General features: G+C 45.1%; 1 protein-coding gene and 2 long non-coding RNA genes across 3 annotated transcripts; 2 read left to right on the top strand and 1 right to left on the bottom strand.

The window, feature by feature from the left end:
• The first annotated feature begins 31,250 nt into the window (after positions 1-31,250).
• LOC109732269 (uncharacterized) lies at positions 31,251-34,606 on the top strand. Its single transcript, XR_005768053.3, has 4 exons — positions 31,251-32,413; positions 32,811-32,987; positions 33,827-33,886; positions 34,266-34,606. It is a non-coding gene; the product is annotated as an uncharacterized lncRNA (long non-coding RNA).
• Positions 34,607-35,904: 1,298 nt separating this feature from the next.
• Positions 35,905-37,475, top strand: LOC141040963 (uncharacterized). Its single transcript, XM_073507074.1, has 2 exons — positions 35,905-36,636; positions 36,921-37,475. Exons 1-2 carry the CDS (start codon positions 35,905-35,907, stop codon positions 37,473-37,475), a joined length of 1,287 nt encoding a protein of 428 aa, XP_073363175.1.
• A 19,304-nt stretch (positions 37,476-56,779) lies between these two features.
• On the bottom strand, positions 56,780-58,612 carry LOC141042013 (uncharacterized). The gene is made up of 2 exons (XR_012203820.1): positions 57,256-58,612; positions 56,780-57,161 (listed from the first exon to the last, which is right to left on the bottom strand). It is a non-coding gene; the product is annotated as an uncharacterized lncRNA (long non-coding RNA).
• Between the last annotated feature and the right edge of the window lie 13,477 nt (positions 58,613-72,089).

Below are 72,089 nucleotides of genomic sequence, written 5' to 3'. Positions count from 1 at the left end.
GCGCCTATTCACCCCCCCTCTAGGCGACATCCACGATCTTTCAACAGCGATGGTTCTAGAGAACAGTACTACCCTCCACTTCCAACTGTAGCTCCTTGGCCCCGAGATTCAAGAGTTCAAAACCGGTGCACTATACTAGAAGTACAGTACATCGCACTACTAGTTGAGAAAGTAGTACTAGTAATGCTATAGTACGAGTACGTAGTAAATAATAGCCTCACCCCTTCGCTAAGGAATGATCGAGGAGCTACAGTTGGAAGGGACGAGGCCCTACGCTCTTATCTCCTCCTCACCAGTTCCCCTCCCCCCGAAGAGAAAGCAGTTCGTCGCTGCTCCCATGGATTCGCCAGGCGGTTCTCCTCCTCCTCGGGGCTGGGAGACCTTGGACGACGATCCTCTGGGAGAAATCGCACGCCGCTCCGACGTCCTCACCGCTGCAAGACTCGGTGCTTCCTGCACCAACTTTTTCAAGACGGTGCTTAAACAGGCTTGGGAAAAGGCCATGCTTGTTGGTCTTCCATGCATCCTCGAGGAGAAGGTTCTTCTATGGGACAATCCCTCGAACTGTCCACCGTTCCATGGCCATGTTTGCACGTTGACTCCGCTAGAGTTGCCGACGTTGAGAGGTAGTCGGATTTTGTCCGATGAGCAGGTCAGTCATGGAGTTTGATCATGTAGTACTTAGTTGTTCCATTTCCATCCCGTAATTTCTCCGCTGCCCACCGTCTTATATATAGATCTGGGTGGGTGCCAATGAAGATTGGCTTGCATACCTCTGGCCGGATACCACCATCATTTTGCACAACATCCACAGCAGTGCGGCCGTTCCCGTAGACTCCTTCTCCACCATTGGGATCGGCCTTTCGGACTGGCTGGGCTTGAATACGTATGATGATGCCAACATGAGATTGAAGAAGATAGCAATTGCGGACCCGCCGCCAAAGCGACGCGGCTACGACGATTACTATTTCGCGGTGTTCGACATAAGGATTGCCATCAATACAAGAGGCAGTAACGGCAGACAGGGCAGAGGCTGGTGCATGTTGGCCGCGGCAGATTTGTACCCCTACACGTTCGAAGACGTCGTGTTCCATCTAGGCCGCATCTTCATGGTGACAAGCCAGGGGACTTGTTTCATTTGGTTGCCATCCTACGGTATGGGAGATTACAAACGGAATGCACAAACCATCATTTGCATACCTAACGGTACTCCATTATTTTGCAGGGACCAGTCATCCCCCGATCAAAATAAGATTGCCAATCCTGGATGTGCATTTGCATCCGCGATTCGGTCTAACCTGGAACCTTGTAGCTGACTTTGGCATATTGGGATCAACTATCTTAGCAGTCGTTACCCATGGTACCACTGATGTGCAACATGGTCACACAATCTACCACGATCGGACCGTCACCATCTACCCAGGTATTCCATTTAGTATTATATTTTTTAACCCTCTCGCCTTCTCTTTCGTTGTTGTACTACTACTTACCAGTACTAGTAGGAGTACTTTTTACCTTGTAGGACGCGTATAGCTAAGCTAGGCCCTTGAAGACTTGAACCCACTAGCTGCCACCATTTTTTTCCATGACTTACTATCTCATCCATGTAGCCAAGAGTGGCTATATATAATAAGCCGGTTATTTTACTTCCTCTATACCGGAGTAGTACTATTTGCTGCACAGTATTACTGACCGCCATATTTTAGCACAACATTATTATGCATGGACCTTGACTGTGTACGTCGCCATGTGTCCAGATCGGGATGCCGCGTGTACCAGATGAACGGCGCTGAGTTCGACCCCCGTGATGCTACGTGGGTGTCGAGGAACACTCTTGGAGAGTACTCGCTTTTCATTGGGGACAGCTACCCCATTGTGAAGCGGACGCCACCTTCCATGTACGACACCGAAGGCCTGCCGTTCATGAAGCATGGTTGTGTCTTCAGTGCGCACCGCCGGATGAACGACATGCTGGGACACACTATCCCTAATTTATGTCGCTTCAGCTTGGATGAGTCTCCATCGTGTGGAACCAGACTAGAAAGCTGCGACAATGATTCCCGTTGCCCACCGCTATGGATCGTGCCATCCATGAAGAACACCTGGGACTAGAACCTGGAGGAGGACATGTAGCCCATCTATAACGTGTAAGTGGGGTATGGTAAATTGTGAACGGTAGCGCTGTGAATATATGTAGACTAGTCGTGCACAAATTTATCACATGAATTGGAGATGAACTTGTGTGGCATACTGGCATTTGTCCTTTAGAATTTATTACTAGTAAATTTGTTATGTGTACGTGCAACTAGTGTGGTTGTTGCACGGGCTCCAACACGCTCTTTGAGGAAAAAAAGGTGGCACAGCTTTGGATATAGGTGACGTGGCGACATCGTACAGTAGCATCATTCGCTATAGTTGTAGCATACTCCTACTAGGATGACAACTCCTATAAAACATTGCGCTTGGCTCTTTCCCTCTTCGGGAGGTTCAACAGTTCGTACTTGTGTGAACCTTGCACTTGGCTCTTCGCCTCTTCGGAAGGTCCAACAATGATGATACTACAGTACAATATGCTTCTAGCAATCTGACACCGATTGAACTGCTGCACGTCCACCGCGAGGGCGAGGGCGAGCGAGAGGGAGAGGGCGCTATCAGTGTCAAAACAGGCGGATCTCGGGTAGGGGGTCCCGAACTGTGCGTCTAAGGTCGATGGTAACAGGAGACAGGGGACACGATGTTTACCCAGGTTCAGGCCCTCTCTATGGAGGTAATACCCTACTTCCTGCTTGATTGATCTTGATGAATCTGAGTATTACAAGAGTTGATCTACCATGAGATCGTAATGGCTAAAACCCTAGAAGTCTAGCCTGTATGATTATGATCATCCCTATGGACTAAACCCTCCGGTTTATATAGATACCGGAGAGGACTAGGGTTGTACAAAGTCGCTTACACAGAAAGGAATCTTCATATCCGAACGCCAAGCTTGCCTTCCACGCCAAGGAGAGTCCCATCCGAACACGGGTGAGAGTCTTCGGTTTTGTATCTTCATAGCCCACCAGTCCGGCCCATATCCAACAAGCCAGACGCCCGAGGACCCCTTAGTCCAGGACTCCCTCGGTAGCCCCTGAACCAGGTTTCAATGACGAGGTGTCCGGCGCGCAGATTATCTTCGGCATGGCAAGGCGGGTTCCTCCTCCGAATACTCCAAGATAGCCTTCGAACACAAAGATCGTGTCCGGCTCTGCAAAACAAGTACCACACACAGCCGCAGAGAGTATAATATTTCATGAGTCCAATCCACTGACAACTTTTGTAGCGTGATGCCACATCACCACCCGGTCATTATTTCAAACCGTTTTTCGGCCTGCCGCTCCACGTTTTGAGATGCGGTTTCATTGGCACGTCTTGTCAAAGCAGAGATCGTGTCCCTTTATTACGGGATTCTCATCAATATGGGCGTAGGTAATCCAACCGTCCTGTCGGCATGATTCCCTGGGAATAGGCAAGTTTTAAGGCCCATGAGGAGGCGTTTGATATTCACCGCCTTTATAAAGGGGCACAGACCCATCTTTCTCCTCTACGCCTGCCTCTTCCTCAACCTTTCCAACCTAGAGTTCCAGCACCCAGGTTTCAACTTAATTGCTACGAGCCTCCCAGTCATGTCCGGAATCAGCCCTCAAGGCCGGTGGGTGGCCTCTTATATCACAGAGGAGGATATTGCGAAGCTCCGAACGACAAGATACCTAACCGCAGAAATCCTCCACAGGCTCCCTGCTAAAGGGCAGGTTATTCCTACCCCCAGATCAGGCTAGAGGGTCACATTCATCTCCCACTTCCTCCGGGGGCTAGGGTTCGCTCTCCATCCGTTCGTCCGTGGGCTCATGTTCTATTATGGGCTAGATTTTCACGATCTAACCCCGGACTCTTTTCTTCACATCTCGGCGTTCGTCATCATGTGCGAGGCCTTTCTCCGTATTCCCCCACACTTCGGCTTATGGCTCAAGACCTTTAATGTGAAGCCGAAGGTGATCGAGGGGAAGCAAGCGGAGTGTGGTGGTGCCACGGTGAGCAAGCTTACCAACACTCTTTGGCCAAAAGGTTCTTTCACGGAATCCTCCAACTTATGGCAGCGGGAGTGGTTTTGCATCACTGAACCCCGTGGTACCAAGTGGGCAGCTACACCTGCGTTCTGATCTGGCCCTCCAATACAGCTCGCATCATGGATCAATAAGGGGTTGGACTGGGGATCAATTGACCAAGTGCAGACTCTACAAAGCCGCATCCGGAGTCTCTTTGAGAAGGACACCGGTCTCATCAACGTGATTCAAGTAATGCTAGTCCGCCGGGTCCTGCCATTCCACCGACGGCCCCTCCGCATGTGGGAGTTCAATCCGGAAGGACCACGAACCCTTCAACACTTCTTCGGCACGACGCACACAGGAATGTGGAAGTTATTTTTCGGGACACGAAAATAGTGGCCAGATACCACCGAGGACATCGGCCTCGACTGCAATCATACGGATACCTCGGTAAGCACTCGACCCCTGAACACAACTTAGTTAAATATCCCATAATAAGATACTGAGAAAACCATCTTTTTCCAGGGCTGGATAAAGAAGGCGGAGCGAATTAGGTGTTCGGCCCCTCTTCCCGAAGACTCAGCTGATCCTGTGCTAACAAGGATGCTGGCTCCGGCACCATACCAAGTGCCAGTGAGAGAGGACAAGGAGGAGAGCGGGAAGGCCAAAGGCGGCCACCATTCTGAAGGTACACCAGGCACTATGTTCGGGAAGATTAGGACTCCCTCTTTCGAAGACGAGAGAGAAGGAGAAGTTGACATCCTTTCTCCCCATGGGAAGAAAAGAAACGCCTTCGAAGATTTGGAGGTAAAGGCTCCCAAGCGAGGGAAGATGCCCCTTTCGGGCGGTTTGGGTTCGGAAGACGGAGTTGTCGCGCAGTTCCTCCATAAGGACAAGCCTTTAGCCGAATCATAAGTGAACAAGGGTGTCCTAAACATACCCCATTCCTTTCATGTTACAAGGGTAACATCTAATATGCATCTGCAGTCCGGCGCGCAGTCTTCCTCAACAGTCCTCCTCCTCGGGGGATCTGCTTCCGGAGATGATGGAAAGCGAGATGCCTCCATAGGCCTCCCCGCCCAATAGAGTGGACGACTTTGAGGTGTCATCTCGGAGGACCTCTCCTGATCAACAAGTGGTGCGGGGGATAATGAAGACAACGCCCGAAGGTGAAACTTCGGTCGCCCAAGGTTCGGGGTATGCGGCCCCAACGGGGACCAACAGTAAAGGCCCCGGACTAGCCGGTTTACATCCGGAGACGACTCTAGGGTCGAGTAAGCATATCCCTTCAAAAGGAGTCCATACTCCTGCAGCCGCTTCCAGGAATCCGGAGGTGCCGGATACATTGATGGACATGCTGCAACATGCGTCCATCTCAGAGGAACATTGTACCTTAATGGGTACGGTAGTTGAGAGGATTCTGTCCGCGAAAAGTGGATTGAATGACGCCTTCATGGGCCTGCTAAGAGGCTTGGAGGTACGTAATGTAATATTTTCAATTGTGCTCTACGCACAAAATGCAACTGTGTATAGATAGTAGCCCATGAGACTCTGGTTGGCGTCCAAAGGGAGGCAATCAGAGGATCGAAAAAGACATGCTCAGGAAATAATCTAATTAATTGGAACACATGCTGTTACATCCATGGCGACTGCCCACACTACAGAGGTTGCAGGTCTGAAGCAGAAACTTGATGTGGCGAATGACGACATCACCCTTATTAACAGGCGGCTCGATGAGGCGCAAGGTATGTTTTGGGGCGGTCAGTATATGTATGTATAACAACATTAGCACGAAGCTGAGAATTACATACTGAGACATGCATAACTGCAGATAGTGCTGCCGCGGTTGAGACCCTTCGGGTTGAGCTTGCCCGAGCCAAGGAGCAAGCCAGGATGAGTAATGTGGCTGCCAAGAAGGCAGCTGATGAGTTAAAGGCCGAATAGGCTGCTCGGCGCCAGTGCGAGGAGAGAATATCTTCCATAGAGCGAGAGCTAAAGGATGCCACTGGCAAATGCCAACCACTCGAAGAGGAGAACAAAGCCAAAGTAGCCGAATCCGACAAGGCCTTACAAGAGGCGAGAGAAGTACGGTCCGAGTCTAGAGTGGCTCGGGAGGAGATCCGGCAAGCTAGGGAGATAGCAGCCGGTAAGCCTTTTCTATTACAGACTAAATTCGGTGATCCGAAGTATGCTAGCTTAATCAAATGAGGAGTTCTCCAGACGCATTCTTGGACTTGCCAAAGAGTGTCTCCGATGCGGCACAGTTTTTCCAAGCGCAAGAAGGGTATGCAACGGAGAAGCTTTTCTGGTCGCAATTCAGCACGCCAAAGCGTCCACAGTTGCTGAACGAACAGATGGCCCAGTGGGCCGAGCTCCACAAGATATCCGAATCTGCCATGAAGGACGTCGTGGTCCAGCTGTGGCCGACTGAGCCAATTCCGAATAGTTATTTCGGTTTGGTGCAGCGACTTGTTGATGCAGTTCCGCGTATCGACGCCGTTAAGCGGTCAACGTGCATTGAAGGTGCACGGATGGCCTTTGCCCGCGTCAAGATGTACTGGGCAAAGATGAAGGCCACCGACATCGCAGCAAAGAGTCCACCCAGGGGGAAGGACCATCACATGCCAGAGCATTATTTTGAGGATGTCCTAGAGGGCGCCCGCTTGATAGAGGGTCAGTGCTCAAAGGATATGATATTCGAGTGAATGTACCGAAATTGTAAAAACAATATTATGATATATTAAGGCTATGTTTTTTATACTTTTGCGTGAAAGTTTTGATTCCTCCTATGCGGCCGTTTTTTTGTATAATCTGAAAGTTTACCAGTCGTCGGCTTCAGCCTCCTCGCATATAATACGGGGGTGTTCGGAAAAAGCACTTGATCACTCTTGACCCAACGTCTTGGTCCGTGAAGGAGGTGTCAGTGCGGCGAACTAGGCAATCGGACTATAGGGCTTTAACACTTTCACTTAGCCATAGGAGTTTGATGGTGGGTCTACGATATAACCCCTGGTATGTACGCAGTTATCCGGACGCGGTGCGTTACATAGGTGACCAGAAGAACGATCCTTCGTTTAGTACGGAAGGAATCGCGAGAGATTATGATAACTCATCGAGTGGTTGACCAGCTCTCGCTGCATCATGACAGTCAGTTTTCAGCTTTCTCTACTGAGGTGCTTGACCAGATGAACCGGAAACACAACCGCAATAGTTCTCCCTTTACTACCTTAGCCAATGGGACGGAACGTAAGGTAGTAAGCACAGGAGCCGGGCAACCCAACTATTGACCAAAGACATGATTCGGAGCTGATGCATATAAGGCCAAACTCGTGACGCCGAAGTATGCTGTAAAGCTGTTCGGACTTGTCGGCAACTCATATGTTGCTATATCGATCCCCTGGCAATTTTTGCCGAGGTGCGTGTGTGAAACAACCGAAGAAGCAAAATTCAGTTCTTTAGAAAAAGTGAATACTGAATACGGATTATGTTCATTAGAATCTGATTGATATGTCAATCGCAATATTACAGATAATAACGCCACTACCCAGGCTATTTGACATGCCGGGGGTCGAAGGCTCAGGAAAAGGCACTTTACAAGCTCGAAATAAAGAGTGCGGTCTACAAAAAATTATTTGGACCTCCTGTCGCACGTCTGCGCCACCTTGCCTCGGTGAAAGGACTCCTTAACAGGAATAGCCTTTGGGTAAGTGTACGAAGCCGAACTCCGAAAGAGTCCGTGAGATGACCAGCCTTTGAGTCACCTGTGGTAAAAGATAAAAAATAGTTAGAAAAAGGAAAAAGGCTATGGTAGTGCGAACCGCATTGTAGGCCTGTCCGTATTGTGCCTCCACCGATGACAAGGGTATTTTAAGTGCATAATTATGTATGCGCGGTACAAACTTCATAGGTATATGAGGCGGACGACGGAGGCTGAACTGCTAATCTAGCTCTGAGACTGATCGGTCCTGTTTAATAGAGACCGGTGGCTTGATGGCCGATGAGATACGCGGCTTGATGAGGCCGCTTTGTACATCGGCAGTTGTAGCCGTAGTATGCTCCTCTGTACGGAGGGAGCGTTCCGTACTTCCATTTATCGTTATGACGCTGCGTGGACCGAGCATCTTAAGTTTTGCATAGGCATAGTGTGGGTCTGCATTAAAACGAGCAAAAGCGGTACGCCCAGAAGTGCATGGTAGCTACCGCGGAACGGGACAATATCGAAGGCCAAGCCTTCGCTTCAGAAGTTGTTCGGCGAACCAAAAACGACTTCCAATGTGATGGAGCCCGTGCAATGAGCTTCTACGCCGGGTACTGCTCCCTTGAGGGTAGTTGTGGTGGGCTTGATTTTTGAGGGATCAATGCCCATTTTGCGGACAGTGTCTTGGTAGAGTATATTAAGGCTATTGTCGCCGTCCATAAGGAATTTTGTGAGATGGAACCCATCGATAATTGGGTCGAGGACCAGAGCTGCTGAACCTGCGTGACGGATACTGACTGGGTGGTCCTTGCGATCAAAAGTGATCGGGCAGGCCGCCCATTGATTAAATTTTGGGGCGACCGGCTCTATGGCGTAGGCGTCCCGTAGTGCGTGCTTGCGCTCCCCTGTAGGGGTGTGCGTCACGTATACCATGTTTACTATTTTTACTTCGGGGGGAAATTGCTTCTGACCCCCGGTGTTCGATTGGCGAGTCTCTTCGTCATCGCCGTCACTGGGCGGCCCCTTCCCCTTGTGTTCAGCGTTAAGCTTGCCGACTTGTTTGAAGACCCAACAGCTTCTGTTGGTATGATTGGCTGGTTTATCGGGGGTGCCATGAATCTGGCATGGCCGATCCAGTATCTTGTCTAAATTGGATGGTCCGTCTCTGTTTGCCTTGAATGGCTTTTTCCGTTGACCGGGTTTGGAGCCGCTGAATCCGGCGTTGACCGCCGTGTCTTGTGTTCCTTCATTATTATTGCGACGCTTGTGTTTATTACGTCGTGGCTTGCCGTTGCCGTCTCAAACTTCGGAAGTGCCCAGATCACTGGCACTATTGCTTCTACGAGCAAGCCAGCTGTCTTCTCCCATGCAAAACCGGGTCATCAGGGCGGTAAGGGCTGCCATGGATTTAGGTTTTTCTTGACCGAGGTGGCGGGCGAGCCACTCATCCTGGACGCTGTGTTTGAAGGCCGCGAGGGCTTCGGTGTCTGGACAATCGACAATTTGGTTCTTTTTAATTAAGAACCTTGTCCAGAGCTTCCTGGCTAACTCTCCGGGATGCTGGATGATGTGACTTAGGTCATCGGCGTCTGGTGGCCGGACATATGTACCTTGGAAGTTATCGCGGAAGGCGTCTTCCAGGTCCTCCCAGCTGCCAATGGAGTTTTCTGGAAGGCTGTTTAGCCAGTGCCGCGCTGGTCCCTTTAGTTTTAGTGGGAGGTATTTGATGGCGTGGAGATCATCACCACAGGCCATATGAATATGGAGAAGAAAATCCTCGATCCATACCGCGGGGTCTGTTGTCCCATCATATGATTCGATGTTTACGGGTTAAAACCCTTCTAGGAATTCGTGCTCCATTACTTCGTCAGTGAAGCAAAGGGGGTGTGCGGTGCCTCTGTATCGGGCCGCGTCGTGACGTAGCTCGGATGGAGTCCGTCTGCGGTTCTCGGCCCGGGCGTGATTATGTTTGTTGCGTTCGGCCCGATAGCCGTCGTCGCGTGTCGGGGCACACCCCCGCGATCCATAGATCGATCTGCTCTGGTCTACTCTACTGTCCAGGTCCTGCCACAGGTCATATGTATGACCCCGAGCAATTATGTCGCTGCCTTTACGGCGGGGTAGTATGGGCTGGTGTTTGGCTTGAGTTGCCGCTTTGTCCAGGCCACACGGTGGTCGGTCAGCCGCATTACACGCTGACGGTACAGGCTCCAGTGCCTCATCATCAAATTGAGGTAACAATTTGCGCTTCGGAGATCTTTTGGTCGGGCGCTCGAGGCCTTATTCCTCGGCTGCTAGGACCTGAGTCCATCTGTCGTTGAGCGTATCCTGTTCGGCTTGAAGCTGTTGCTGCTTCCTTTTCAGGCTTCTCGCGGTTGCGATGAGCTGTTTCTTAAAGCGTTCTTGCTCGAGGGGTTCTTCCAGCACGATGAAGTCTTCGTTGCCGAGACTTATTTCATCTTTGGAGGGTGGCATATAGCTGCTGTCCTTCGAGTTGTCGTTCCCAACTGGCTCGTCGGGGTTACTCTGCCCTTCCTCCCTACCTTCCTGTTCGGAAGCTGGTTTGATGAGGGTGTCTGGGTCTTCGGCGTTCTCCGGAGTATTATTTTCTCCGGTGCCGGTATTGCTTTCTTTGTCACGACATGATTTTGAATGGCGCCGCTGATGCCGCCGCTTCGGTGGTTTATTAGTGTTATTGTCCTTAACCGGATCCCTACCGCCGTCCTCGCCATCGTCTTTGGATGTATCCACCATATATATATCGTACGTGGAGGTGGCCGCCCAGCGTCCGGTATGCGGTGGGCTTTGGGCCTGCTCCTCTCCAGCGTCGTCGTCCATACTGTCGATGTCTTCGGAGTTGTAATCGAGCATGTCGGTTAAGTCCTCGACAGTGGCTATAAGGTGGGTGGTGGGTGGGAGGAAAAATTCCCTGCTCTCAGCCCCTAGTCTGGGCTGGGCATAGATCGGACGTCGCTCCTCTGTAATGACAAGGGATCGCATTAAGTCCAGAGCCTTGCTTAAAGGCGAGGTTTGTTCAGAGAGAAGAGAGTTCGTGGAGTACGGCGGGAGGGATACTCCCCGGCCGGACTCACACGGTGCTAACTCCGAGGGTTCGGAGCCAGTGTCCGGAGAAGGGTCTGGCTTCGTGATGGTTGCCAGCGACGCCACTTCGACCGGCTCTCCCGTACTGGGTTTGGTGGCCGCAGATAGTCCGGCGGGCTCGAGAAGTCCGTCTTCGTACATGGCGACGCACTCCGGATCTAGGGCCAGAGTGGGAGTTGGAGTCGCGAATCCTTGGAAGATCAAGTCTCCCCGGACGTCAGCGACATAGTCCAGGTTTCCAAAACTAATCCAGTGACATGGAGCGCAGCTGTCGATCTGCTCTGGATGGCCAAGCGAGTCGGCCCGCAGTGCGAAGCCGCCGAATACGAAGATCCGGCCGAGGAGGAAAACTTCCCCCAAGACAGCATTGCTGTAGATGATTGATGGAGCCTTCGAACCTCTTGGCGACGATGCAGCGGAACTCTCAATGAAAGCACCAATGTTGGTGTCAAAACCGGCGGATCTTGGGTAGGGGGTCCCTAACTGTGCGTCTAAGGTCGATGGTAATAGGAGACAGGGGACATGCTGTTTACCCAGGTTCGGGCCCTCTCTATGGAGGTAATACCCTACTTCTTGCTTGATTGATCTTGATGAATATGAGTATTACAAGAGTTGATCTACCACGAGATCGTAATGGCTAAAACCCTAGAAGTCTAGCTTGTATGATTATGATCATCCCTATGGACTAAACCCTCCGGTTTATATAGATATCGGAGAGGACTAGGGTTGTACAAAGTCGGTTACAGAGAAAGGAATCTTCATATCCAAACACCAAGCTTGCCTTCCACGCCAAGGAGAGTCCCATCCGGACACGGGTGAGAGTCTTCGGTTTTGAATCTTCATAGCCCACCAGTCCGGCCCATATCCAACAAGCCGGACGCCCAAGGACCCCTTAGTGCAAGACTCCCTCAGGCGCTGTAGTCAAAACCCTCTCCTCGTCCTGCGAGCCACCGCGCACATGGGCGAGGGAGAGGCGTAGTAATCAAGCTTTCCCTCGTTCGGCGAGTTGACGGGACACATCAAAGCAGTACTAGTACTAGTCCATACTGCGTCCTTTCCGGTTAATATGGCTTAATTTGAAACGAGAAAAATACACTGGCCGGTCAACGTATGTAACAATACGCTCTTTACGGTCACTATATATAGTTTTGTCGTCATTATACGATCACTAGCTCATCATAGAGCACCGTATTGCACCCTACTGACCGGCCACATAGTTGACGTGGCACTTTGTTGACTGGTTAAATTGTCACCTGGTTTCTCGGTCCCACCTGTCAGTTCGCAGAGCAAAGAAATCAGTAAAACAAAACTTTACGCAGGCGCGACAGGAGTCCAACCCTTGCGCGCGAACCACCCTGGCTGTGTATGTGAGTGCATGCATGTGTACTCTCTCAGTCTTCCAACAAAGAGTGTACATCGGCTAAAAAGCAAAGAGTGTACACCTACACTTCCAATGCATTTAGCCTTTAATCTAAATCGATATTGATTGACTAATGCACCAACTTGTGCTCTAGCTATAGGGTACATGTCTATCCTTAATTACAGCATGCAACAACCTTCATTTAATCTTCTTCTCTCAATGGTCGCATGCACACATAAGTCTGCTACTTTTGGGCGTTAATTATGCCCTGGTCAATGTGTAAATCTCTAAATGTACAGTCTTTCACGGAAGTAGGGAGTAGGTTGAGCACTTAAGCGTGAGCGTGTGTGTTGCGTCGTGTGCTGTGTGCCGCATGGGTGCGTGAGTGTTGCGTGCGTCCATGTATACGTGTGAGTGTTGCATGTTGCATGCATGCATGCATGAGGCTTTTAGTCCCTCCCATTGACATGTTTATATTTCAAGCTTATTACGCGCAAAATAATTATTCATCCACCTGACAGCAGGGACCCACCGGAGGGCCATCGTAACATTTCCCCCTGACTGCTGGGACCCACCAGCTACATCTTTGCATGGAAGGAAGTGCCTGACAGTCAGGACCCACCTGGTCAAAGCGTATGTAGCATTGTCATTCTGGTCGCAAACGTGTACGTACATACGATCGGTCTGTCTGCAGGCTGCAGCGATGAACCGTGGCCGTGGAAGGAAGGGCACGTGTTGTAGTATAGGCGTGCACGTGTCGTAGTAGAGGCACGCACGTAGCATGTACACATACGTACAGCCAGGGTGCAAGAAAGAAAATACGGCCACGTACGTACATGCAGGCGGGGTCTCGAACACCTACTCGCGCATACGTACGGCCAGGGCTCGTGTACATGGTTGGGTCAGAACGGAGAAACTGCATCATCGTTGTGTTCATAGGGAGCCAACTGGCTGGGTCGGAACAGAATGCATCGTCGTGTTCATCGGGAGCCAACCGCCTTGGATAGAACAACCGATGGAAACGAGGCCTGGCGTACCGCAGAATGGAGGAAACGGCCTTGTGTTCGACCGGCCATGGTCGAAACAGGATCCTGTTCATCGGGAGGGGTCTGGCGTACCGCAAAATGGAGGAAACAGACTTCTCTTGGTCGAAACAGGGTCCTGTTGATCGGGAGGGGTGTGGCGTACCGCAAAACGGAGGAAACGGACTTGTGTTGGAGCACTACGGTCGAAACGGGGGTCCTGTTCATCGGGAGGGGTGTGGCGCACCGTGAAACGGGACTCCACGGGATACTGTTCATCTCCACTGTCGACCTCCTCCAGCCTCCACGGGCTACTGTTCATCCACCGTCGACCTCCTCCAGCCTCCACTTGCGACTGTTCATCCACGGGCTCCTGTCATCCAGCCTCCACCGCGCGCTCCTCCATCGGCTACTGTTCAACCAGCCCTCTCCACGGGGTCCTGTTCAACCATCCCTCCACGGGCTACTGTTCATCCAGCCCTCCACCGGCTATTGTTCAACCAAACCTCCACGGGGTCGTCCTATTCATCCAGCCCTCCACGGGGTCCTGTTCATCCACCCCTCCACGGGGTCATGTTCATCCACCGGCTCGATCGATCGGGGTCCTGTTCATCCATCGGCAACACCACAGGGTCATGTTCATCCACGCCCACCGGGAACTGCTCATCCAAACCCCCCCCCCCAACAACGCTCACTGTTCATCCTGGGAAGGAGGCAACGGGGTTCGATCGGCTTCAGTTAGCAGCAGTAGCGAAGGAATCACTCGGGTTCAGTTAACAACAAGGGATCGATCGATCGCTCGGGTTCAGTAATGCGTAGCCTGCAGTGCAATCGATCGGGTTCAGTTAGAGCCCAATGCCTCGCTCGGGTTCAGTTAGAGCGCAACGCCTCGCACACACGCGTGTACATACGAGAGAAACGCGCATCGCTCGGCCCCCGACCACCCACCGTAATTGGGAACTCCCCTGATATTTCCTCGCCCTCGCTTCTACCACGGTTTTTTCTGTCATGTACGGCCCAAAGAATGTCATGCAGCTGCGTCTCCGGCCCGCTCAGGACGAAAAGCCCATTTTCTGTCATGATTTTTTGTCATAGAAGTAGGAGCCCACCACATCTATGATGATACCGGGTTTTGTCACAATTATCGTCATAGAAGTGTCATAAGCTTGACAGAAAAAAATTCGTTCGGCCCAAAATGTCACGGATGTGTCTTTTTTTTGTAGTGAAGGGAGGTTTTTGATGCGCTTAGCATCAAGGTGGGATCGGGCGAGAGGGTGCTTTTTGGAGGGACAAGTGGATACATGGTGTGGTAGCGGTGGAAGTTGGACCACTTCTGGCGGCCAGTGTCCTGACTAGGACGGCTAACAGCCGCACCATGCGACAGGCCCTAGAGGAGGGCAGCTGGACACAAGATTTTCAGCCTAATACTTCCTTCACTGCCCTAATCCAGTACATGCACCTTTGCCATGCAATTAACATGGTGGAGCGGGACCTGACACAATCTGATAGTTTCACTTGGCCGATATCGACGATGGGCACCTGCACGGCTAAGTCGGTCTATGACTACCTTTGCTCCGAGCTAACCCGATCGCCTACAGCGGCATGCACTTGGAGAACTTGTGCCCCGCTTAAGTGTAAGTTGTTCATCTGGCTGGCACTGCAGCGCAGATTGTGGACCTCGGATAGGAGATCCAGGCATGGATTACAGGACCAGCCTTCGGCTTGCTACACGGCATGCAGGCAGAAGACAACGTCGATTATATTCTCATGAATTGCACTTACGTGCAGGAAGTGTGGCACAAGGTATTTGGTCTACTCACGATTGATGTACATGGCCCCGTGGAGTCCGACATGTTCGTGGATTGGTGGCTCGAGGTGCGTATGACATTTAGAGGAGCTGATCATAGAGGGTTTGACACGCTGGTGACGGCAGTGGCGTGGGCCCTTTGGAAGCAGAGGAACGCGAGGGTCTTCAACAGGATCAATGAGCAGAAGACAACACTTGACCTCCCACCCATGATACTTGACGAGATTGCAGAGTGGACGCTCGCTGGGGTTGGCGTTGGTGGATTACAACTTTTTGTGAGAAGTTAGCCTAGGATAGCTAGGTGTCGGTGTCATGTGAGTTGTACCCCGCCCTGGGTGTTCGCACCTGGGACGGCAATCTTGTAATTATACCTCTCTCTTCTATAAAGCTATGGTAAGCCATTTGCGTACTCTCAAAAAAACGATGTCGCGCATTCTCCCTGACTCCACCAAGGTGCCATCAATGTCTCACTGCCGACGGCGGCCCAACTAGGCCATCACCGGTGGCGAGGTAAGGTCCTCTATCCAAAAGAATTCTCACTCATTCGTATTATCCTTAATTAGCTGGATCATGTAAACTCTAAGCTCGTGAGATGAAATCGAGCTGAAATCCAAGGAGATTGAGGAGAAGGTAGACTATAAAGTGGAGCTTATCATGGGAACTATGGATATGAACCAGATGCATAGTTTGCTTGGCACGATGGAGGAGGATGGGAGAGCCATGGAGGGCATGCTATTGAGCCACACAGTTGTTGTCATTGTTGCCACCGTAAACCCTGTGGAGATGATAAGACAAGGGTGTTTCGATTTTTCGATGAGAGATGACTATCGATTTGATAGAGAATGACTTTGGCGATACGACTACAACATGCGGTCATGTTGCGCCTTACCCGGCGCTAAACCAATCACCTCAAGGTTACTGAAGATGTTGAAAGCACGATCAGCCTGTCCAAGAAGGTCTATTCCTGCAAGCAATCAAAGAACGTGCCAGAATATGATAAAACCAGTCTAAATATTGTGAACATAGATGAATTATTGATAGAAGTAAAGTTCCAAAAGATGTTTTGGCCTAGTCGTTTGACGCCAACCAAGTACACAAACTTGCGGCGATGACTAACTTTTAACTAAACAAAACCCAAAGCAAATGCTACGAGGTTGGTCTACTTATATAGGAGAAAGGGTGGCGGCTAAGGGGGGTGGGCGCACATCGTAAGACAACCAAAACCTAACCCTAGAACGTACAAGGCCCATGGCCCAAATAGAGGGAACACAACACCTTTTGACCTGGATTCTGCAGCAGTGTCGCATCACTTTTAAATATCTCCACACTCAGGAGGAATTTGAAGCGGAATCCTATCGGGTTTGAACGTTCATGAGATAAGCCTTCCAACAAAAACAATTTTACCCAACTCAAAGTCTGGATGCAAAATTTATAAATGTCTGAAGAAAAGTATGTATGTGTAGTCTGAATCTGAGTCCATGATGTGGCGGGCTTGGTCTCTATCTTCTTTTGGGCAAAAACTAATGTGAGAGACCTTCTTATTGTTGGAACACGCGACACGCTATGATAGTGCCAAATATAAAAAATCTACCACGCACCCAAGATCATCCTGCTGGAAATAGATCACGGGATCGGGTTAACCACTAGACACACAGTTACTGCAGTGAAAGTAGAGCTGCTGATGCATGTAGTCGCTCAGTCGGTCTCCCACGAACAGCAATGTCCCATGAAACTTGATCTCGCACGAACGACAAAGTCCCGCGAACAGCTCCTCGCGGATCCCTCAAACAGCTCCTTGCGGTTCCCTCGAATGGTTCGTCCGAGCACCGCAGATGCGATGCCTCCAATGTATCCACACGTATAGGAAGCAATGATACGTCTCCAATGTATCTATAATTGTTTATTGTTCCATGCTATTATAGTATCAAGCTTGGATGTTTATTACGCAATTATATATCATTTTTTGGGACTAACCAATTAACCTAGTGCCCAGTGGCAGTTGTTTTTTTCTTGCTTTTTTCTTTTCAGGAAATCAATATCAAACAGAGTCCAAACAAATAAATAACTTTGGATTAATTTTTTTCTAGACCAGAAGAGACCCTAGAAGCTTCGGGAGAAGACCTGACGAGCCACAAGGGAGCGACAAGCTCGGGAGGCGCGCCCCCCAGGCTTGTGGGCCCCTCATGGCACCTCTTGACCTAATTCCCTCTCTATAAATTCTCAAATATTCCCCTGACATTAGAGAGCCACCCAAATTACTTTTGTCGCCACCGCAAATTTCTGTTCTCGTGAGATCCCATCTGGAGGCCTTCTCCGGTACTCTGCCAAAGGTGGAATCGACCACGGAGGGGTTCTACATCAACCTTGCTTCCCTTTTGATGATGTGTGAGTAGTTTACTGATGTCTACTACACAACCTTCTTCCTGTAGACTCATGTTGGGCTTCCAAGCACAGAGTTTTGTAGGACAGTAGCAATTTTCCCTCAAGTGGATTACCTAAGGTATATCAATCTGTGGGAGGCGTAGGATGAAGATGGTCTCTCTCAAACAACCCTGCAACCAAATAACAAAGAGTCTCTTGTGTCCCCAAGACACCCAATGCAATGGTAAATTGCATAGGTGCACTAGTTCGGCGAAGAGATGGTGATACAAGTGTAATAAGGATAGTAGATGTAGGTTTTTGTAATCTGAAAATATAAAAACAATAAGGTAACTAGTAACAAAAGTAAGCAAAAACGGTATTGCGATGCTTGAAAACAAGGCCTAGGGTTCATACTTTCACTAGCGCAAATTCTCTCAACAATGATAACATAACTAAATCATATGGAAATCCCTCAATGTGCGACAAAGAATCACTCCAAAGTTTCTATCGGAGAACGTAGGATGAAAACGTGCATCAACCCCTATGCATAGATTACCCCAATGTCACCTCGGGAATCCGCGAGTTGAGTACCAAAACATACATCAACTGAATCAATAAAACATCCCATTTTCACCACAGTTATCCCATCGCAAGACACACTTCAAGTGCTCTCAAATCCAATACTCAATCCAACATAACGTAACCTCAAAGAGCAAGACTCAATTCATCACAAGAAGGTAGAGGGGGAGAAAGACCATATGATCCAACTATAGTAACAAAGTTCGCGGTACATCAAGATCGTGCCAAATCAAGAACACGAGAGAGAGAGAGAGAGAGCAAGAGAGAGAGAGATCAAACAAATAGCTACTGGTACATACCCTCAGCCCCGAGGGTGAACTACTCCCTCCTCATCATGGTGGCTGCCGGGATGATGAAGATGGCCTCCCGTGATGGTTTCACCCTCCGGCAGGGTGCCAGAACGGGCTCCCGATTGGTTTTTCATGGCTACAGAGGCTTGCAGCAGCGGAACTTCTCATCTAGGATTCTTTTCGGGGGTTCCATATTTATAAGAACTTTTGGCGTTGGAAACAAGTCAGGGGGTGCCTGAGGGGCCCACAAGCTCGGGAGGCGCGCCCTAGGGGTGTGGGCGTGCCCCCAGGCTTGTGGCCTCCTCGTTCACTTACTGGCCCAACTCCGGTGCTTCGGGGATCTCTTTTGGTCCATAAAAAATCACCGGTAAATTTCCAGCCCATTCCAAGAACTTTTATTTCTGCACAAAAAATGACATCATGGTAGTTCTGCTTAAAACAGCGTCAGTCCGGGTTAGTTCTAGTAAAATCATACCAAAACCATATAAAATTGTTACAATTCATGCCATGAATACTTCATAAATTATAGGTACATTGGAGACGTATCAGCATCCCCAAGCTTAATTCCTACTCGTCCTCGAGTAGGTAAATGATAGAATAAAGAATTTATGAAGTGTGAATGCTACCTAACATATTTATCAATTTAATCTTCTTAATTGTGGCATGAATGTTCAGATCCATAAGATTAAAAACAAAAGTTTAATATTGACATAAAAACAATAACACTTCGAGCATACTAATAAAGCAATCATGTCTTCTCAAAATATCATGGCCAAAGAAAGTTATCCCTACAAAATCATATAGTATGGCTATGCTCTATCTTCATCACGCAAAATATTTCATCATGCACAAACCTGATGACAAGCCAAGCAATTGTTTCATACTTCTAATGTTCTGAAGCTTTTTCAATTTTCATGCAATACATGAGCGTGAGCCATGGATATAGCACAATAGGTGGAATAGAATATGGTGGAGCTTGTGAGGAGAAGACAAAAAGGGAGAAAGTCTCACATCAACTAGGCAAATTAATGGGCTATGGAGATGCCCATCAATTGATATCGATGCAAGTGAGTAGGGGTTGCCATGCAACGGATGCACTAGAGCTATAAGTGTATGAAAGCTCAAAAAGAAACTAAGTGGGTGTGCATCCAACTTGCTTGCTCACGAAGACCTAGGGCAATTTGAGGAAGCCCATCATTGGAATATACAAGCCAAGTTCTACAATAAAAAATTCCCACTAGTATATGAAAGTGATAAAATATGAGACTCTCTATCATGAAGAACATGGTGCGACTTTGAATCACAAGTGTGGAAAAAGGATAGTAACATTGTCCCTTCTCTCTTTTTCTCTAATTTTTTGTTTGGGCTCTTTGGCCTCACTTTTTTTTATTTTGGGCTCTTTGGCCTCTTTATATTTTTTGAAGTCCGGAGTCTCATCCCAACTTGTGAGGGAATCATAGCTTCCATCATCCTTTCCTCACACAAGAGAATGCTCTAATAATGATCATCACCCTTTTATTTACTTACAACTCAAGAATTACAACTCGATACTAGAACAGGATATGACTCTATATGAATGCCTCTGGCGGTGTATCGGGATGTGCAATGATCAAGAGTGACACGTATAAAAAATATGAACGGTGGCCTTGCCACAAATACTATGCCAACTACATGATCATGCAAAGCAATATGGCAATGATGGTATGTGTCATAATAAACGAAACGGTGGAAGTTGCATGGCAATATATCTCGGAATGGCTATGGAAATGCCATAATAGGTAGGTATGGTGGCTGTTTTGACGAAGGGTATATGGTGGGTTTAATGCACCGATGAAAGTTGCGCGGTACTAGAGAGGCTAGCAATGGTGGAAGGGTGAGAGTGCGTATAATCCATGGACTCAACATTAGCCATAAAGAACTCACATACTTATTGCCAAAATTCATTAGCCATCAAAGCAAAGTACTACACGCATGCTCCTAGGGGGATAGATTGGTAGGAAAAGACCATCGCTCGTCCCCGACCGCCACTCATAAGGAAGACAATCAAAGAATAATCATGCTCCAGCTTCATCACATAACGGTTCACCATACGTGCGTGCTATGGGAATCACAAACTTTAACACAAGTATTTCTACCAATCCACAATTACTCACTAGCATGAATCTAATATCACCATCTTTATATCTCAAAACAAGTGCAAGGAATCAAACTTCTCATATTATTTGATGCTCTTATATGAAAGTTTCTATTCTATCCCTCTTGGATGCCCATCATATTAGGAATAAATTCATAACCTAAGCAGATTGCCATAATATCATAAGACTCTCAAAATAATATAAGTGAAGCATGAGAGTTCATCAATTTCTTCAAAATAAAACCACCGCCGTGCTCTAAAAATATATAAGTGAAGCACTAGAGCGACTACCTAGCTCAAAAGATATAAGTGAAGTATATAGAGTATTCAAATAATTAAGGAGCTATGTGAAGACTCTCTCTCATTTAAGAATTTCATATCCTAAGTATTTTATTCAAAAAGCAAGAAAAACAAAATAAAATGACATTGCAAGGATAGCACGTATCATGTGAAGAATCAAAAACTTAGGCTCAACCAAAACTGACCGATCATTGTTGAAGAAGAAAGGTGGGATGCCAACCGGGGCATCCCCAGATGCTTGAGACTTATTGAAATATTATTTTGGGATGCCTTGGGCATCCCCGAGCTTGATCTCTTGTGTCTCCTTAATTCCTTTTTATCACGGTTACCCTAATTCTCAAAAACTTCATCCACACAAAACATAACAAGAACTTGTGAGATAAGTTAGTATAAATCAATGCAAAACCTTATCATTCTCTACTGTAGAAAATCACTAAAATTATTATTTAACATTGCATACTAAATTCCTCTGCATATTTAACACTCCTATCCTCAAATAGAATCATTAAAAAACCAAACATATGCAAACAATGCAAACATAACAGCAATCTGTCTAAACAGAACAGTCTGTAAAGAATGCAAGACTATTCATACTTCTCTAACTCCAAAAATTCTGAAAAATTACCACACAGTAGAAAATTTGTTGTTACTCATTGTGTAAAAATATCAAGATTTTATCACGTTTTGTATTTCCTGAAGAATTCAAACAATGATAGAGAACTTTCTGTTTTCAAAACAGCAACATATAGACTTGTAAAATAAGCATGGTAAAGGCTATACTTGACCTTTTTATCGAACTAAAAGATGCAAAACATTATTCTAAATAACAAAAAGCAAATCTCAACAAAAGAAAATGACGCTCCAAGCAAAACTCATATCATGTGACAAATAAAAATATAGCTCCAACTGAGGTTACCGATAATGTTGGAGACGAAAGACGGGATGCCTTCTGGGGCATCCCGGAGCTTAGTTGCTTGGATATTCCTTGAATATTACCTTGGGGTGCCTTGGGCATCCCCAAGCTTAGGGTCTTGACACTCCTTATTCTTCTCATATCGACATCTCACCCAAAACTTGAAAAATTCAATCACACAAAACTTAATGGAACCTCGCGAGATGGGTTAGTATGACAAAGACAAATCATTCAGTTTGGTACTGTCAAGATAATATTAATAAATGTTCTCACACAATGCCTACTGTAACTTAACATTTGCATAATTTATATCACTTAATATAAGCTATGGAAACACTTAAAACAAGCAAATTATGCATTGAAAACAGAATCTGTCAAAAACAGAACAGTCTGTAATGATCTGAACAATAACCATACTTTTGTTACTCCAAAAATTCTATAAAATTAGAAAAACGTAGATTTTTTTATATCAATAAAGTGAAAAAAATTAGAATTTTTTGACGCTCCAGAAAATCAGATCAATTCTGTTACTAGGCACAACAGTTTCTGTTTTCTCACATAATCAAATCAACAATCATCCACACTATCCCAAAGGCTTTACATGGCACTTTATTGAAATAAAAGCTATAGAACATGATTAATACAGTAGCTTAATAATGTGGACACACAAAAATAGTAGGTTTAAATGTTGGGTCGTCTCTCAACAAGCGCTTTTCTTTAATGCCTTTCTAGCTAGGCATGATGATTTCAATGATGCTCACATAAAAGATAATAATTAAAACATAACGGGAGCATCATGAAGCATATGACTAGCACATTTAAGCCTAACCCACTTCCTATGCATAGGGATCTTATGCGCAAATGATTCATGGGAACAAGATTCATCTAGCATAGGAATGCAAAACAAGCAATACTTCAAGATTTTCAACACATAGAACGTAGGACGAAAACATGCATCAACCCCTATGCATAGATTACCTCAATGTCACCTCGGGAATCCGCGAGTTGAGTACCAAAACATACATAAAGTGAATCAATAGAACATCCCATTGTCACCACAGATATCCCATCGTAGGACATACATCAAGTGTTCTCAAATCCAATACTCAATCAGATATGACGAAACATCAAAGAGCAAGACTCAATTCATCACAAGAAGGTAGAGGGGGAGAAACACCATATGATTCAACTATAGTAACAAAGCTCGCGGTACATCAAGATCGTGCCAAATCAAAAATATGAGAGAGAGAGAGATCAAACACATAGCTACTGGTACATACCCTCAGCCCCGAGGGTGAACTACTCCCTCCTCATCATGGTGGCTGCCGGGATGATGAAAATGGCCTCTGGTGATGGTTTCCCCCTCCGACAGGGTGCCGGAACAGGCTCCCGATTGGTTTTTCGTGGCTAAAAAGGCTTGCGGCGGCGGAACTTCTCATCGAGGGTTCTTTCCGGGGGTTTCGTATTTATAAGAATTTTTGGCGTTGGAAACAAGTCAGGGGGTGCCCGAGGGGTCCACAATCTCGGGAGGCATGCCCTAGTGGGGTGGGTGTGCCCCCATGCTTGTGACCTCCTCGGTCACTTCCTGGCCTAGCTCCGGTGCTTCGGGGGTCTCTTTTGGTCCATAAAAAATCACCATAAATTTTCAGCCCATTCCAAGAACTTTTATTTCTGCACAAAAAACGACACCACGGTAGTTCCGCTGAAAACATCATCTGTCCGGGTTAGTTCTAATAAAATCATACCAAAACCATATAAAATTGTTGCAAACATGGCGTGAATACTTCATAAATTATAGATACATTGAAGACGTATCATTTACCACACACTACACCATGACAAAACTTTAAGGGCAATCAACTACGAGGAAAGATTGATAATCTGAGGCACAAAACTGCCGGAAAAACTATATCTGTCCGGCAAAATTTGATAGGGCATGCTATCTGTCGGCAATGATAAGCCTAGGAGGGCAACTCATTTGCCGACAATTTGAGGGGCATCATGTCTGTCCTAAAAAGTAAACAAGGGTGGTTGCACCGCCTGTAACTACGTTGGTGGGGATAAAAAATTCTGTGCCTAAAAACGCGTGAGGCTGGCGTGGGAAGCGAAACACCAAATAAGTTCGTGGAAGCGGTTCCGTTCCACGCAGCCTAAATTTTCCCCGTTCCCACATCCCCCCATAGCTTCTTCCTTCCCTCAGCCGCCGCACTCGCCATCGATCCCCATCACCGCGAACCACCTCCGCCAAGTGGCGATGCCCTAGATCCCCAACCCACACTGCTACCTAGTGTTGTCGCCCCCATCCCTCTCATCCAGTACTGCCTCGCCAAGCATCGCCACCCTCTCTCGTCGCTCCTCCTCTCCCCCGATCTGGATCTGGAGGTGGATCTAGAGGGAGAGCGCCTCGTCGTTGCCCCCACCTTCCCTCTCCTCTACCCATCGCTCCCCACCTCTCTTCCCTTCCAGTTGTGCCTACCTCTATGAGCTCCGTCCTCTCCCTAGCCGGCGATGGCCCTTACCCTCCCCAGCTGGCGATGACCAGTCATCTCCGACGAGCTGCCATGTGATACGTCTCCAACGTATCTATAATTTTTGATTGTTCCATGCTATTATATTATCTGTTTTGGATGTTTAATGGGCTTTAATATGCTCTTTTATATTATTTTTGGGACTAACCTATTAACCAGAGGCCCAGTGCCAGTTTCTTTTTTTTTGCCTATTTTAGTGTTTCGCAGAAAAGGAATACCAAACGGAGTCCAAACGAAATGAAACCTTCACGATGATCTTTCTTGGACCGAAAGCAATCCAGAAGACTTGGAGTTGAAGTCTGGAATGCCACGAGGCGGCCACGAGGCAGGAGGGCGCGCCCCCCACCATCGTGGGCCCCTCGTAGCTCCACCGACGTACTTCTTTCGCCTATATATACTCTTATACCCTAGAAATATCAGGGGGAGCCACGAAACCACTTTTCCACCGCCGCAACCTTCTGTACCCGTGAGATCCCATCTTGGGGCCTTTTCCGGCGATATGCCAGAGGGTGAATCGATCACGGAGGGCTTCTACATGAACACCATAGCCTCTCCGATGAAGCGTGAGTAGTTTACCACAGACCTTCGGGTCCATAGTTATTAGCTAGATGGCTTCTTCTCTCTCTTTGATCCTCAATACAAAGTTCTCCTCAATTTTCTTGGAGATCTATTCGATGTAATACTCTTTTGCGGTGTGTTCACCGAGATCCAATGAATTGTGGATTTATGAACTTGATTATCTATGAATATTATTTGGTTCTTCTCTTAATTCTTATATGCATGATTTGATATCTTTGCAAGTCTCTTCGAATTATCGGTTTAGTTTGGCCTACTAGATTGATCTTTCTTGCAATGGGAGAAATGCTTAGCTTTGGGTTCAATCTTGCGGTGTCCTTTTCCAGTGACAGCAGGGGCAGCAAGGCACGTATTGTATTGTTGCCATCGAGGATAAAAAGATGGGGTTCATATCATATTGCTTGAGTTTATCCCTCTACATCATGTCATCTTGCTTAATGCGTTACTCTGTTCTTATGAACTTAATACTCTAGATGCATGCTGGATAGCGGTCGATGTGTGGAGTAATAGTAGTAGATGCAGAATCATTTTGATCTACTTAACACGGACGTGATGCCTATATTCATGATCATTGCCTTAGATATCTTCATAACTATGCGCTTTTCTATCAATTGCTCGAGAGTAATTTGTTCACCCACCGTAATACTTGCTATCTTGAGAGAAGCCACTAGTGAAACCTATGGCCCCCGGGTCTCTTTCTTATTATATTGCATCTCTTTTTATTTACATCGCATCTCGTTTACTATTTTGCAATCTTTACTTTCCAATCTATACAACAAAAATACCAAAAGTATTTACTTTACTATCTTTATTAGATCTCACTTTTGTGAGTGACCGTGAAGGGATTGACAACCCCTTTATCGCGTTGGTTGCAAGGTTCTTGATTGTTTGTGAAGGTACTAGGTGACTTGTTTGTTGTCTCCTACTGGATTGATACCTTTGTTCTCAAAACTGAGGGAAATACTTACGCTACTTTGTTGCATCACCCTTTCCTCTTCAAGGGAAAACCAATGCATGCTCAAGAGGTAGCAAGAAGGATTTCTGGCGCCGTTGCCGGGGAGATCCACGCCAAGTCAAGACATACCAAGTACCCATCACAAACTCTTCTCCCTCGCATTACATTATTTGCCATTCGCCTCTCGTTTTCCTCTCCCCCACTTCTAAAATGGTTTTCGAAAACCTTTGCCTTTTCTTCGCCCTTCTTCCGTTCGTCCTTTTGTCTGCTCGTGTTGCCATGTGCCCTCTATTTGCTTGCATCTTCGCTTGCTAAAAATCTATTGTTATGGATCCTCATCCCCTTGCTAATATTTAATAAAAAATTCCAATTATGAAGAACCAATTGCTAGTGAGTTGAGTGCACTAGATTATCTTTATGAGGTTTTGCTTGAAATTCGTGAATCTGAAAATTGTGATGACGTGTTGAAAGAAGAAATTTAAGAAGTGATTCACAATAGCTCCTTGAATGAAAAGCATGATTGCAATGATATTATTATAAATTCTGTTAATGTCAATTGTGCTAATAATATGCAAAACCCTAAGCTTGGGGATACTAGTTTTGCTATGTCCACTACTTGTTGCAATGATCATGATTGGGGTGATTCTTCTTACAATCTTGAAAATTTGTTTAAGCCCCATGATGAATATGAGGTTGATAATAATGTTTGCAATAATACTGAAAGTGGGTTTTGAAGAGTGTCAACTTTAGATCCCACATATTTGGATAAAGTTCAATCTTATAAAGTTTTTGGCAAAAGTGGGTTCGGAGAGGTCATGACTTTATTTTATGATAATCCCACTATTTCTGAAGAGTATCAACTTTGCATGCATGTGGATCATGAAGAGAAAATTTTATGTGATAGCTATATTGTTGAATTTGATTATGATCCTACATGTAATTATTATGAGAGAGGAAAATATGGTTGTAGAAATTTTCATGTTACTAAATTACCTCTCGTTACGTGGAGATTGCTATTGTTTCTTTCTTCTTCCTTGCATATGATAGTTTTTGCTTGCTATAATACTTTGTTTTCTTATAAAATCCCTATGCATAGGAAGCATGTTAGACTTAAACTTGTTTATTACATGTTTTATGATGCTCTCTTTGAGTTTCAATTGCTATCTTTCATGTGAGCATCATTAAAATTATCAATGCCTAGCTAGGGGCGTTAAACAATAGCGCTTGTTGGGAGGCAACCCAATTTCATTTGTCCTTTGCTTTTTGTTCCTATTTAGTAATAAATAATTCATATAGACTCTGTTTAGATGTGGTTTTATGTTTTAATTAGTGTTTTTTCTAAGTAGAACCTTTGGGAAGACTTGGGTGAAGTCTTTGTGATCTTGCTGTAAAAAATAGAAACTTTAGCGCTCATGACATTAGTTGCCATTTTTTTTACTAGAGAGTGATTTTAGGTTGATTCTTTTTGCAGATGATTAATAGACAAATTCCTCACGTCCACAAATTTATTAAGAATTTTTGGAGTTCCATAAGTATTCAAACAAATCAGATTGCTACAGACTGTTCTGTTTTGATAGATTCTGTTTTTCGTGTGTTGTTTGCTTATTTTGATGAATCTATGAGTAGTATCGGGGGGTATGAACCATAGAGAAGTTGTAATACAGTATGTTTAACACCAATATAAATAAAGAATGAGTTCATTACAGTACCTTAAAGTGGTGGTTTATTTTCTTATACTAACGGAGCTCATGAGATTTCCTGTTGAGTTTTGTGTTGTGAAGTTTTCAAGTTTTTGGGTAAAATTTGATGGATTTTGGAATAAGGAGTGGCAAGAGCCTAAGATTGGGGATGACCAGGGCACCCCACGGTAAAATTCAAGGACAACCAAAAGCCTAAGCTTGGGATGCCCCGGAAGGCATCCCCTCTTTCGTCTTTGTCTATCGGTAACTTTACTTGAGGCTATATTTTTATTCACCACATGATATGTGTTTTGCTTGGAGCGTCTTGTATGATTTGAGTCTTTGCTTTTTAGTTTACCACAATCATCCTTTCTGTACACACCTTTTGAGATAGACACGCATGAGTCGGAATTTACTAGAATGCTCTATGTGCTTCACTTATATCTTTTGAGCTAGATAATTTTGCTCTAGTGCTTCACTTATATCTTTTTAGAACACGGTGGTGGTTTTATTTTATAGAAATTATGGATCTCTCATGCTTCACTTATATTATTTTGAGAGTCTTTTATAACAGCATGGTAATTTGCTTTGGTTATAAAATTAGTCCTAATTGATGGGCATCCAAGATGAGTATAATAAAAACTTTCATATAAAGTGCATTAAATACTATGAGAAGTTTGATTCCTTATGATTGTTTTGAGACATGAAGATGGTGATATTAGAGTCATGCTAGTTGCGTAGTTGTGAATTTGAGAGATACTTGTGTTAAAGTTTGTGATTCCCGTAGCATGCACGTATGGTGAACCGTTATGTGATGAAGTCGGAGCATGATTTATTTTTTGATTGTCTTCCTTATGAGTGGCGGTCGGGGACGAGCGATGGTCTTTTCCTACCAATCTATCCCCCTAGGAGCATGCGCGTAGTACTTCATTTCGATAACTAATAGATTTTTGCAATAAGTATGTGAGTTCTTTATGACTAATGTTGAGTCCATGGATTATACACACTCTCACCCTTCCACCATTGCTAGTCTCTCTAGTACCGCACAACTTTCGCCGGTACTATACACCCACCATTACCTTCCTCAAAACAGCCACCATACCTACCTATTATGGCATTTCCATAGCCATTCCGAGATATATTGCCATGCAACTTTCCATCGTTCTGTTTATTATGACACGCTCCATCATTGTCATATTGCTTTGCATGATCATGTAGTTGACATCGTATTTGTGGCAAAGCCACCGTTTATAATTCTTTCATACATGTCACTCTTGATTCATTGCACATCCCGGTACACCGCCGGAGGAATTCACATAGAGTCATATTTTGTTCTAAGTATTGAGTTGTAAATCTTGAGTTGTAAATAAATAAAAGTGTGATGATCTTCATTATTAGAGCATTGTCCCAGTGAGGAAAGGATGATGGAGACTATGATTCCCCCACAAGTCGGGATGAGACTCCGGACGAAAAAAAGAGGCCATAAAAAAAGAGAAAGGCCCAAAAAATGAGAGAGAAAGAGAGAAGGAGCAATGCTACTATCCTTTTTCCACACTTGTGCTTCAAAGTAGCACCATGATCTTCATGATAGAGAGTCTCCTATGTTGTCACTTTCATATACTAGTGGGAATTTTCATTATAAGAACTTGGCTTGTATATTCAAATGATGGGCTTCCTCAAAATGCCCTAGGTCTTCGTGAGCAAGCGAGTTGGATGCACACCCACTTAGTTTCTTTTTGAGCTTTCATACACTTATAGCTCTAGTGCATCTGTTGCATGGCAATCCCTACTCACTCACATTAATATATATTTATGGGCATCTCCATAGCTCGTTGATACGCCTAGTTGATGTGAGACTATCTTCACCTTTTTGTCTTCTCCACAACCACCATTCTATTCCACCTATAGTGCTATGTCCATGGCTCACGCTCATGTATTGCGTGAAGATTGAAAAAGTTTGAGAACATCAAAAGTATGAAACAATTGCTTGGCTTGTCATCGGGGTTGTGCATGATTTAAATATTTTGTGTGATGAAGATAGAGCATAGCCAGACTATATGATTTTATAGGGATAGCTTTCTTTGGCCATGTTATTTCGATAAGACATGATTGCTTTTTTAGTATGCTTAAAGTATTATTATTTTTATGTCAATATTAAACTTTTGTTTTGAATCTTTTGGATCTGAACATTCATGCCACAATAAAGAATATTACATTGATAATTATGCTAGGTAGCATTCCACATAAAAATTTTAGTGTTTATCATTTACCTACTTGAGGACGAGCAGGAATTAAGCTTGGGGATGCTTGATACGTCTCCGACGTATCTATAATTTTTTATTGTTCCGTGCTATTATATTATCTGTTTTGGATGTTTAATGGGCTTTAATATGCTCTTTTATATTATTTTTGGGACTAACCTATTAACCAGAGGCCCAGTGCCAGTTTCTTTTTTTTTGCCTATTTTAGTGTTTCGCAGAAAAGGAATACCAAACGGAGTCCAAACAGAATGAAACCTTCGCGATGATCTTTCTTGGACCGAAAGCAATCCAAAAGACTTGGAGTTGAAGTCTAGAACGCCACGAGGCGGCCACGAGGCAGGAGGGCGCGCCCAGGGGGGTAGGGGCGCCCCCACCCTCATGGGCCCCTCGTAGCTCCACCGACGTACTTCTTTCGCCTATATATACTCTTATACCCTAGAAACATCAGGGGAGCCACGAAACCAGTTTTCCACCGCCACAACCTTCTGTACCCGTGAGATCCCATCTTGGGGCCTTTTCCGGCGATCTGCCAGAGGGGGAATCGATCACGCAGGGCTTCTACATCAACACCATAGCCTCTCCGATGAAGCGTGAATAGTTTACCACAGACCTTAGGGTGCATAGTTATTATCTAGATGGCTTCTTCTCTCTCTTTGATCCTCAATACAAAGTTCTCCTCGATGTTCTTGAAGATCTATTCGATGTAATACTCTTTTGCGGTGTGTTCGCCGAGATCCGATGAATTGTGGATTTATGAACTTGATTATCTATGAATATTATTTGGTTCTTCTCTGAATTCTTATATGCATGATTTGATATCTTTGCAAGTCTCTTCGAATTATCGGTTTAGTTTGGCCTACTAGATTGATGTTTCTTGCAATGGGAGAAGTGCTTAGCTTTGGGTTCAATCTTGCGATGTCCTTTCCTAGTGACAGTAGGGGCAGCAAGCCACGTATTGTATTGTTTCCATCGAGGATAAAAAGATGGGGTTTATATTATATTGCTTGAGTTTATCCCTCTACATCATGTCATCTTGCTTAATGCGTTACTCTGTTCTTATGAACTTAATACTCTAGATGCATGTTGGATAGCGGTCGATGTGTGGAGTAATAGTAGTAGATGCAGAATCGTTTCGATCTACTTGACACGGACGTGATGCCTATATTCATGATCATTGCCTTAGATATCTTCATAACTATGCGCTTTTCTATCAATTGCTCGGCAGTAATTTGTTCACCCACCGTAATACTTACTATCTTGAGAAAAACCACTAGTGAAACCTATGGCCCCCGAGTCTCTTTCTTATTATATTGCATCTATTTTATTTACATCGCATCTCATTTACTATTTCGCAATCTTTACTTTCCAGTGTATACAACAAAAATACCAAAAGTATTTACTTTACTATCTTTATTAGATCTCAATTTTGCGAATGACCGTGAAGGGATTGACAACCCCTTTATCGCGTTGGTTGCAAGGCTCTTGATTGTTTGTGAAGGTATTAGGTGACTTGTGCGTTGTCTCCTACTGGATTAATACCTTGGTTCTCAAAAACTGAAATAAATACTTACGCTACTTTGCTGCATCACACTTTTCTCTTTAAGGGAAAACCAACGCATGGTCAAAAGGTAGAACCATGGTGTGCCCTCTTCCAACTTGAGTCAGATTCGGCCGCCCCAGCCTCGGATCCGGCCACCCCGGCCTCGCATCTGGCCTCCACCGCCCATCTGGATCCCTCCACGTCGTTGGGCACCACCAGCAGGCGGTGGTCATAAACATGCCGAGACCGCCTCTGCATCCACGCATGGAGGTCACCGTCGCTAGGACACTACCTACCTAAGGAGGAGGAGGTGCAGTTCTCCCCCCTGGACTTTAGGCTGCTCGATGCTGGTTGCGGCCTCGACCACCACCCGTGCTCCGACCACTGCATCATCGTCTATCTCATGGCATGTACACAATAGTGCAGTGTTTGTATTTTTTTATTAGTTGATGTATGCAGTGGTGGTCATTGTGTTAAATATATTGTAATGGTGGTAGTCTAGTAGAAATTTTGATCAAATTGGAACTTTTTCATATGCTTATAGAACTTTCCTATGAACATTCAAAGGGATTTTAGCACGGCTGCTGTTGGCACTTTGTATCAATACCATGTAATTAGTGTATGCATGAACTATATGTTAAAATGACAGGGATTTCTAACACTTAATGTGAAAAAGAGCACTTTCCTGAATGGTGGGAATTTTGGCACCTTGGATAGATAGTTAGTAGGATGGATCTTGGTTATAATTATAATACTCCTAAGATGTAACTGGTCATTAATCATAACTGACATGCTGGATGCATGGATATTTTAGTGCCCTAGATAGATAGTCTACTGTCTGCCAATTTTAGTTAAATGTTCACAGCTTGGTGATGAGTGCTAATCTAGCAAATTCTTCTGATGTTTGGTACAGCTGAGTTTTTAAGGCTGGCCTCTTTGATTTATAGGACTTCTATTCTTAGCCCATTGAGCTTGTTTGATTTGTATGATAACATTTGTTTTTGTAGGACATTGGTAACTTCACTTTTCAGTATTGAAGCTTCATTCACCTGAACTGGATCCTTTGGGCATTGATATCTGCTGCATAATATATGTAGACGAAGGAAATTTGATCTGGGTATAAGGTGATGTTGTCGGCAATGGCAGGACACCCGTGCCGATGGACAATGAGCAAAAATTGCATGAAAATCCATGACTTCTGGGTCTATCCTCCATAGATGCTGCCAGGTTTAGCGACATTCTCCTAATGCTCTTTTCTCTCCATGACTTCTGCTATTATCCTCTTATCTACATTGTCACATTTTCTAACATGTTCATGTGTGGACCTCTAGCATTCTGCAGCATCTGATTAGCTTTTCCCGAATTATCCTATAAAATTAAATGATTGCTAGCGTTGTATCACTAGCAGTTTGAAGGTCTTTTGTTTTGTTTTGTTTACTCAGGATGAATAGTGGGGCAATGTTGACCGATTGATTTTCCTCCAGGCAAATCCGTCACTAATGCTATCGCAATATTTTTTTGACTATAAACAGTAGGGTAAAAACCCACTGTAGCTTTTATTAATTCTATCGCAATATTTTCTTCATTATCTTCTGTACTTTTATAATCTAATGTTCCCTTGCAGAGAAATTATTAGGATCTCCGATGGTTCTGATGTCGACCAATCTGTCTCCACTAAAGAATGCCATTGACACTTGAAGTTAAATGGAAGAAGCTCAAGCTTAACTTTTTCATATGTGGAGAACACATCTTGTATTAAGGATGTGGGCGCAATAAATCCCTCCAAAACAATTCGGTACAGGTTAGATCATGTGCCTTTAGCCTTTTGTTTTGATATTAATTGCCCCCTTTACTTTTGAAGTTCACAATATAGCTAATATGATCTACCTTGAACTAAATACAGTGTCAGATCTTACAGTCTTCAGTAAATTATCAACATGGTAATGACATGTCTTAATTACATACTACAGCATCTATATAATATGTTCTTCTACAACTACTATATTTTAAATCACTAGGAAATGGATTGATCCAAAATGCAGAGTGCATCTTTTGGTTCTGTAAGTTTGGATGTTAGGTGGCATAAATAGTGCCCTGTTAGTTTGTCCGGTTCAGTGAAAAACTTTCAAGAAGGGATGATGCAATCTTGTACTTAATTCAGAAGCTCTCCCATTTCACTGTTGAGATCATCATCACTTATTACGCAGCTACACAAATGATTGCATTTGTCCCTTTAATCAAGACAAGCATGCAACAAGACACTTGATTATTAACAGAGCAACATCACACATGCTTTAGTGTTTAGGACATGCTACATTATTTTCCGAGTTGGGATGCATGTGAGTCGATGTTGTACAGACAACAGTTGAATATGTGAGTTCAGTCATTTAGTTTTAGGCTCTGGTACTTGATACTGAACTACGAAAATGGAAGATTGTGCTTACTGCTTAATTGATTTGACAGTGAGTTCTACCAGATTTACTTTGTTTCCCTTTGAAACCCCTGTTGGAATTTTAATCTATGTGAAACTTAGTGACTGTACTTTGTGTCTGTCTGTCTCTGTGTGTGTGTGTCATTTAGCTCGCTGAATAATGCACATATGGCATGACCTATCCTAACATGCTATTGTATGTCAACCAGGGACTTGCGAGGTGACAGTTTGGTAAACTTGCTACCATTCTATCCATCAACTCTTTCTAGGTGAGTTCCAAAAGAAATGCATTTTTTACTTAACTGGAATTGGTATGCTACTTCTACCCCTCCGATCCAGATTAATTGATGCAACTCTAGTAAAATGTTATTACAAATTTGTACTATAGCTGCGTCAATTAATTTGGATCGGAGGGAGTATTAAATTCAAAAAGTAAAACTTGATCCAAGTAAGTTATTGGTGATTTCCCAAGTGAAAACCTTGACTATGATCACCATGTGCCTTATCTGTTCTTATGAGTAAAGCACACACATTATGTGTGTGCCTTGTGGAATTCTGACCTGCTCTTGCTTGCAAGTAGTTGTGCAGTGGATTTGTGGAACATGTGTTTTTTCGAGCTTATCTAATTGGCTGCTTCTTTTTTTACAGGTCACCGGTGTAATTCTTTTGCTTGCGCAACTTTCAAGAGGTGTGTTTTGTGAGCTAAAAGGATCTTCTGCTGGGATCTTTTTCGAACTGAAACCAGATGTTGTATTTTGCGCTTTTCTCTCGTATGCAATACTGGACCTATGAACCTACATATGTATGCCTATGTGTGCATGGGAATAGTGGAATACATGAAGGATTGTTGTGCTGTAATACTGGGCTTGTGAAACTATGTATGTTTGTAGACATGATGGATTCTTGAGATACATTTAAACCGGTTGCTCTGAGCCTAGGTGCCACAACCCTTGGTATTTGAGCCGCGTTGACTGTATAACACGCTAGACCGCGGATGCATTAGTTGAACGGTGGCTAGTTTACTTTTGAGTTTCGGTAGTGTTTGCATCTGATTGCTGCATTCCATGCGTCTGATTTATTGTTATTTCTAACCGACTAATGGTTGTGAGTGCCCCGGTGTATCGGGTGTACCGGGAGCGCCTAGCAGATTCAATATACGAGTATCACGCGGTGGTTACCTTGCGCTGCAGTCCGGCATCTGGTTCATACACTCGTTTCTCTAGGAGTGGTTTCACTTCTACCCCCGCTCAGGCTGTCCAGTTTGCTGCGTTTGAGATTCTCGTTGAGCTACGCTATAACGAGATCCAAATGTAGACCCACCCAGGTTTCTACTACTACCCATCCCTGCACGATGATGGTCGTGTCCGCTTTCGTATCATTGATCCGGCGGCCGAGAGTCCTGCTAGCCACCTTTCCCGCTATATCACTGCTAGTTATCTTCTGATTCACGAGCTGGCCCGAGAGCTGACTCGTGCTCGCACTGCTTTGGTGGCCGCTAGGTCCAGTCCTGCTCCACCTTCCATAGGATTTATCCCCTATATTCCACCAGTTTCTAGCTTGCCAGTTACCCCGGTTACTCATTCGAGTAGCTCGGGCACCTCGACCGTGACTCCCCACAGTGCCCCTGCCGAGTGGGCTTCACTTCTCACTACTCCCACAGCCCCTATGCTCCAGCCTCATCCCGCACCTGCCCCTGAGGGAGAGCCCTTGAGGCAGCGTCGTCGTGTTACCTTTAACCCGGAGGTTTCCGTTAACGTCGTCAGTTCAGGATTCGAGTCCGGCTCGGGAGAGGACCCAGTAGGACCAGCAGAGCACTAGATCGTTAGAGTATCCGAGGTTGTCATGATGCTTGGATGTACGAATGTAGTCGTACTTGTCATGATGCTTCATTTCATGTATGAGTGTAGTCGTACCCGTCATGATGTTTCCTTTCATGTATGAGTCTATGTATAATTATGTCGGAACTTTCTATTATTCACCTTGGTTTCTCGTTGCTTTCTTTCGGGTTTTGTCACTCGCTTTTCTTCCCCATTTTTGGATGTTGCTCATCTCGGTTGCTTCATATTGGGAAAAAACAAACAATAGGATGATGCGGGGAGGCAGCAGCAGTCACGCTGGTGAGGATGTCCCTGTTCGTCGCTCGACAAGACAGGCAGGGCTTTCCCCCGAGCCGTATCTACAACCACCGCCTCCACCGCCACATCCGCCAACCACTGAACAGATCATGCACATGTTCAAAGAGAGAAGAAACAACGATCTGCTTGAGCTATTGAAAAGTGTGCAAGCAATGGTTGGGCAGAATGGAAATCAGAATGGCCATCACTCCAAACTATTAGACTTTCAGAGGACTAAGCCTCCCAGTTTTAGTCAAGTTATCGATCCTTTGGAAGCCGATGATTTGTTGCGGACTATTGAGAAGAAGCTTGAAATTGCCCGCACCAAGGAAGCCGACAAGGTTCCATTTGCTACACACTATCTTGAGGGATCTGCCACTATATGGTGGGATAATGCCAAAGCTATGTGGCCTGCAGACGATGAGATTACTTGGGGTAAATTCAAGGACCATTTCTGCAAGTACCACATTCCCGCCGGTATTCTGAAAATCAAGCAGCGTGAATTCCTCGCTCTCACCCAAGGAAGCCTGTCAGTAAGTGAGTATCTGCATAAGTTCACCCATTTGGCCCGATATTCCCTCTATGATGTGGTTACAGAAGAAAGGAAGATATATCGATTCCTTGGAGGACGCAACCAGCACCTCCGATGCACACTCAGCATGTTCGGCTTCCCCGACTTTCAGACTTTGGTAAACAAGGCCCTCATTGCAAAAAGAGAAGACAAGCTCGTGCACGACAATAAGCCCGCTAATAATGATCATAAGCGCAACTTCGAGCCTAAGAAGGATGGGCAGCCAGTGCAGAAGACTCGTACCTGGCAACAGTCACAGGTTGAGTTTAAGCCCAATTGGCAGCAGAATGTTAACAATACCACTACCCAAGTCAAGAATATCGTGACCAGCCCAGTAAGCGAAGATTTTCAGCGTAGCAATGCATGTTTTTCTTGTGGGAAAACCGGACACTAGCCAGACAGTGCCCCAAGAACGGCAAGTCAAATTCTCCATTCAAGCCGCAAGTTAATCACATGGGACCATACTCTGATCAGAAGGCCATCCAAGGGCAAGTTCATCACCTCTCCGCAGAAGAAGCCCAAGAAAACCCGGAAGTCGTCATTGGTATGTTTTCCGTTACTAGTATACCTGCAATAATTTTGTTTGACTCTGGGGCTTCCCATTCTTTTATTTCACAGAGTTTTGCTGCCCAAAACAAGTTTTCTTGCTCGATTGTGGAAATGACTATGATGGTACAATCCCCGGGGTCCCTGCTTAAAAGTAATTTGGCCAGCCGTAATTTGGAGATTGACATCAAGGGAGCCATGTTCCCAGCCTCTTTGATAGGCATCGAGTCTACCAAGTTGGATATTATTTTGGGAATGAACTGGTTAACCAAACATCAAGTATGCATCAACTATGTGACCAGAGAAGTCACGTTCACAAGCCAGGAAGGTCAGACTGCAAAATTTGTTGCTCGAAGAAGCATGCCAAAGAAAGAAATGGTCTTCGCAGCTATAACTGAAGAATTGGATCTAATTCCTGTGGTCAGTGAGTTTCCAGATGTATTTCCTAAGGAACTACCAGGAATGCCACCAGACCAAGAGCTTGAGTTTGCAATTAACCTTGTGCCTGGGACCGCACTGTTATACAAGAAGTATTACCGGATACCTTCATCCGAATTAGTGGAATTAAAGAAACAACTTGATGAGATGCTTCAGAAAGGATATATCCGTCCAAGCTCTTCACCATAGGGATCACTCGCGATCTTTGTGGACAAGAAAGACGGCAGTCTTTGAATGTGTGTGGATTACCGTCAGTTGAATGATGTTACTATCAAGAACAAATATCCGCTTCCGAGGATTAATGATTTGTTCGACCAACTCAGTGGGGCAAAAGTATTCTCCAAGATTGATTTGAGGACCGGATATCACCAGCTCAAAATCAAGAAGGAGGATATTCCTAAGACCGCGTTCACCACTCGATACAGTCTTTATGAATATACTGTCATGTCTTTCGGCCTCACCAACGCCCCCGCTTTCTTCGTGCACATGATGGATAAAGTATTCATGGACTTCTTGGATAAATTTTTGGTGGTCTTCATTGATGACATCCTCATATACTAGAAAGGTGAAGAAGAGCACAAGGGACATCTTAGAGCAGTCTTGCAAAGACTCCGTGACCATCAGCTATATGTGAAATTCAGCAAATGTGAATTTTGGCTCAAGCAAGTCGGATTTTTGGGGCATGTTCTTTCAGCGGAAGGCATAGCTATGGATCCAAGCAAAGTAAAGGACGTGCTTGATTGGACAACACCCACGATAGTGACTGAGATCCGGAGTTTTCTTGGATTAGCCGGATATTACCGTCGATTCATCGAAGGCTTCTCTAAGATTGCCAAGCCCATGACAGAACTCCTCAAGAAGGATAAGAAGTTTGTATGGTCTGAGGACTGTGAGAACAGTTTCAATGAGTTGAAGACCCGATTGACGTCAGCACCTGACTTGACCCTCCCAGACATCTATCGCAGCTTCGATGTATACTGTGACACATCCAAGAGAGGCATTGGATGTGTACTCATGCAAGATGGCAAGGTTGTAGCCTACGCATCTAGACAACTACGACCCCACGAAGGGAACTACCCAACCCATGATTTGGAATTGGCCGCAGTTGTGCATGCGTTGAAAATTTGGAGGTACTACCTCATTGGCAAAAGATGTCAGATATTTACCGACCACAAGAATCTCAAGTATATATTCACCCAACCAGACTTGAATCTCTGACAGAGAAGATGGCTCGAATTGGTCAAGGATTATGATCTTGGAATAAATTACCATCTCGGTAAGGCCAATGTGATTGCCGATGCCCTCAGTCGCAAGCCTGCCAACCTGAACGCCCTGATGGAGTCCTTGCCTCCCGAACTCCAAGAAGAGATCGTTCAGCTTAACCTGGTTATCGTTGAGGCTGACCTCACCAATATATTGGAAGTCACCCCTACACTCGAGGAAGAAATCCACATAGCCCAGCTGGATGATGCCGTCCTGCAACACCATGTCAAGCGTATGCAAGAAGGCAAGACCCAGGATTTCTCGAAGGATGAGCAAGGTACTCTAAGGTTTCAAGGTCGGATTTGCGTACCTGAGCAAGCAGACCTAAGAAGGAAGATCTTGACCTAAGCACACGAATCTTCGTACTTGATTCACACAGGAGGTACCAAGATGTACAAAGAACTTTGGCAGATATTTTGGTGGGATGGAATGAAGAAGGACATTGCCTATTTTATCGCTTGTTGCGATATATGTAACCAAGTGAAGGCGGAACATCAGAAACCCACCGGACTTCTTCAACCTTTACCTGATCCACAATGGAAGTGGGACGATGTCTGCATGGATTTCATCACAGGCCTACCAAAGACTCACCGAGGCAATGATGCAGTATGGGTTGTGGTGGACATGCTGACAAAGGTAGCTCACTTCATTCCCATCTGAACCACCTACTGAGCCGATCAACTCGCACAGATATATGTGTCCAGAATCGTCAGTTTACATGGAGTACCAAGAACTATCACTTCCGACCGAGGTTCTCTCTTTACCTCAGCACAGTTTCCAGACCATCCTCAAGATGTCACCCTATGAAGCTCTATATGGCCGTAAGTGCCGCACTCCGCTAAACTGGTCTCAAACCGGAGATAGCGGTATTTTCGGAACTGACTTAATCATGGAGGCTGAAAAACAAGTCAAAGAGATCCGAGACAGACTACAAGTGGCTAAGTCCCGACAAAAGAGCTACTATGATTCCAAGCACCAACATATCAGTTTTGAACCTGGAGAGTATGTTTACCTCTGAGTCACACCCATGAAAGGAGTCAAGAGGTTCCAGACCCGAGGAAAACTTGCACCCAGATATATTGGCCCATTCCCAGTTATGTCCAGAGTTGGTACAGTGGCTTACCAGTTGGAACTCCCACCGGAATTGTCAGAAGTGCACCATGTGTTTCACGTCTCACAGTTGAGAAGGTGTATCTCGCCACCCAAGAAAAGGACTGATATGGCAGAGACAGAGCTTGCTAAGGATTCAAAGTATGAGGACAAACCATTCCGAATATTGGAAGAAATAGAAAGAGTCACTCGCAGTAAGGTGATAAAATTTTATAAGGTACAGTGGGAGCATCACACCGAGGAAGAAGCAACCTAGGAAAGAGAGGACTTTTTGAGAGCGTCTTACCCAGAATTGTTTTCCCAAGCAACCGAATCTCGAGGACGAGATTCATCTTAAGTGGGGGAGGTTTGTGACACCCTAGTTTTTGCCATCATGAGTTTTCCCTTGCCTTTTTGCTTTTACTTGCTTTTATTTGGATTTTGAGTTAATTCATTTGGACTAAACACTTGGGCATTGTTTTGATTTTCACCCAAGTGACTCCATTCACCTCCCACAACCTCTCTTTACCTCTCATTCATCCTCACATTGCTTTGGAAAAAAATTCTTCTAAGGAAAATATTCATTTTCACCCTAAAAATTGAATATTTTCAGTTTCCCTCCAAAGCAACCCCTCTGTTTCTTGCCCACAAAAATATGAGAAAAATTCACACACACCCTTTGGACAGTACCTCATCATCCTATGCAAAAATATCAAGTGGTCATGTGGTCCAATTTTGCTAGGAAAATTAATTTGCATTCTGACCTAAAAATGCAGTTTGTACAGCAAGTGCATTATTCCTTGATCTTTTGGAGCTGAATTTTCTTGAGCATCATCACCTTAGTAACCTAACACTAAACCCCAAAGCTCAGCTCCTAAATCTTTCTGGTTTGCTCACAAATTAATCCACAAGTTTCTGTCCAGAAACTTTCAGTCAAAGCTGTGATCAACTCACTCATCCTGGTGGTTTGCTAAATCCTTTCCTAGCCTAAACACTCCATGGTCGACAGCCTAGACATAGTTTGGCATCGCCTGGGTGTCATGTTGCCACAGTGCGCGTGGTGACCGTGTGAGGACACAGGCTCGGACATGCTGTCGACGCGCTCTGAGCTACACCCGAGCCTCTATTGAGCTCATGCACGTCTCAGCGTCAAGCCCAGCATGCCGCAACGCGCCACCAGCCTCGCTTCACCTCCCCAGCACCCTCGCTGCCGCTCGTTAACGCTGGAGACGCTGCAGCGATCACACGCGCGCCGCGCCAGAAGAGCACAGTGCCCCCGTGCTCGACGCTGTGCCCCCCGTGTGTCATGTGCTCGTCCCTGAGCTCGTACAGTGGCCGCGTGAGACTTGGCCACTTCTCCCTCTCTCACTTACGCTCCTCGTCGCCGTGCACCGCGTCCAGAGACTCCGGCGAGCTCTCGAGCTCCGCCTCAGCCTCTCCTATAAATAGGCCCCTCCCGAGCTCATTTCTCCTCACCTCTCCACCCACCCAACCTCCACGACCCCATAGGAAGCCGTGGCCTGGCCGGGCAGGCCTCTGGCCGCCGTCCCCGACCCGAGCTCGCCGGTGATCCCCTTTCTCTATCCCCCACCTCTCCACTGCTCCTTGAGCTCAACCCACTTCTCCGGCGACTGCCTGGTGAACCACTAGAGCTAGCCGACCCCCCTGGAGCCCCTGGAGCCACTTGTTTTCGCGGAGTCTTCTTCTCCGATGAGCTCCGCCTGCTGCAGCCGCTGGAGACGACCACGCCGACCTCGTCCGTCCACCTCTCGCCAAGATACGGGTACGTGCGGGTGCGCTGTAGGCTTCCGCGTCGATCTACCCCTTCCACGGTGGCCGCCGACCTCTCCTCGCCGGAGAAAAGCCGGCGACGCGCCCCCTCCCCTGCTTCCCTCTCTCTCTCGCCAGATCTGATGCGTGGGGCCCACTGTCAGCCTCTCCACTCGTGCCCGAAGCGGTACGAGTGGAGGCGTATTATCGGAATACGCCTTCGACATCACCCCCTGGATTTTCTTTTTATTCAAATTTAATTCAAATTTGACCAGAAACTTTGACCAGCTATAACTCCTAATCTATAAGTCCAAATGATTTGATTCTTTTTGCATTAGTTTTGTATTGAAATATTCTAGTAGCACACCAAATTGGAGATTTTTCCTTGCTGCCTAGAATTTCTGGTGAATTTCATATTTGTTCTTGATATTTTCTTTTACTGTTTTTAATTATTTTCAGAAGGAGAACCTTGCCTTGAGGAGAACCAGGAGGAGTGTGACCCTCCTCTGTGCTAAGGCAAGCCACACAAATATTTTCATTGTGTCATTTCAATAATTATGATTTTCCAACTTGAATATGACTCATTTCATGCATTAAATCATTTAAATAATATTGCTTAGATTACTTCAATTGTTATGCTTGTATTGTTTAGCTTGCTGTGGTACTTGAGTGCATGAACTAGTTGGATGCAGTAGTATGATGTTGATAGCATGACTATGGTTTGGAAATGGTCAGGATTATTTGCGTGTGATGGTTGATCATTTTCACCATGCTAAGGTCGTAACTAAAAATGATTGGGTTAAAACCAGTAAGCTAAAACCAGTGTCTCTAAAGTGATTAGTAGTGCTTGCAGAATGATTCTATGATGTTGATCTATTTCATTTCAGTTATGTGTGAATATAGTTGCATGTCAGATATTTGCATGGTCATGGCATACTATGGCTCGAGTTCTTTTATTTCAAGTTAAACCTGATGATAAATTCAACTTGAACATAATGTTGATCGAGTCATGGTGCCACCGAATCGAGCTTCGTAGTGCAACCACATTTTCCTTTATGGGAAGGCCTTTATTCGATCCGTTGTCATGCCTCTGGTCGGTGCCTCCAACGACGGAAGGTTATGGGCGTGCGGTACCCAGGCCCGGTAAGCAGGCATAACCTTGTGTGCCCGTTGTTGTTGTTTTGGTACCAGGTCCCCGTTTGGGATCGTTTATGTTTGGCCACGACGATGGCGTTGGATGTCACGGGTTGACATCGGGGCCACCCATGGCTTAGCCCAAAGGGGAGTTGGTCAGAGTGGCCGGGAGAGTGTCATGGCAATATGTTAGTTCTGTCGGAATGCCGTTGGTCCATCTGAATGGGAGTTCGAGGCCATGGATTCCGTGGTGTGGGTACAGTGTGCTAACCTCTACAGAGTGTGTGTCAAATCAATCGATAGCCGCATCCTCGGTTACAAACCCAGTTCGTAGTAGGTCACACCATGGATCAACATAAATAATTAAATCTTGCACACTAAAGTTATATGATTTGCACTGGTTATGAGATGAGATTGTTGAAACCATGAAGATGGTTGTTGTTGGAACCAAAGAGTTGGTTTCAGTTGTGATCCGGGAGTGATCACCGTATTGATAAGATTGGTTACGAGGTAACCCATATGGTAAGGAGTCCGAGGGACCCGGTGCACAAGCATCTTCACTTCATGAGTAGTATGTTGAAGCATTGCATTTAACCTGCTTAATTGTCATATTATTGTTTGTCATTATGATTTTACTTGTTGTGAGCTTGCAAGTACATTCAATGTACTGACTTGGCATGTCATGCCAACTTTCAGGAAAGTTTTACCGGATTGGAGTGCTTCCCGTGTCTAGACTGTGTCCACATTGGTGTCCCTGTGCTATGGAGTTCCACTTCGTCGTTGTTCCACTGCCGCGTAGTTGTCGTGATCGAGGCCCCTTTCATGTTCATTAAATAATGTACATACTGTTCAGCCGCACCGTGTGTGCCGCTTGGCCTTGCTACCTGATGTAATATCGAACCTATGTTTCCACTAGCATCAATAAAGCGGTTGTTTTTTGTACCAAATTGTTGTGTGTTGCCAGAAGACTAGATCTCTGGGGTGGCAATGCAAGGTAAACCGGTTGCTCAGACCTGGGGTGCCACAACTGGCCTGTTAACGTGCCTGATCTGATATGGGTCATAATTTAGCCCAAACCACGACAGGCTGTGAACAGGCCAGATCTGATATGGGCCATAATTTGGCCCAAAACATGGCAGGCTGTTAATGGGCCGGCCCACTAGTGTCTGAAAAAATATGGGCCTTTAGCTGGGCTGTCCTTTTTACATTAAATGGGGCACTGTTGGGCTGTGCCACGTGTCAACATATCATAGGCGTCTTCCATCAATTGTAGGGATGACATCTGTCCCAACGATGAGCTGACACGTGGATCCTCCGGCGAATGAGAATTTTACACATGGAAAATCCCCATTGGTCCGGGCTATTAACGGGTTATCGGATCCATACCGGAACCCAATAGCTTAAGGTGACCCATTATGGTGGATGCCACGTGTTGGTTACCCTTGAAGAAAACACTTCCATGACGCGCCATTTATCATCATTGAAGTGGAGACTTCCGTGATGATAATTTTGGTATTGTCATGGAACATTTCTACGACAGCACAAGTATGACTATCTTGATTCTGTCATAAAATCGCCATGGATGTACATGCATGACAGAAAACATGACCTACTCTGACAAACACGTGTCATCACGGAAGTGTATTTTTTGTAGCACAAATTTTTAAAAACCTATATATATATATTAGAATGATTCCTGCAACGGAACAATAATGTGATATTAGCCAAAGGACCATGCATGTGCAAACCTCGATGGTAAAACTCATTGCCTCCCATTGTTTTCTTGCAACACATATAAGGCAGATCTTGATCGGGTTCTCTGAGAGTTGGCATACTATCAGTAAAATACGTTAATGAAAAATAAACAAATTGCAGATCCAATAGATTAACTCGAGACGCATGGAAAAGCCAGTAACCAAACCAAGCATGATAAACAACTTTTTCTTGAATACACACAAGCATGTGTATCATATATTGATAGAAGAATAGGAAAATAAGTCGGATACAAGCCTTTCGGCCATTACAACGCCAATCACAAGGATTAGCAACCACATCCACAAAACAGACCCACCATGCGTACTACGATACATGCACCACCTAGACCAACCTCATGCCAATGGCGATGAGGCAAATCAGAGAGCAACCAAGCCACTACACACCAACGCCGAAGACCTCTACAAAACTACCAAGACCAAAGGATAACACAAACCTTGCTAAACAACTTGGAAATAGAGCAATTGTATATGTTTCTCGTGTATTTAATACTTCCGTTTTTCTCTCACATGCATAACAATACAAAATTGTACCAACAACAAATGAACATTAGATTGTAGAATTGAACCAAGCAGTTAACTGGACAGCAAAGCAAATGAACCAAACAGTTAACTGAGCACCACATTGCAGAATAGAACATATACTAGATGGTAAGACTGTTGGGGAATGTTGCATGGAAAACAAAAAATTTCTACGCACACGCAAGATCTATCCATGAAGATGCGTAGCTACGAGAGGAGGGGAGCATCTACATACCCTTGTAGATCGCTAAGCGGAAGTGTTTATTAACGCGGTTAGTGTAGTCGTACACCATCACGATCCGTCCCAATCAAGTACTGAACGTAGGGCACCTCCGCGTTCAGCACACGTTCAGCTCGATGACGTCCTTGCCTTCTCGATACAAGAAGAGAGGCAAAGTAGTAGATGAGTTCCGGTAGCACGACGACGCGGTGATGAAGGTGGTGAAACTATCCGCAGGTCTTCAACAAGCACAACAGACGTGGACGGTAGAGGAACTAGAACTAGAGGGAGACAGGGCGCCACACACGGCTTGGGGATCATGGTCTGTGTTGCCCCTCTCCCTCCTCTCATATATATAGGTGGGGAAGGAGGGGAGGCAGCCTAGGGCACTCCCAAGAGGGCCGACAGATAGCCCTAGGGCCTGCCTTGGCTTCCACCCTTCCTTCTTTGGCGCCTGGGGAGAAGGCAGGAGGGGAGCCCCCCTTTCGTTTATCTCATGTGGAGGGGAATGCAGGAGGGGCTAGCCCTCCTCCCTTTCCTTCCCTAGGGCCGGCGGCCTAGAGGTGGGGCGCACCAGCCCCTTGTGGGCTGGTGTGCTTCCCTCATTGGCCCAATAAGCCCAATAACTCCCCGTGGCCTTCCCGGAACCCCTTCCGGTGATCCGATAAATACCCGGTGCATTCCAAAACCTTTTCGGAGACCAAATAGCATCGTCATATATACAATTCTTTACCTCCAGACCATTCTGGAGCTCCCCTCATGTCCGTGATCTCATCCGGAACTTTGAACAGCATTCGGTCACTATTTCACATAACTCATATAGTCAACGAACGTTAAGCGTGCGGACCCTAAGTGTTCGAGAATGATGTAGACATGACCGAGACGCCTCTCCGGTCAATAACCAACAGCGGGACCTGGATGCCCATATTGGTTCCTACATATTCTGCGAAGATCTTTATCGGTCGAACCTTTATGACAACATACGTAGTTCCCTTTGTCCGTCGGTATGTTACTTGCCCGTGATTCGATCGTCAGCATCTCCATACCTAGTTCAATCTCGTTAATTACCGGGAAGTCTCTTTACTCGTTCCGTAATACATCATCTCGTAACTAACTCCTTAGTCACTTTGCTTGCAAGCTTCTTGTGATGATGTATTACTGAGAAGGCCCACAGATACCTCTCTGATACACGGACTGACAAATCCCAATCTCGATCCATGCCAAGTCAACAGACACCTTCGGAGATACCCGTAGAGCATCTTTATGATCACCCAGTTACGTTGTGACATTTGATAGCACACAAGGTATTCCTCTGGTATTTGGGAGTTGCATGATCTCACGGTCGAAGGAATAAGTATTTGACATTAAGAAAGCGGGAGCAATAAACTGAAGGATCATATGCTAAGCTAACGGATGGGTCTTGTCCATCACATCATTCTCCTAATGACGTGATCCCGTTATCAAGTGACAACACATGTCTATGGTTAGGAAACCGTAACCATCTTTTGATCAACAAGCTAGTCTAGTAGATAATCACTAGGGACACAGTATTTGTTTATGTATCCACACATGTATTTAAGTTTCTGGTCAATACAATTCTAGCATGAATAATAAACCTTTATCATGATTAAGGAAATATAATAATAATCACTTTATTATTGCCTCTAGGACATATTTCCAACAAAGATAGTTAACCAAACCAAGAATGCTTGATAACTACTAGGAAATGTAGCAATTGTTGAACCAAAATGTTAACTGAACATTACATTTCAGATGATCAGATTGCATATTCACATTACAGAGGACAATTCACTAGAAGGCACAGGCGTTCGCCTCGAGCAAACATCACAAACTATATTTTAAAGTAGCGAACCGCGTGGCGGCATCGACGGTGGCCTCGAAGGCGAGGTGGTCCTCCAAGATCTTGCAGTCGGCACACATGGCAGCCATCGTAACCACATCTGTGTGTGCGGCCGCAATTTGCTTCTCTGCTGCCAGATGCTCTTAGATCGTCAGTATACTGCATGCAAAATTGCTATGGGCGGCGCTTATTTGGAGGACGGGGCGGTGATTTGGGCGGAAGGTGTCACACTGTCAGTCGGGGCATGTGGGATGGAGAAGGAGGAGGAGGATGGGGGTGGGGTGTGGATTACCTGCCTATATCGACATGGCCGCGCAGCAAGACGAACGGTCGCCAGCAAGGAGGCGGTGCTGCAAGTAAGCAATGAAGGTTTGAACTTGGAAAGGAAGGAGGTACAATGGAAATGTGGCTTTTCGTTAGGGGAGGGGGCGGGGAGCTAGATATTTCTGTGGTTGCAGAAATTTTTCGATCGGTGCTGCAAGAAACTGACGTGCAAGTGTGGTTGAAGCGCGGGTGGTGGAATGTAAATGACGAAGCTTCCGGCGTAAGCGATACAAGAGGGTGCGCCAAGATATTTTATATCGCATCACACACAATTCTTGCTAGTGAACTGTTTGTGGTGCACATAATTCAAATTTGAACTACAAGCACATGCTCCAGACCTCCAGTGCACCAAAATGAGGTGAAAAATCATATATGTGTCCTTGGGTAAATTTTTAGGTCCCATGCAAGAAATGGAAATGAATTTCAAACACCTCGGCCGAAAACATTGAGATGCTTAGTTTTTAAATTCCTGTAAATCCAAAAATCGCCTGAAATCACGAAACTTGGCATAATATCATGAAATGGCACCAACATGCTGTGATAAAATTTTGTCTGATTTGGGACAAGTTGTCGTGGAATAACACAGCCACCTATGGAACCATCGGCCCCTTGTGGTTCGGCAGGGGGAAGAGCACATTGCACAAAGAGCGGAGAGCGGAACGGCAGTGATCACATGAGAAGTTTTTACCCAGGTTCAGGCCGCCATGAGGCATAAAACCCTACTCCTGCTTTGGAGGATTGGTGAAAGGACCGTGGTGGAGACGCAACGCTCTAGCCTGGCAAGGTTGCCTCGGGACGAGAGTAGCTACGCGCGTATGAGTGTACAAGGGTCTGAAACCTTTCTAAGGTTGCCACGACCCTCCTTTTATAGGTCAAGGGGTCACCACAATGGCAAATCAGTCATTACATACTGTTTAGATAGCAAACAGTGCTATCATACCTAATTCTGCAGACAGGACAAGGTGCATTAAATGCACCGTTTAGTGTCACATCATTGGTGAAGCCCGACAAGCCTTGTTGTGCCATTCAGCCACCTTCTCACTTGCTGCGTGACACGTCCCTGGACGGGTGTCATTTGGAGGTGATTTCCTTCAGAAATGGCTGCCACGTGCCAAATAACAGCCACTTAATCACTTGGGGTCTCGACACTGCACCGATAGGTAACTTGCGTTGCTGTTAGGTGGAGCGGTGGAGCCTTGTCAGGGTAATCCGCCCTCGGCATCCCTGGCAAGCTTGCCGGGGCTGTCTTGAGATTTGTCTTTTGGGTGACCTCGACCGCGGCAGGCCCGAGAAGGGAGGTTTTTCCTTAGTGATGGTCTCATCTTGGTCTTCTTGATCCACCCTTTGTTTTCTCAAAGAGCTATCTCTTCGGCTTGGCCTTGCCTTGGATGCTGCAACCTTGCTCTTGAGCCTGTGTATAGTCCGGGCAACACACGCCTGGGATTGTTGCACCGACAGGAGCCCCCGGACCTATCCTGAACGCATTGTCGAGCGTCGTTAGAGTAGGCCCTGTCTAGTACTGAGGCGAGGAAGTTTTGGTAGCTCACCCTTTGAGATCTTCTTTGCTTCTTCATTAACCTGTGCTTGAGTCAGTTTCCGGTTTTGTTCGCCCTGCCGCGTCCTGCTGGCCCTGGTGGCGGTGACCAGGGGGTCGTCTTCGCCGCTCTCTTCACCATCACCTTTGCTCGCGCCCTCCGATCTTGTCAGGCTCCTCACCATGGGGCCTGACAAGGTTAGGCTGGGCTTCTGCCTAGGCGCTCCTTTTGCCCTCTTCACCTCCCACCGCAGTGCCTAGGAGGAGAGGGACAAGAAAGGGATTACGGGGCACTTATCTTTTTTCGTCTAAAATGTGTAGGCATTTGCCAAACTTTAGTCTAAATTATGTAATCTTCTTTATCCATGTTTGTGTTCTATAAGGTCTGTACTTGCTTATCAGCATATTAATGAAAAAGACAAGCCTTGCCGGGTACTTGTGCATGTATCATTTCCATGCGGAGGTGAGATGCCTTTATACGTTTAAGTAAACAAGTTTTCTCCGACAAGCTATCCTCCCGGTGCCCTTAGTTTGCTGCCGCGGGGCTAGGCCTACCGGGCACAAAACTACAAAAAAAGGACCAGCCCCTCGCCGAACATTCTCCGTCAAAGGCCAATGCGACCACCTTGACCGAAGCAACGTTCGAGTCAAAGGATGGGAGCACCTATGTTTCGAAGATGACAAGGTTTTCATATGCACAAGTTTTCACTTTACAGAACATGTATGGATAAGAAGGAAATTATCTGTTTGGATCACCGGGGACCGCTATGTAGGCTCGTCTCCATTTCTTCTCTTCGAGACCAAGTCCGAGGCAAGAACCCTGTAGCTTAATGCAGATGAAAACAGAGCTACATATGATCTTATCTACATGATCATGCTATGCTCATGATATGCTTAGGCATGCACGCAAGCTTCTATGGGGCCCCCAAGTGCTTCGTTTATTTATCTGTTGCTCAGGGTCTACACCTGGCTTTGTACAAAGGGTTACATGCAACATAGACAAGGCTTGTACAAAAGGGTGGCTACCGGGCAGGGCCCGACAGTTTCCATACGGGTAGAACTTACGGAGATGCTCAATGTTCCATGAGTTTTGCAACTGAATGCCATCTCCGGTCTCTAGACAGACTGTGCCGGATCTGGTGACTCGTACTACCCGGTAAGGGCCTTCCCACTTTGGCATCAACTTGTTTGCACCCTTGGAGGATTAAACACGCCTAAGGACAAGGTCGCCTTCCTCAAAGCTCCGGGCATGAACCCTGCGGCTGTGATAGCGATGTAGGGCTTGCTGGTAGCGTGCAGCATGCGTAGCAGCCCGGAGACGGTTCTCCTCAAGTATCACAACGTCGTCACGCCGGTGCTTTTCTTGCGCTACTTCATCATAGGAAAGTACTTGAGGTGATCCGTATATGAGTTTCGTGGGGATCACTGCCTCTGCCCCATAGACTAGGGAGAAGGGAGTCTGGCCGGTAACTCGATTTGGTGTCGTACGGAGGGACCAAAGAACCACCGGCAGCTCGTCGATCCATCGCCTGCCACACTTCTGCAGCCTATCAAATGTTCTTGTCTTGAGTCCTCGCAGCACTTCAGCGTTTTCCCTCTCAGCTTGTCCGTTTCTTCTGGGATGGGCAACAGAGGCAAATGAGACCTTGCTTCCGAGGGCATGAACGTATTGCATGAAGGCGCGACTTGTGAATTGGGTACTATTATCAGTGATGACTCTGGCGGGTACTCCAAAACGACACACCAATCCTTTCAAGAACTTGATAGTTGATTGTGCAGTCACCTTCCTCACAGGCTCAACTTCCGACCACTTTGTAAATTTGCCGATTGCAACGTACAAGAATTCTAAGCCCCCGGTAGCACGGAGGAAGGGACCAAAAATGTCGATCCCCCAGACCAAAAATGGCCATGACAAAGGGATCATTTGGAGAGCTTGAGCAGGCTGATGGATATTCTTAGAGTGGAACTCGCATGCTTCACACTTGATGACTAGCTCAATTGCATCTTAGAGGGTCGTGGGCCAGTAGAAACCTTGCCGGAAAGCTTTCCCAACCAAGGCCCTTGATCCAATATGGGAGCCACACATACCCTTGTGTATCTTTGCCAGCAGTTCCTTTCCTTCTTCCCGGCAAATGCAGTTCAATTTCACACCGTTGGGCCTTCTTCTGTATAGCGTGTCGTCAATGAACTGATACATACTGGCCCTCCGGGCTACTCTTTCAGCTTCTTCTTGCTCTTCGGGAAGTTCTCCTATTTGGAGGAAATGGACTATGTGCCGCGCCCAAGTTGGAGCCCGAGGCTCGATAACAAGGACTAGCGGCACCTCCCCGTTTACGGGAGCGCGTGCCTCAACCGCAAAGACTAGTAGTTTGGCAGGAGGGTGCAGCTCACCGATCGAAGGGGAGTTGCTCCCGCCAAGCCCTCTGTCGGGGGCTTCAGGAAGCTCTGCCCAGAGAGGCTTGCCGGAGTCCAGTTTCCTCCTCTTTCTGGCCATTGTTGCCGGGGATACGGAGGGTTGAGTCAGATGGAGAACAAAAGTCCCTGGTTCCACAGGGAGTTTTTGCACAGCGCACTTTGACAGATGACCAGCAATGCTATTTTCAGCACGTGGCACGTGCTCTGTTTGTAATCCATCAAAACGCTCCTCCAACTTTCTCACTTCCTCTACGTATGCCTCCATCAATGGGCTTTGGTAATCCTGTGCAGTTGGGACTCAAAGCCAATCTGTATTGCTCTTGCAAAAGTGTATCCAACGCTCTTTAACCCAAAGGGCATCCGTACAAAACAGTACATGCCGCATGGGGTTATGAATGCAGTCTTCTCTTCATCTTCTTTGGACATGAAAATATGGTGGTACCCGGAGTAGGCATCCAGGAAGGAAAGCAGGTCACACCCAGAGGTGGAATCCACAATCTGGTCGGTGCGCGGCAAGGGGAATGGGTCCTTCGAGCATGCTTTACTTAGATCTGTGAAATCTATGTAAAGCCTCCATTTCCCATTCGCCTTGCGCGCTACCACTGGATTTGCCAACCACGTTGGATGCAATACTCCTCTTACCAAACCAGCTGCCTCAAGTTTCTTGATCTCTTCGGCAATAAACTGCTGCAGCTCCAAAGCTTGCTTTTGGACCTTCTGTTTGACGGGCCGGGCATGCGGGCAGACAGCAAGGTGGTGCTCGATTACCTCCCAGGGAACACCGGGGATGTCAGATGGTTGCCAAGCAAACACATCGACATTCGCCCGCAGGAAGGCAACAAGCGCGCTTTCCTATTTGTCATTGAGGGTGGCACTGATAGTAAATGTACCATAAGCGCCAACCAGCCCCGTTGGGACCTTCTTCACAGCGTGTGCAACAACCTTTGATCTCATGCTATTGGAACTTTCTGGCAAGTCATCAACAGGCGCAACACACTCTGAAGAGGCGCGCTTCCCAGATTCTTTGCTGGCATCCTTGCTAGCTTTCTTCCCTTTCTTGCTTTCCTTGGCGGGAGCTTCCACGGCCTCTGCAGTGGTTGCTTTCGGTACATCTTCATGCATATGATTGCGTCCTTCTTGTCTGATGAAATGGAAATAACACCCATTGGCCCTGGCATCTTCAGCATGTTGTAGGCGTAGTGGGATGCTGCCATGAATTTTGCTAGGGCTGGGCGACCAAGGATTCCATTGTATGGCAGGGGGAGGTCAACCACATCAAACACGATCTTCTCAGTCTGGTAGTTTAATTCCCCCCCCCCCCGAATGTAATCGGCAGTGTGATCTTCCCCTTAGGATGACTCATGTCGGGTTGATCCCTTGGAAAGTACCAGTAACCTTGAGCTCTTCATTTGCTATCTGGAGTTTGCTAATGACCTTGGGAGCAATCAGATTCAATCCGGCCGCACCGTCAACCAACATCTTTTGTGACCTTGAGGTTGTGGATAGTTGGTGAAACCAACAACGGCGAACACCCTACGGTGGTGGTGCAGTCAGGGTGATCCTCTTCATCAAAGATGATGGGCGTGCGGGACCACTTGAGTGGCTTCCGAGAATCTGCCACTGGCTCCACGGCATTGACCTCACACGCTCACTGTTTAGGCTGGCGGTGAGAGGAGTGCAAGGATGCACCTCCATCAATGCATAGGCGGTGTCAGTGGCTTTCTGGAACTCCTGCTCGCTGGTTTCCTCTTGATCTCCTTCATCACTCTAGTCATCACATTCCTTCTTCTCATGGCCTCTGGCAGGTTTCCCTTGATACCGAGGGGCCTTGCCGGGGCGACCTCCTCTGCCGCCTCGTCCCTTCCCACCAACACCATCCTGGTCTCTCTATTTGTCATGCTTCTCATACTCAGCCTTCTGCTTCTTGACGAGTTGCTCAACCTAATGATACTCTTGAAGATCATGGCCCTTAGTCCAATGGATCTTGCAGTACGGCCCGTCAGCCTTCCCTGCCTTCTCAACAGTCACAGCTTCCCGACAGTCAGTGCACGTAGCAACTTCCTTGCCGGGAGCCACGGTCTTGGCCTTCTTGCCGGTACTAGGAGTGCTCGACCCTTCAACAACCAGCACTGCTTTCTCCTTGCGCTTCTTGTTGCGTTTCTTGTTCTTCTTCCTCTGAGTCAACATCGACGCCATATTCTTCACCGGGGAGTCACTGGTACAGCGAGGTGCTATATAAACGGGTTTAACCCCTTTCCGCGATGGCATTTGGAACCGTCGCCAAGTGAGTGTGGGCGATAGGGGGGTCCTTCCCACACAACCCCAAAACCATCGGGGATATGCCGTCTTGGCACACACGCTCTGCAAAATGAGGTCGTGTGCGACCGACGAGCGCTCAAATACGGTAATACGTCCAGTAGAGATAAAAAAATACAATTATACATGCGAAATTGTTTCCGGTCGCAAGTACATCCCACACAGTCAGTCCCCGCTAAACGTTTCCGTTCGTATGTACATCCCACACAGTCGCTTCAAGGAAAACGTTTCCCTTCACAGGTACATCACACATAATTTTCCCCGTTAAATCGTTTGTGATAGCGTTGCCATTGCACACAACATTAACAATTTTATCGTCTGCGTTATTGAATGCATCACACACGGTGCGTAGAAGAAACTGTGTGGCAAAGGTTTTCCATCACACACAATTTTCATGTGGTAAACATTTGCGCAAGGTGGCCTAACGCAAACAGTTTTCAAGAGAAGGTCGTGTGTGATTGTTCATTGATCCAACACGGTTTATTCCTAGAAACTGTGTGCGTTGCCTGAGGTCATCGCCCATGGTCTTTTCTCAATAACCATTTGCAATAGCAAAACCCTATTATTAATAATCCAGTTATTAATCTAATTGACATTCATATTAAGCACATAATATATTTCATTTCCATATTAAGGAAGCAGGATTTCATAATTGAAATACATCAGAGTACAACATGATATAGCAGCACTCGGCTACCCCATTACACAACTACACCAGCACCAAGTTTCACATGCAACATGTAGAACCTTTAGAAATTAGCATCATAGACGGTACATAGACAGATGCATCTCATTTGGAAAACTGCTGAAGCGGAAGGCGCCTCCTGACCATAGAGGAGGTTTGAGAGGTAATCATCAGTGAACTGCTTTGGAAAGTCCCGAAAACAAGGATGTGCATAAATATCTTCTCTATATTGGAAATGGGGCAAAGGAATGAAAAAAGGCAAGGTATAATAGTTAGTACCATCTTGTAGTGAACTGATGTCTTCTTCATTGTGCACACAAAGATCTTGTTGTTTTTTGTCACAAATTTCTTTTTCCTAACAATCTTTCTGAGTTTCTTGACTTGATTGATATTCATGGACAACTCATTTCCCCATATGCAAAAAGGGTCGAACAGTGGGTCAAAACCTCTGACAGCAGGACCTACATGTGCAAGACCAAATTGTTAAAAACCTAAATATTAGAATGGTTCCTGCAATTGCACAATAATGTGCTATTAGACAACGGACCATGCACGTGCTAACCTCGATTGTAAACCTCGGCGCTTCCCATTGTTTCCCTGCAACACATATAAGGTAGTTAGTCATCAGGTTAAGTAAGGGTTCGCATGCTATCAGTAATATATGTTGATGAAAAATAAGCACATTGCAGATTCATCAGATTAATTCAAGCCACATGGAAAACCCATTTATCCAAACCAAGCATGATTAAGAACTAGGAAATATAGCACTTGTATATGTTTCTCATGTATTAAGTGCAGCCAAATTCGATTTATTCCTCACATGCACAACAATACAAAATTCTACCCATGACAATTAGACATCGCGTTGCAGAATTGAACCAAGCAGTTAACTAAACACCAAAACAAATGAACCAAACATTAACTGAGCACCACATTGCATAATATAACATACTCCTGATAGAAGATCAGACAGTTAACCAAACCAAGCATGCTTAACAACTTGAAAATATAGCAATTGTATTTATTTCTCATGTATTTACTACAACCATATTCAATTTATTCCTCACATGGTATACAATAACAAAATGCACCCACAACAATTGAACACCGCATTGCAGAATTGAACCAAACAATTAACTAAACACCACAACAAATGAACCAAACATTAACTGAGCACCACATTGCACAATATAACATACTCCTAATAGAAGATCAGACAGTTAACCAAACCAAGCAGGCTTAACAACTTGGAAATATAGCAATTGTATTTGTTTCTCATGTATTTAGTACATCCAAATTCGATTTACTTCTCACATGGTATACAATAACAGAATGCACCCACAACTATTGAACATCACATTGCAGAATTGAACCAAACAGTTAACTAAACACCACAACACAAATGAACCAAACGTTAACTGAGCACCACATTGCACAATATATAACCAAACCAAGCATGCTTGACAACTTCTCACATGGAAAACAATACAAAATTGCAGCCTGAAGAATTGAACATCACATTTGCAGAATTGAACCAAACAGTTAACTGAACACGACAACTAATTAATCAAATAGTTAATAAGTGAGCACCACACTACACGACATATAGAACATATACACTAGACCAACATATTGTATGGTAAAATTAGATAGCAAAATTCACTAGAATTTTTTAAGGAAAGGCAGGAGCAGCACAAGCAACGGGTAAACCGAGCATGCTTAACCGGCGTAGCTAGCAAATGGCAAGGTGCTCTTCCAAGATCTGGGGGTCGGCACAAATGGCAGCTGCTACCTCTTGAGCATGCGTTGGTTTTCCCTTGAAGAGGAAAGGGTGATGCAGCAAAGTAGCGTAAGTATTTCCCTCAGTTTTTGAGAACCAAGGTATCAATCCAGTAGGAGACTACACGCAAATTGCCTAGTACCTGCACAAACAATCAAGAACCTTGCAACCAATGCGATAAAGGGGTTGTCAATCCCTTCACGGCCACTTGCAAAAGTGAGATCTGATAAAGATAATAAGATAAATATTTTTGGTATTTTTGTTGTATAGATTGGAAAGTAAAGATTGCAAAATAAACGGCGACAGAAATTGGCAAGTTGACGATAAACTAATATGATGTAAAATAGACCCGGGGCCATAGGTTTCACTAGTGGCTTCTCTCATGATAGCATATATTACGGTGGGTGAACAAATTACTGCCGAGCAATTGATAGAAAAGCGCATAGTTATGAGAATATCTAGGCATGATCATGAACATAGGCATCACGTCCGTGTCAAGTAGACCGGAACGATTCTGCATCTACTACTATTACTCCACACATCGACCGCTATCCAGCATGCATCGAGAGTATTAAGTTCATAAGAACAGAGTAACACATTAAGCAAGATGACATGATGTAGAGGGATAAACTCAAGCAATATGATATGAACCCCATCTTTTTATCCTCGATGGCAACAATACAATACGTGCCTTGCTGCCCCTGCTGTCACTGGAAAAGGACACCGCAAGATTGAACCCAAAGCTAAGCATTTCTCCCATTGCAAGAAAGATCAATCTAGTAGGCCAAACTAAACCGATAATTCGAAGAGACTTGCAAAGATATCAAATCATGCATATAAGAATTCAGAGAAGAACCAAATATTGTTCATAGACAATCTTGATCATAAACCCACAATTCATCGGATCTCGGCAAACACACCGCAAAAAGTATTACATCGAATATATCTCCAAGAACATCGAGGAGGACTTTGTATTGAGAACCAAAGAGAGAGAAGAAGCCATCTAGCTAATAACTATGGACCCGAAGGTCTATGGTAAACTACTCACACATCATCGGAGAGCCTATGGTGTTGATGTAGAAGCCCTCCATGATCGAATCCCCCTCCGGCAGATCGCCGGAAAAGGCCCCAAGATGTGATCTCACGGGTACAGAAGGTTGCGGCGGTGGAAAAGTGGTTTCGTGGCTCCCCTGGATGTTTTCAGGGTATAAGAGTATATATAGGCGAAATAAGTAGGTCGGTGGAGCTACGAGGGGCCCACGAGGGTGGGGCGCGCCCTCCTACCTCGTGGTCGCCTCGTTGCGTCTCTGACTTCCACTCCAAGTCTCCTGGATTGCGTTCGTTCGAAGAAAGATCCTCGTGAAGGTTTCGTTCCGTTTGGATTCCGTTTGATATTCCTTTTATGCGAAACACTGAAATAGGCAAAAAACAGCAACTGGCACTGGGCCTCCGGTTAATAGGTTAGTCCCAAAAATAATATAAAAGAGCATATTAAAGCCCATTAAACATCCAAAACAGATAATATAATAGCATGGAACGATCAAAAATTATAGATACGTTGGAGACGTATCAGTAGCCATCACGACCTCATCCGCGCGTGCGACCGCGATTTGCTTCTCTGTTGCCAAATGCTCCTTGAGCTCCTAGCTATACTGCGTGCACCATGGCTTAGGGCGACCCTTATTTGGTGGAGGGGTCGGTGATTTGGGTGGAAGGTGTTGCGCCGGCGGTCTGGGCATATGGGATGTGGAAGGAGGAGGAGGATGGGGTTCGGGTGTGGATTACCTGCCTGCCTGGATAGACGAGGCCGAGCAGCGTGAAGGAGGGTCGCCGGTGAGGAGGCGGCGCTGCAAGCAAGGTGTGAAGGTTTGAACTTCTAAAGGAAGGCGGAAACAGGGGAAATGTTGCTTTTGGTAAGGGGGAGGGGGCGGGGAGGTAGATATTTCCGCGGAAGCCGATAATTTGGAATCGCTTCAGCGAAAAAACTGGCGCGCAAAGTGTCATCAGACATGGTCCCTTATTCAAAACTGTGTACGATATGTGAACATCACAAACGATTCAGATAGCTTAACCCGTGTGTGTTGAGTTTGAACGTCAAAAATTTTGGTTCGAATTTCCCTGGTTACAATGGTCATCCACGTCATTGCATAATTTGGGTACACAAAGTGTTGGGGAATGTGGTAATTTCAAAAAAATTCCTACGCACACACAGGATCATGGTGATGCATAGCAACGAGAGGGGAGAGTGATGTCCACGTACCCTCGTAGACCGAAAGCGGAAGTGTTAGCACAACACGGTTGATGTAGTCGTACGTCTTCACGATCCGACCGATCAAGTACCGAACGCACGGCACCTCCGAGTTCAGCACACGTTCAGCTCGATGATGTCCCTCGAACTCCGATCTAGCCGAGCTTTGAGGGAGAGTTCCGTCAGCACGACGGCGTGGTGATGATGATGATGTTCTACCAACGCAGGGCTTCGCCTAAGCACCGCTACGATATTATCGAGGTGGATTATGGTGGAGGGGGCACCGCACACGGCTAAGAGATCAAGAGATCAATTGTTGTGTCTATGGAGTGCCCCCTCCTCCGTATATAAAGGGGGGAGGAGGAGAGGGCCGGGCAAGGGGAGAGGCGCGCCCAAGGAGGGGCAATCCTACTCCAAGTAGGTTTGCCCCCCCCCTTTCCTATTCCAACTAGGAGAAGGGGGAAGGAGGAAGTGGAGAGAAGGAAGGTGAAGGGGGGCCGCCGCCCCTTTCCCTTTACCAATTCGGATTGGGGCAAGGGGGGCCGCGCGCCACCTCTTGGCCTCCCTCTCTCCTTTCCACTAAGGCCCATAAGGCCCAATAGCTTCCCCGGGGGGGGGGGGGGTTCGGGTAACCGCCGGTACTCCGATAAATATCCGATAACCCCCGGAACCATTCCGGTGTCCGAATATAGTCGTCCAATATATCAATCTTCATGTCTCGACCATTTCGAGACTCCTCGTCATTTCCGTGATCACATCCGGGACTCCGAACAACCTTCGGTACATCAAAACACATAAACTCATAATATAACCGTCATCAAACTTTAAGCGCGCGGACCCTACGGGTTCGAGAACTATGTAGACATGACCGAGACACGTCTCCGGTCAATAACCAATAGCGGAACCTGGATGCTCATATTGGCTCCCACATATTCACTGAAGATCTTTATCGGTCAAACCGCATAACAACATACGTTGTTCCCTTTGTCATCGGTATGTTACTTGCCCGAGATTCGATCGTCGGTATCTCAATACCTAGTTCAATCTCGTTACCGGCAAGTCTCTTTACTCGTTCCGTAATACATCATCCTGCAACTAACTCATTAGTTACAATGCTTGCAAGGCTTATAGTGATGTGCATTTCCGAGTGGGCCCGGAGATACCTCTCCGACAATCGGAGTGACAAATCCTAATCTCGAAATATGCCAACCCAACAAGTACCTTCGGAGACACCTATAGAGCACCTTTATAATCACCCAGTTACGTTGTGACGTTTGGTAGCACACAAAGTGTTCCTCCGGTAAACGGGAGTTGCATAATCTCATAGTCATAGGAACATGTATAAGTCATGAAGAAAGCAATAGCAGAATACTAAACGATCGTGTGCTAAGCTAATGGAATGGGTCAAGTCAATCACATAATTCTCCTAATGATGTGATCCCATTAATCAAATGACAACTCATGTCAATGGCTAGGAAACATAACCATCTTTGATCAACGAGCTAGTCAAGTAGAGGCATACTAGTGACACTCTGTTTGTCTGTGTATTCACACAATTATTATGTTTCCGGTTAATACAATTCTAGCATGAATAATAAACATTTATCATGATATAAGGAAATAAATAATAACTTTATTATTGCCTCTAGGGCATATTTCCTTCACAAAGGAGACTACAACACACCCGCACTTCTTAATCGAGCAAGTTCAGCAATTAAACGGAGCTAGTTGACCTAAACATTACTCTAACAAATTAAATACCGGCACTCTTAATTAAACAAAACAAAGAGTACTACTACGGCAGTGCTCATCGATCTCCGCCGCTGCCTCCATGTCCAGCTCGCGCCCGACAGTCTCCTGGGGAAGGGGCTCCATGGCATCCATCACACCATACTCGGCAAGCATCTCGCCATCCGTGTCCGCCATCTCTTTGGAAAAGGCCGCCACGAGTTGGTCGTGGGAGGCCGCGATTTGGGCTTGGACGGGCTCCGTCGTCGTAAGGTATGTGGCGGAGGAACGGACGGCTGCTCGAACGCTCTCGGCAATTGCGAACTCTTCGGTCGTGGGTTGTCGACCGTTGTCGGAGAAGCTTCATTCGATTTGTGCGGTGACCGCCACGAGCTGGGCGTGGGCCGCCTCGACATGGTAGTGGGCGGCCTCCATCAGGGCTAAGGCCGCCGCTGCGGAACGGACAGGTGCTATGCCACTCTCGTCAGTTGTTATCCCCGAGGCAGATGTTGCTGCCGCCACCTGAGAAGCAACAGCGGCCGTTTGGGCTGCCTTGGCCGCTCGGTCGCAGATTACGGCTGCGCTCATGCACCTTGTTAGCACGCGCATGGCGGCTGCGGCCGTGCTCTCGCCGGAGTGGGCCGCCGAAGTTGCCCTCACGACGCGGGTCCACGTCCCCATCTTTCACCGGTGACGATTGAAAAGTGAAAAGATATTTGGGGAGCGAGGTAGTGTGCTTGACACGCCGGCTGTGGACTATAGCCGATGCACCTTCTCGCATAAGCCATAGGTGTACTATACACTAACGGTGCTCCAGGATATTTTGTACTGCATCTCACACGGTTGGTGATAATAATCTGTGTGTGATCTACTTGATTTTTCATCTTGATTTGAATTACATAATGGGGTCACAGCGGCAATGGACGGTGTTTGAATTGCTAGAACTTTTATCTGCAGTGAACATCCAACTATATGTGTGTCGTAAAAGGATTGGAATTATTCAGGGTTCGTTTGGACATTATATACATTAAATTGGTTTTCTAGCCATTTCAGGTGCACAATTCAAAATTAAACTACATGCACATGCTCTGGTGCACCAACATGGGTTGTAAAATCATATATGTGTCCATGGGATTATGCTTATGTCCCATGCAAGAAATGGGGATGAATTTCGAACACCACAACACTGTGGCTCTCCAGCAAACGTCGCCGTACTTGCTTTTGTAATTCTAGTAAATCCAAAAGTCATCCGAAATTCATGAAACTTGGCATGCTATCATGGAGCCGCATCAACATGCTGTGGTAAATTTTTTGTCCCATTTGGGGCAGGTTTGGGTATAAGCTTCTCACAAACCAGAACTTCTCACAACAAGTGTGATGGTTTCGGTAGGGAACGTTTTACCTTTCTGGATGAAATGATATCTCTTGCCTCTTCTCAATTTCAATTTTTTCCTAGTGTCAACATAGAACAACAGGAGTGTTGTGTCAATTTTAGGGATTTTTCGGGGTTTGCTTGGTCATTTTTATACATTAACTGAGTTTTCTAAGCATTCATGTGCATAATTCAAATTTGAACTACAGGCACATGCTCTAATGCATATAAATTACTTGAAAATTCAAATCTTTGTCTTTGGTTGCATGCTTAGGTCCCATTCAAGAAATGGGAACGAATGTCAAACACCCTGCCACCGTCACTCGGCCGCAAACATTGAGATACCAGGTTTTTAAATTCTAGTAAATCCAAAGCTCGTCTGAAATACATGAAACTTGGCATGCTATCATGGAGCGGCATCAACATGCCGTGGTAAATTTTTTGTCCCATTTGGGGCAGGTTTGGGGATATGCTTCTCACAAACCAGAGCTTCTCAAAACAAGCCTCATGGTTTCGGTAGGGAACGTTTCACCTTTCTGGAGGAAACGATATCCATTGCCTCGTCTCGATTTCAAATTTTTTCCTAGTGTCAACATAGAACAACAGGAGTGTTGTGCCAATTTTTAGGATTTTTTGGGATTCGCTTGGACGTTTTTATACATTAATTGAGTTTTCTATGCATTCATCTGCTTAATTCAAATTTGAACAACATGCACATGCTGTAATGCATATAAATTGGTTGAAAATTCAAATCTGTGTCCTTGGTTGCATGCTTAGGTCCCATGCAAGAAATGGGAATGAATGTCAAACACCCTGCCACCGTCACTCAGCCGCAAGCATTGAGATACCTGGTTTTTAAATTCTAGTAAATCCAAAGCTCGTCTGAAATTCATGAATCTTGGCATGCTATCATGGAGCGGCATCAACATGCCGTGGTAAATTTTTTGTCCCATTTGGGGCAGGTTCGGGGATATGCTTTTCACGAACCAGAGCTCCTCACAACAAGCCTGATGGTTTCGGTAGGGAACGTTTCACCTTTCTGGACGAAACGATATCCATTGCCTCTTCTCGATTTCAATTTTTTCCTAGTGTCAACATAGAACAACAGGAGTGTTGTGTCAATTTTCGGGATTTTTCGGGGTTCGCTTCGACATTTTTACACATTAACTGAGTTTTCTGTGCATTCATTTGCACAATTCAAATTTGAACTAGAGGCACATGCTCTAACACATATAAATTGGTTGAAAATTCAAATATGTGTCCTTGGTTGCATGCTTAGGTCCCATGCAAGACATGGAAATGAATGTCGAACACCCTGCCACCGTCACTCGGCCGCAAACATTGAGATACCTTGTTTTTAAACTCTAGTAAATCCAAAGCTCGTCTGAAATTCATGAAACTTGGCATGCTATCATGGAGTGGCATCAACATTCCATGGTAATTTTTTTGTCCCATTTGGGGGCAGGTTTGAGGATATGCTTCTCACAAACCAGAGCTTCTCACAACAAGCCTGATGGTTTCGGTAGGGAACGTTTCAACTTTCTGGACGAAACAATATCCATTGCCTCTTCTCAATTTCAATTTTTTTCCTAGTGTCAACATAGAACAACAGGAGTGTTGTGTCCATTTTCGCGATTTTCGAGGTTCGGTTGGACATATTTATACATTAACTGAGTTTTCTATGCATTCATGTGCATAATTCAAATTTGAACTACAGGCACATGCTCTAATGCATATAAATTGGTTGAAAATTGAAATATGTGTCCTTGGTTGCATGCTTATGTCCCATGCAAGAAATGAGAATTAATGTCAAACACCCTGCCACCATCACTCAGCCGCTAACATTGAGATACCTGGTTTTTAAATTCTACTAAATCCAAAAGTCGTCTGAAATTCCTGAAACTTGGCATCCTGTAATGGAGCGGCATCAACATGCCGTGGTAAATTTTTTGTCCCATTTGGGGCAGGTTTGGGGATATGCTTCTCACAACAAGCATAATGGTTTAGGTAGGGAACGTTTCACCTTTCTGGATGAAATGATATCCATTGCCTCTTCTCGATTTCAATTTTTTCCTAGTGTCAACATAGAACAACATGAGTGTTGTGTCAATTTTTTGGATTTTTCGTGGTTCGCTTGGACATTTTTATACATTAACTGAGTTTTCTATGCATTCATTTGCATAATTCAAATTTGAACTACAGGCACATGCTCTAATGCATATCAACTGGTTGAAAATTCAAATATGTGTCCTTGGTTGCATGCTTAGGTCCCATGCAAGAAATGGGAATGAATGTCAAACACCCTGCCACCGTCACTCAGCCGCAAACATTGAGGTACCTGGTTTTTAAATTCTAGTAAATCCAAAGCTCGTCTGAAATTCATGAAACTTGGCATGCTATCATGGAGCAGCATCAACATGTCGTGGTAAATTTTTTGTCCCATTTGGGTCAGGTTTGGGGATATGCTTCTCACAAACCAGAGCTTCTCACAATAAGCCTGATGGTTTCGGTAGGGAACGTTTCACCTTTCTGGACGAAACGATATCGATTGCCTCTTCTCGATTTCAATTTTTTCCTAGTGTCAACATAGAACAACATGAGTGTTGTGTCAATTTTCGAGTTCGCTTGGACATTTTAATACATTAACTTAGTTTTCTATGCATTCATTTGCATAATTCAAATTTGAACTACAGGCACATGCTCTAATGCATACAAATTGGTTGAAAATTCAAATATGTGTCCTTGGTTGCATGCTTAGGTTCCATGCAAGAAATGGAAATGAATGTCGAACACCCTGCCACAGTTACTCGGGCACAACATGAGATACCTGGTTTTTAAATTCTAGTAAATCCAAAGCTCGTCTGAAATTCATGAAACTTTGCATGCTATAATGGAGCGGCATCAACATGTCGTTGTAAATTTATTGTCCCATTTGGGGCAGGTTTGGGGATATGCTTTTCACAAACCAGAGCTTCTCACAACAAGCCTGATGGTTTAGGTAGGGAACTTTTCGCCTTTCTGGACGAAACGATATCCATTGCCTCTCGATTTCAATTTATTTGCTAGTGTCAAGATAGAACAACATGAGTGTTCTGTCAATTTTTGGGATTTTTCGGGGTTCACTTGGACATTTTTATACATTAACTGAGTTTTCTATGCATTCATGTGCATAATTCAAATTTGAACTACAGGCACATGCTCTAATGCATATAAATTGGTTGAAAATTCAAATATGTTTCCTTGGTTGCATGCTTAGGTCCCATGCAAGAACTGGGAATGAATGTCAAACATGTTGCCACCGTCACTCAGCCGCAAACACTGAGATACATGGTTTTTAAATTCTAGAAAATCCAAACCTCGTTTGAAATTCATGAACATTGCCATGCTATATTGGAGCGGCATCAACATGCCGGGGTAAATTTTTTGTCCCATTTGGGGCAGGTTTGGGGATATGCTTCTCACAAACCAGAGCTTCTCACAACAAGCCTGATGGTTTCGGTAGGGAACGTTTCACCTTTCTGTACGAAACGATATCCATTGCCTCTTCTCGATTTCAATTATTTTCCTAGTGTCAACATAGAACAACAGGAGTGTTGTGTCAGTTTTTGGGATTTTTCGGGGTTCACTTGGACATTTTTTTACATTAACTAAGTTTTCTACGCATTCATGTGCTTAATTCAAATTTGAACTACAGGCACATGCTCTAATGCATATAAATTGGTTGAAAATTAAAATCTGTGTCCTTGGTTGCATGCTTAGGTCCCATGCAAGAAATGGGAATGAATGTCAAACACCCTGCCACCATCACTCAGCCGCAAACATTGAGATATCTAGCTTTTAAATTCTAGTAAATCCAAAGCTCGTCTGAAATTCATGAAACTTGGCATGCTATAATGGAGCGGCATCAACATGTCGTGATAAATTTTTTGTCCCATTTGGGGCAGGTTTGGGGATATGCTTCTCACAACAAGCATAATGGTTTAGGTAGGGAACGTTTCACCTTTCTGGATGAAATGATATCCATTGCCTCTTCTCGATTTGATGAGGACATGACTACCTTGGATACGACCAAAAATATTGCATACATGCATATTTGTCAGGTGATTTCTAGTGCAAACTATTTAATAATCTATTTATGTTATCCAGAACAAAAATACTTCACACACTTTTGTGTTTTGTCTAATTGCAGGTGTATGGGACATTTGTATAATCCACATATGAAGATAAGGCAAAAGGAGAAGTTTAGGTTCTGTTCAAAAAGTCCTCTCACGTCACTTTTGGGCCAAGAGAAGATAGAGTCCAAGTCTCTCACGTTCTGGATTCAGATTCGGACTGCACAGACATACCTGACTCAAAACGCCAACAACTTTTTCATACGGACTCCGAATTGGGTGATTCTTTTTTTGTTGGAAACTAGATTTCGTGCTCTTTCCAACCCAATTGGATTCACCTTTAAATTCGCCCGGAGCATTGAGTTATGGTCGAAACAATCTGACGTTGCACCAGAATCCGAATCAAACTACAAGTCCAAAGGTGTTGCATCACCTCCACTTGGGCCCATGAGCCTTGTACGACCTAGGGTTGGTTTTAGGCTGCCTTGGGACGTCCTCCCACCTCCTTGGCCGCCACCCCTTGCTCCTATATAAGTAGATCCATCTAGTAGCTTTTTCCTTGGGATTTGTTTAGTTAAAAGTTAGCCATTGCAACTTCGTGTACTTCGTTTGTGTCCAACGACCAGACCAAGACCGCTTACGGATCCCCACCATTATCAATACTTCATATATATTCGCAATATTCAGATTGCTTTATCATATTCTTGCTCGTTCTTCGATTGCTTGCAGGAATAGACCTTCGTGGTCAGGCTGATCGTGCTTCCGGTATCGTCAGTAACCTCAGGAGATTGGTTTAGCGATTGCTAAGGCGCAACGTCGTGCACGTTTGTAGTCGGATCGTCAAAGTCGACTCCACCAAATCGATAGTTATCATCTCATCGAAAGATCGGGACACCCTCGCCTCTATCACGATTTCAATTTTTTCCTAGTGTCAACATAGAACAACATGAGTGTTGTGTCAATTTTTGGGATTTTTCGTGGTTCGCTTGGATATTTTTATACATTAACTGAGTTTTCTATGCATTCATTTGCATAATTCAAATTTGAACTACAGGCACATGCTCTAATGCATATAAATTGGTTGAAAATTCAAATATGTGTCCTTGGTTGCATGCTTAGGTCCCATGCAAGAAATGGAAATGAATGTCGAACACCCTGCCACCGTCACTCGGCCGCATACATTGAGATACCTGGTTTTTAAATTCTAGTAAATCCAAAGCTCGTCTGAAATTCATGAAACTTGGCATGCTATCATGGAGCGGCATCAACATGCCGTGGTAAATTTTTTGTCCCATTTTGGGCAGGTTTGGGGATATGCTTTTCACAAACCAGAGCTTCTCACAATAAGCCTGATGGTTTCGGTATGGAACGTTTCACCTTTCTGGACGAAACGATATCCATTGCCTCTTCTCGATTTCAATTTTTTCCTAGTGTCCACGTAGAATAACAGGAGTGTTGTGTCAATTTTTGGGATTTTTCGGTGTTTGCTTGGACATTTTTATACATTAACTGAGTTTTCTATGCATTCATGTGCTTAATTCAAATTTGAACTACAGACACATGCTCTAATGCATATAAATTGGTTGAAAATTCAAATCTGTGTCCTTGGTTGCATGCTTAGGTCCCATGCAAGAAATGGGAATGAATTTCAAACACCCTGCTACTCTCACTCAGCCGCAAACATTGAGATACCTGGTTTTTAAATTCTAGTAAATCCAAAGCTCGTCTGAAGTTCATGAAACTTGGCATGCTATCATGGAGCGGCATCAACATGCCGTGGTAAATTATTTCTACCAGTTGGGGCAGGTTCGGGGATATGCTTCTCACAAACCTGAGCTTCTCACAACAAGCTTGATAGTTTCGGTAGGGAATGTTTCAACTTTCTGGACGAAACGATATCCATTGCCTCTTCTCAATTTCATTTTTTTCCTAGTGTCAACATAGAACACCAGGAGTGTTGTGTCAATTTTCGGGATTTTTCAGGGTTCGGTTGGACATTTTTATACATTAACTGAGTTTTCTATGCAGTCATGTGCATAATCATAATTTGATCTATAGGCACATGCTCTAATGCATATAAATTGGTTGAAAATCCAAATCTGTGTCCTTGGTTGCATGCTTAGGTCCCATGCAAGAAATGGGAATGAATGTCAAACACCCTACCACCGTCACTCAGCCGCAAACATTGAGATACCTGGTTTTTAAATTCTAGTAAATCCAAAAGTCGTCTGAAATTCATGAAACTTGGCATGCTATCATGGAGCGGCATCAACATGCCATGGTAATTTTTTTGTCCCATTTGGGGCAGGTTTGGGAACAAGCTTCTCAGAAGCAAAAGATTCTAACAACAAGTGTGATGGTTTCGGTAGGTAACGTTTCACCTTTCTGGACGAAATGATACCCGTTGCCTCTCCTCGATTTAATTTTTTTCCTAGTGTCAACATAGAACAACGGGAGTGTTGTGTCAATTTTTGGGATTTTTCGGGGTTCGCTTGGACATTTTTATACATTAACTGAGTTTTCTATGCATTCGTGTGCATAATTCAAATTTGAACTACAGGCACATGCTCTAATGCATATAAATTGGTTGAAAATTCAAATCTGTGTCCTTGGTTGCAAGCTTAGGTCCCATGCAAGAAATGAGAATGAATGTCAAACACCCTGCCACCGTCACTCAGCCGCAAACATGGAGATACCTGTTTTTTAAATTCTAGTAAATCCAAAAGTCATCTGAAATTCATGAAACTTGGCATGCTATCATGGAGCGGCATCGACATGCCGTGGTAAATTTTTTGTCCCATTTGGGGCAGGTTTGGGGATATGCTTCTCACAAACCAGAGCTTCTCACAACAAGCCTGATGGTTTAGGTAGGGAACGTTTCACCTTTCTGGATGAAATGATATCCATTGCCTCTTCTCGATTTCAAATTTTTCCTAGTATCAAGATAGAACAACATGAGTGTTGTGTCAATTTTTAGGATTTTTCGGGGTTCGCTTGGACATTTTTATACATTAACTGAGTTTTCTATGCATTCATTTGCATAATTCAAATTTGAACTACACGCACATGCTCTAATGCATATAAATTGGTTGAAAATTCAAATATGTGTCCTTGGTTGCATGCTTAGGTCCCATGCAAGAAATGAGAATGAATGTCAAACACCCTGCCATCGTCACTCAGCCGCAAACATAAAGATACCTGGTTTTTAAATTCAAGTAAACCCAAAGCTAGTCTGAAATTCATGAACCTTGGCATGCTATAATGGAGCAACATCAACATGTCGTGGTAAATTTTTTTCCCATTTGGGGCAGGTTTGGGGATATGCTTCTCACAAACCAGAGCTTCTCACAACAAGCCTCATGGTTTAGGTAGGAAACGTTTCACCTTTCTGGACGAAACGATCTGCATTGCCTCCTCTCGATTTCAATTTTTTCCTAATGTCAAGATAGAACAACAGGAGTGTTGTGTCAATTTTTGGGATTTTTTGGGGTTCGCTTGGACATTTTTATACATTAACTGAGTTTTCTATGCATTCGTATGCATAATTCAAATTTGGACTACATGCACATGCTCTAATGCATATAAATTGGTTGAAAATTCAAATTTGTGTCCTTGGTTGCATGCTAAGGTCCCATGCAAGAAATGCGAATGAATGTCAAACACCCAGCCTCCGTCACTCAGCCGCAAACATTGAGATACCTGGTTTTTTGTATTCTAGTAAATCCAAAGCTCGTGTGAAATTCATGAAACTTGGCATGCTATCATGGAGCGGCATCAACATGCCCTGGTAAATTTTTTGTCCCATTTGTGGCAGGTTTGGGGATATGCTTTTCACAAACCAGAGCATCTCACAATAAGCCTGATGGTTTCGGTAGGGAATGTCCCACCTTTGGGGACGAAACGACATCCATTGCCTCTTATTACTTTCAAAAAAATTCTCGTGTCAACATAGTACAACATGAGTGTTGTGACAATTTTTTGGATATTTCAGTGTTCGTTTGGACATTTTATGCATGAATTGAGTTTTCAATGCATTTATGTGCATAATCCAAATTTGAACTACATGCACATGCTCTAATGCATATATATTGGTTGAAAATTCAAATATGTGTCCTTGGTTGCATGCTTAGGTCCCATGCAAGAAATGGGAATGAATGTCAACTCACTCGGCGCCAAACATTGAGATACCTGGTTTTTAAATTCTAATAAATCCAAAACTCGTCTGAAATTCATGAAACTTGGCATGCTATCATGGAGCGGCATCAACATGCCATGGTAAATTTTTTGTCCCATTTGGGGCAGGTTTGAGTATATGCTTCTCACAAACCAGAGCTTCTCACAACAAGCCTGATAGTTTTGGTAGGGAACATTTCAACTTTCTGGACGAAACGATATCCATTGCCTCTTCTCAATTACAATTTTTTCCTAGTGTCAACATAGAACAACAGGAGTGTTGTGTCAATTTTCGGGAATTTCGGGGTTCGGTTGGACATTCTTATACATTAACTGAGTTTTCTATGCACTCATGTGCATAATTCAAATTTTAACTACAGGCACATGCTCTAATGCATATAAATTGGTTGAAAATTCAAATATGTGTCCTTGGTTGCATGCTCAGGTCCCATGCAAGAAATGAGAATGAATGTCAAACACCCTGCCACCGTCAGTCAGCCGCTAACATTGAGGTACCTGGTTTTTAAATTCTACTAATTCCAAAAGTCGTCTGAAATTCATGAAACTTGGCATGCCATAATGGAGCGGCATCAACATGCCGTGGTAAATTTTTTGTCCCATTTGGGGCAGGTTTGGGGATATGCTTCTCACAAACCAGAACTTCTCACAACAAGCCTGATGGTTTCGATAGGGAGCGTTTCACCTTTCTAGACGAAACATATCCATTGTCTCTTCCCGATTTCAATTATTTTCCTAGTGTCAACGTAGAACAATAGGAGTGTTGTGCAGTTTTTGGGATTTTTCAGGGTTCGCTTGGACATTTTATACATTAACTGAGTTTTCTACGCATTCATGTGCTTAATTCAAATTTGAACTACAGGCACATGCTCTAATGCATATAAATTGGTTGAAAATTCAAATCTGTATCCTTGGTTGCATGCTTAGGTCCCATGCAAGAAATGGGAATGAATGTCAAACACCCTGCCACCGTCACTCAGCCGCAAACATTGAGGTACCTCGTTTTTAAATTCTAGTAAATCCAAATCTCGTCCGAAATTCATGAAACTTGGCATGCTATCATGGAGCAGCATAAACATGCCGTGGTAATTTTTTTGTCCCATTTGGGCCAGGTTTGGGAATATGCTTCTCACAAACCAGAGCTTCTCACAACAAGCTTGATGGTTTCGGTAGGGAACGTTTCACCTTTCTGGACAAAACGATATCCATTGCCTGTTCTCGATTTTAATTTTTTCCTAGTGTCAACATAGAACAACATGAGTGTTGTGTAAATTTTCGGGGTTCGCTTGGAAATTTTTATACATTAACTGAGTTTTCTATGCATTCATTTCCATAATTCAAATTTGAACTACATGACATGCTCTAATGCATATAAATTGGTTGAAAATTCAAATATGTGTCCTTGGTCGCATGCTTAGGTCCCATGCAAGAAATGGAAATGAATGTCGAACACCCTGCCACAGTTACTCGGCCACAAACATTGAGATACCTGGTTTTTAAATTCTAGTTAATCGAAAGCTCGTCTGAAATTCATGAAACTTGGCATGCTATAATGGAGCGGCATCAACATGTCATGGTAAATTTTTTGTCCCATTTGGGGCAGGTTTGGGGATATGCTTCTCACAAACCAGAGCTTCTAACAACAAGCCTGGTGGTTTAGGTAGGGAACTTTTCACCATTCTGGACGAAACGATATCCATTGCCTGTTGTCGATTTCAAGTTTTTTCCCTAGTGTCAAGATAGAACAACATGAGTGTTGTGTTAATTTTTGGGATTTTTCGGGGTTCACTTGGACCTTTTTATACATTGACTGAGTTTTCTATGCATTCATGTGGATAATTCAAATTTGAACTACAGGCACATGCTTTAATGCATATAAATTGGTTGAAAATTCAAATATGTTTCCTTGGTTGCATGCTTAGGTCCCATGCAAGAACTGGGAATGAATGTCAAACACCCTGCCACCGTCACTCAGCCGCAAACATTGAGATACCTGGTTTTTAAATTCTAGTAAATCCAAAGCTCCTCTGAAATTCATGAACATTGCCATGCTATAATGGAGCGGCATCAACATGCCGTGGAAATTTTTTTCTCCCATTTGGGGCAGGTTTGGGGATATGCTTCTCACAAACCAGAGCTTCTGACAACAAGCCTGATGGTTTTGGTAGGGAACGTTTCACCTTTCTGGATGAAACGATATCCATTGCCTGTTCTCGATTTCAATTATTTTCCTAGTGTCAACGAAGAACAACAGGAGTGTTGTGTCAGTTTTGGGGATTTTTCGGGGTTCGCTTGGACATTTTCATACATTAATTGAGTTTTCTACGCATTCATGTGCTTAATTCAAATTTGAACTATAGGCACATGCTCTAATGCATATAAATTGGTTGATAATTCAAATCTGTGTCCTTGGTTGCATGCTTAGGTCCCATGCAAGAAATGGGAATGAATGTCAAACACCCTGCCA

This window comes from Aegilops tauschii, chromosome 2, assembly GCF_002575655.3.
Source record: "Aegilops tauschii subsp. strangulata cultivar AL8/78 chromosome 2, Aet v6.0, whole genome shotgun sequence".
NCBI classification, from domain to species: Eukaryota; Viridiplantae; Streptophyta; class Magnoliopsida; order Poales; family Poaceae; genus Aegilops; species Aegilops tauschii.
Note: the sequence above shows the minus strand (reverse complement) of the source record. Positions and strands in the feature narration are given on the sequence as shown.

What these genes read in the sequence shown, in the direction of transcription:
- LOC141040963 (XM_073507074.1), top strand. Translation starts at nt 35,905, where the DNA reads ATGGTTGGGCAGAATGGAAATCAGAATGGCCATCACTCCAAACTATTA. An exon ending in AGAATATCGTGACCAGCCCA is followed by an intron (nt 36,637 to 36,920) that starts GTAAGCGAAGAT and finishes TTTATTTCACAG; the next exon opens with AGTTTTGCTGCCCAAAACAA.